A 72,089-nucleotide genomic window follows, 5' to 3' on the forward strand; every position below is an offset into this window, starting at 1 on the left:
TCAATTATAAGTATGCTTAAAATTATACTCTAAGGTAAAAGCTACACATTCTCCCCCTTCCCAAATATAACAGGTCAATTTTTCTTTTCTTTTTTTTCTGATTGATACAAGAGTCAATTTTAGTATTCAAAATCACTTTTAATTATCATAAAAGTTAATCGACTGAATTTGTATGGAAACGAATATAAATTCATATTTTTAGAAACATCCAATAATATAAAAATATATATTAATTTATTTATAAAAAAAATAATTTGAATCATTGATTGTGATAATGAATAAGAGAGAAAATATTGTTTTTATTTTCTTAATTAATAAAAAAATTGTTAACGTGTTATGTTTGTGTCTATTCAAGAATTTTCCTCAACTATGTTATATGTTTGGATTTTCGATTCTCTTATAGATGAAACTCAAAAATATATTTGTTATTTTATTTTTAAGTAACAATCAAATGTGCACAAACTCTAAAATTAATTTGTACTGTCATTAGAAGTAGAACCGAATGTGAAATACATTCTTTCATCAAATATACTTTGCATGAAATTGTTGAATGTAAAAAGACGGGGAGAGTTAGTTAGCTCATGTAACTAACTCCAATTATTTATGTTTTGACAATTGAAAACAATTGGAATGCATCTCTAACTAGTTACTTGTTATATAAGCAATTGTCTATTCTTGTAATAGTTATTTTTATGAGTAATGAATAAAGCATTTTTCATCTTCTTCTTCCTTCTTTCATTACCATGCATCATGTTTAGGTTTCTTCTACTGCTCCCTTACTCACAATCCTCCATTTTTATCCTTTAGTATCACCTTAATCTTCTTCAGTTTTTTCATCATTCTCATCGTTTCTTTCTCTCTTTTCTTTAACATGTCTGTTGCAAGCTCTACAAGCAGCGCCAATGGCGGATCCTCGTCTAATAATCACAAGAAGGGTTATCAAAACGATATCCTTAACCCTTACTTCGTGCATCTGAATAAATATCATGTGTTAATTCTTGTATCTCCCTTACTTTCTAGCAACAATTATCACTATTGGTCACGTTCCATGACCACGACTCTTCGATCCAAGGCCAAGATTCACTTCATCAATGGCTCCTTACCACGACCACCTGATGAAGATCACAACTCCATTGCATGGGATTGTTGCAACACCATGATCATATCATGGATCAACAATTCAGTAGAAATCGAGATTTCTCAAAGCATTAGGTGGATGGATAGCGCAACTGAGATGTGGCGTGAACTGAAATATCGTTTTTACTAAGGTGATGTTTTCAGAATTTCTGATATTCAGGAAGAGATTTGTACCTCCAAACAAGGTGATTCTTCTATTTCTTCTTAATATACTAAACTCAAGAAACTTTGGTAAGAATTGGACAATTTTTGTCTAATCCCTACTTGTGATTTTGATATCACATGTCAAGCTTTAACCAAGATTTGTGCCTATCAAGATGGAGACCAAGTTATCAAGTTTCTAAAGGGATTGAATGATCAATTTTCAGTCGTGAGATCGCAGATCATGTTGATGGATCCTCTTCCAAACATTTACAAAGTGTTCTTGTTCAGCAAGAAAGACAAGCCACCACACCACTTGATGAATCCAAAAACATTTACAAAGTGTACTTGTTCAGCAAGAAAGACAAGCCACCACACCACTTGATGAATCCAAAGCTCTTGTTTTTCCCAATCAGAATCAGACTGCTCAACCACAAAATAGAGGCCAATATTCACGTGGTAGAGGAACTAGAAGCAACATATTCCATGGTGATTGAGATAGAGGATCATGAGTTTGCACTCATTATGATATGACAAATCACACTATTGATACATAGTTTAACAGGAACCTCGAAGGAGATTAATAACAATGGACTATAATACTCATAATAGTTTTAAAATTATTATGATTGAATTCGATCACAAGATATTGAGTTGAGTTAAGTTGAAATATATTATAAGTATCTCACCGAAGTGCACCTGAATAGATTGGAGTTACTCTTGAAATATATGGACTGAAAATCTTGCTTTTTATCAAAATTATATTTTGAAGAATTTGATCCAAATAGAAAGCTATTTTTTCCTATATGTACACTAAATAATAAAAAAATTAAAAGAAAAAAAATACAACCACAATCAAATTTTATCCCATAAAATATGGTTGATTGCATGAATTAAATTTTGCTAAAATACTTTAATTAATTCGTTAATATAAATATTTTTTAAATATTTTTTCAAAGTCTTCATCTACCTCTAACTGTTTGATTCCTCTCTATTAAATCAACTCTTCTTTCAACAAAATTTATAGATATTTTTTCTACATGCTCAAACCACTTAAACAACTTAAGTATATTTTCCACCATATTTTTTACTATGTGTTCTACCCTAATACATTCTTTATTAATGTCATTTCTAATCTTATCATTTCTAGTCTTACCACACATCCAATATAATATTTTCATATATGCTACACTTTATTCTCGTATTGATTCTTAACCATCTGACATTCTGTCTCGTACAACATCGTAGGTTTTACCGTTGTTCCATAAAAAAATTCCTTTAGCTTAAGTGGTGTTTTTGTTATATAAAATCCTTAAGGCCCTTTTTTTATTTCAAACACCTAACTTGAATTCTATGGTTTACATTCTCATTTATTTCTCTACCGTTTTAAATTACAGACTCAAGATATTTAAATTGTGACTTATGGAATTATATGGTCTTCGACTCTCACATCTAGGTTAGAAACACTCCTCCTTTTGGTGAACTTACATTTCATATACTTCGTCTTACTTATGCTTAAGCGAAATACATGTGTTTCTAAGGTTCGTCTTCAAGTCTCAAACCTCTCATTTAAATCCTCTTTCGACTCTCCGAGTAGGACTATATCATCCACCAAAAGAATACATCTCGGTGCTAACTCTTTAATGTGCGAGTTCATCCAAAATTAAAGTAAAAAAGTAGTGTCTCGGGATTGAACTTTGATGAAATCCTATTGTAATGGGGAAATCGTATGTCTCTTGATTGTGTATCCCTGCACTAGCTCCCTTTCTTCTCTAGAGTTTCCACAAAAATCTCTCTATGTACTCTATCATATATCTTCTTCAAGTCAATAAAAATTAAGTACAAATCTTGTTGGTCCATCTGATATTGATCCATCTCACGTCGTAGTAGATAGATAACTTTCATGGTCGACCTTCCAAGCATACAATCGAATTGATTCTCGGTAATTTAAGCGTCTTTTCTTAATTTCCATCCAATCACTATTTCCCCTAACTTAATGGTATGACTTATAAGTTTAATCTCATGTAATTTGCACAATTTTGTATATCCATTTTATTTTTTAAAATGGAACTAAAGTCTTTCTTCTCAAATCATCCAACATTTACTTTGTCCTTATAACCTTGTTAAATACATTAGAGAGTCACTTAATGCCTCTTTCTCAATGAAATTTCGACATTTCAATAGGTATGTTGTATCTTTCAATCGCCTTATTGACACTCATCTTTGTCAATGCTTCTTTTACTTCTTGTTTTTAAATTTGGCAATAGTAATTATAGTTTCGATCCTATTCTCTAATGTCGAGTCTCTTAGAATCCAGTGAGATATCATATCCTTCGTGAAATAGATTATAAAAATACATCTTTCACCTATCCTTTATATTCTTTTTCTACACCAAGATTTTACCATATTCATATTTAACACACTTCATTTAATCCATATCTTTTGTCTTTCTTTGTCTTCCCTTAGCAAGTCTCTATATAGATTTTTTTCTCCTTCGTTGATTCTCAAAGGTTGAGATAAACCGTCAAAAACTTGAATTCTTACTTCACTCACTATCTTCTTGGTATCTTTCTTAACTTTCTTATACTTCTTTCATGTTTTGATATTTTTATATCTAGACCATTTTATAAAATATTTATTTTTTACTCTAACTTTATTCTGAAAATTTTCATTTCACCACCACAATTATTTACCCTTATATCCATAATCTCTTTAGCTACTTTAATAATCTCCTGAACCATCTTATTTCACATATCATTTGCACTTCCTTATGATTTTCGGAGTCCTCCCTCTAAGATGTTGTGTAGGAAACTCCCTTGTTTTCACTCTTCAAATGCCACCATTTGATCCGTGGAACTCAATTTAAATTCTTCTCATCATTCTCCTCTTGACTCTTACATCCATAATTAATACTCTACATTGGATAGTCAAGCTATCTTCCGATATAACTTTACAATCCAAGCAAATTGTCATATATGACTTTCTAGTAAGAAAAAAACTCTATCAGAGAACATGTCACATCACTCTTATATGTGATAAGATTCTCACCTCTTTTCTTGAAGCATGTATTAGCTATAATAAGATCAAAAATTGACGAGAACTCCATGATGAATTTATCCACCGCGATTAGCTCTCTGAGACCATACACTCCTATGCACTTCCTAAAACCTCTTGCCACACTCCTCACATTTCTATTTAAATCCCCTCATAAAAAAATCTTTCTCCTTGAAAAATATCCTGAAATAAGTCTTCTAAATCCTCTCAAAATTTTACTTTAAGGTATTATACTAACTCAAACTGAAGTGCCCGGGCACTAATAATATTATAGGTGTCTTGTCCCACTACAAATTCCAGGACTATGATCTGATCTACTATTTTCACATTCACAATATTACTATTTTCACATTCACAATATCTTTCTTCCATTTATTGTCTACAAGAATCTTCATCCCATTTTTGGATCTAACTTTGTCGGTGTACCAAATCTTAAAACTCGAGCCATTTAATTCTCCAGCCTTTTCATTCGTCCAATTGATTCCTTATAGGCGCATGCAATTGATCTTCCTCCTAATCAAAGTGTCCAGTATTTTAATAGATTTTTCAGGAAGTATTCATATGTTCCATACTTCCCCTTCCCAAATATATTCCATGTTTCTGGTTTGATTATAAATTCAACAATTTTGAATTCTAAAATTTAGATTCTTCAAAAATGCACTTCAAATTTTAGAATTTAAAAAAAAATTGTCAAAAATGAAGAGTTTTTTTATATTTTTTAAAGGTGACAATATAATCAAACATTCAAATATTGTCTGATAAACCAATTTGTGGGCTGGAATTGTTCTAAACGGAGGAGACACTCAGTAGGCCATGTGAGTTGATGAAAAGAAGTAGGTAATTTGATTTTTCAAAAAAAAAGAAGTAGGTGATGTGAGTGAGTGAAACATCAATAATGGATGTAGGAAAAAGACAGTTCAATTGCTACTAATCTTGTTTTAGAATATTTTTTATGCAAACTCATTGCAACTAGAGCACCACCTGTGCTAACTGTCTAGTTCATTGCTTAAACATAGGCAATCTTGCTTCTTCTTTTTTAAGTATTGGAGTTTGATTGATTACATGACATGGTTGGTTGCTTAAAATAAAGCAATGTTCTTTAATTAAGTAACATGTAGAGAAAGTTTTTTAGTATTAAAAAATAGTTTTGCATGTTCAATCTTGAACAAAAGAAGTAAACACATTTGAGTTGCTTTAGGATCAATTATGGGTCCAACTAAAACAAAACTAAGCAACATGGCAAATTTAACAACCAGCTCAGCTCAAAAAGGATAGAAATGCTTCATAATCATATTTAGCTTTTATGGAAGAATCGATAAGACAGAAAGAAAAGCTATATCAGAGCCTGCACATTATATTATTGAATCATTATTATATGTTGAATACAAATAAGTATAACGAATGAACTACCAACTCCCTAAGAACAAAAATTCATCATCCCATGTATGAGAGCAATATAATGATGGCTTGTTATACCTCTAAGAACTTCCATAACCATTAGGGCGAGATTTCTGCCATTTCCATGCGACCTGTATACTCTTTTCAAGGTCAGTGTGTTGCGCCGTCCAATTCAGTTCGAGCCGGATCTTAGTTGGGTCGCTGTACACCTCAGCGTAATCGCCGGGCCGTCGCGGGAGGAAATCTACTTTGATGTCTACACCTGTTGCCTTTTTACAAGCACTCACAAACTCCTTAACTGACCTGCCTTTTCCGGTGCCAACATTGTAGATCCCAACTTTACTGGGTGTTGCCTTTTGAAGAGCTTTGACATGAGCGTCAACAAGATCGGTTACATCAATATAATCTCGAATGCATGTTCCGTCGGGTGTTTTGTAATCTGTTCCTGTAACCTGCAAGGTGGCAACCGATACAATAAGTGCAGGTTCGTTTTATATCATGGCGGTAAAAGTCTATCGAGAATATGAAAACTAAAGTAAAAAGGACAATACTAACATACCTTCAAGCCAGGTGTGATGCCGCGAGCTGCATCAAAGCATGCACCTGAAATTCTACCATGTTCCCGAAGTTCGGGTCTTGGGGCCTCACCTAATCTCCCTTCAGGGTCTGATCCAATCACATTGAAGTATCTGCGTGTGTCCCATAGAAAGTTGTCAATAATTACGACCATAACAATTCTAAATAATAACGTTCCATTTAACATTTTGTTTATGTTTAGATCTATTTTCCCAAACCACAAAGAAAAGAAAAACAAAAACCATAATATGTTTTACTTGAACTATGGCACGCCTCTTGCGAGGTTCCTTTAAATGTAAGTAATGTTCAGAATCATTAAACAAAGGGCGCATCGAAAAAGGATTGAAAAAACTATATAAAATCCAGAAGAGTTAATTTAAAATACAAACCTTAGAATCATTACTGCCATCTTGGAATTTTTAGAAAAATCAAGGATGATATCTTCTGCCATCTTCTTGGCTTTTCCATATGGATTGATCGGTTTCTGAAATTCAAGTATATAATGATTTAACGCTACACCTCGATGTTAATTAAAGACATTGCAAAATGCAACGAAAAAACAAAGAGTTCTCTACAAAACCCAATAACTCAAACCACACTTGGATTCTCGCACCTGTTCTGTTACTTCTGTAATGGGCATCTTGTCAGGTTCTCCATATGTTGCACATGTACTTGAATATATGAACGTCTTCACATTATATTTAGCCATAGCCTCCAACACCAACAAGGTATTTGATGTAATATTGTGATAATACCTGACAATTCAAGAAATCGATTAAATTTATGAACGTCTTCACATTATAGAACATAAATCAAGTAGAATGGAAATCGATTAAATTTAATTTTGTAAGCACACAATTACACTTTTTCAATTCGAGAAAATCCGAGTTCGGATTTTTTTGCAAAGAACAATCCTTGACCACTTTTCGGTGGAACTCTGGATTACCATGGGGCCATTCCCTTGGAAACCGGAGGGTCAAGACTAGAAAATACAACTTAATCAAATCGAATTAATATTCCGAAACGAAAACTACAAGTACTCACTTAAGAGGGTAAAGTGTGCTTTCTCCCACATATGCAACAGCTGCAAAGTGCATCACAGCATCAAACTTATTCTCTGAAAATATTTGATCAACCTAATAACCAGTCAAGTAGACAATTCTTCTGGGGAATTCACTATTTCACTAATAAATACATTTCAATCGAAGTAAAATTTCAACACTAAATTATTTTATGTAACAAGGATACAGATTTTGCATCTCCCAAGTCAGCGTGTATAAACTGAAGCCTTCCAGGTTCTGGAAATAAGCTTTGAAGAACCCTGACGGCACCCAAGTTTCCACGTGACAAATTATCCTGAAAGAGAGAAAAAAAATTAGCAAAGACTGGTCATTGCACTTACATTTGACTTTTCCCGAAAAGTTTTCAACATTATTAGAAGACATACCACAATGGTGACTCGATAAGAATCCGTAAGGAGTCGTAAGGTAGCATGTGAGCCGATATAGCCTGCACCGCCCGTCACTAAAACATGGGTGACCCCAGGTTCATGGACAGAAAACTGTGCCAAAAGGAGGAGGAGAATTTCAATCAATAAATTGAATAACTTGATAAAATAACCGGAGAATTACATATAAAGATGATAACATGGAGAATTCATGGTTGAAAATGCATGGTATTCATTTATGTCTATTTGATGGATTACCGGACTGGGAGAAGTGAAGGACGGGGATTTCTTGATCACCAAAATGCACAATGTGGTTAATGCCGCAACAAGACAAACCTTCCCGATAAAATTCCCCTTCCGTTTTGGATCCACATAATCCATACCTAAAATACAGAAACATAAATAACAACAATTATATCTTAAACTGTTCATTATGCAATATGCTAGCATACAAATTTTCGGGTGTGTTAGAAAACACGGCATTTCAATTCTCATTATGAAATCAATTCATGTTTTAAGCACCTCGAGACGCATACGAATACTGGTTGGCAGAATAACTTTACCTCCTAATGACATGGATCTGGCTGCCCTTGGCTGACTTCTGGCCCTAGAAAAATTTAGCATTTGCGAAATCAACACGGTCTTTTACCCCAATATTATCAATGATCACATCAAGGTCCACTCCCACTCTGAGGAGGATCTTGAGTGATAGATATGCTGCAGAAAATAACAAACCATGTAAGTTTTCTTTCTTTCTTTTCTCCGGAATTAAAACAAAACCCCTAAAGAAATTTAAAATGAAAAAATAAAAAACCAGAAGAACAATGAAGGGTAAAAAGTAAAGTTTTTCTTTCCAAAAGTTATATTGGTGAAGTGTGAGAGAAAAGTCATAGAGTAAACAATGAAAAGTGAAAAACAAATTCCAAAAGTTCAGATACTAATGACCATAAAGCCTCTACAAACCACAAAGCTGGTGAGAGAGAAAACGTGTACATGAATGGAAGATCCAAACAACCTCATAAGAAAAAAATCATGAGAGATGGAAAGCAAATAAAAAAGCTAAGATTACCCTCTGCACATTTCACACAACAACACTGTAAATAACAACAAATAACATGCACATAACGTGCTTGTCAGAATGCCTCGAACAGAAAAACAGAGAAAAAGACAAACCACAGTAGACCAACCTCACAATCTCTTTTCAAATTTTCAAAAACAAAAATTCAGGGAAAGTAATCCATTTCCTATGAGAAAACACCTTGAAAATTTCAAATCAAACCAATATCAGGATCCAATCAGCACAAAACTTCAACTATTGACCAATTCAATTCCATCAAAACAGAAGAGAAAAAAAACTCTTTTTGCAGCATCATTTTTTAGACTAATTCAACTTCATCAAAAACAGACAAAAACAAACACAAAAAAAACCCTTCATTGATATCCTCAAATTTTGCTTTGCATCATCATCAACTAACAATCAATCAAAAACCAAACCTAAAACCAAAACCTCAGAAAATCAAGTAACAAGATCAAAGACCAACTCATAACACAAAACCCAGAAATTCAACAAGACCAAAAAAATAAAAGTTGAATGAATCATTAAACACCTTTTTACAACTGTCCAAAACACAACATCAAAAAAATAACAAAGGCATCAATGATTTTTTTCTAAAATGAATAGTAAATAAAAAACACTTTTTTTCAAAACAAAATCACGTTACAAAATTGCCCATAAGATCAAACGAGAAAAAAGAGTAGAACTTTAACCGTTTGAAGGCAAAAAGAAATATTTTTTTACTTAAAAAAAGTGAAAGAGAAAAGAAATTACCAGAAATTGTGTGTGAGATAGAGAGAGAGGGGAGGTGAAGTAGTAGTAGAATTGGAATAGAGAGAGAATGGAGGAGGAAAGTGATGAGAGAGAGGGAGAAGAAGGGGTTCTAATAGGTTGAGATTTCTGTTTGCGTCCATTTTGTCAAAGCGTTACAGGGTGCAAAAGGGAACACTTTCGTAGACCTGACTTTTTCTTTTTTTTTTCTTTTTATTCTTCTCCTTTTTTCTTTTTTTTCTCCTTTTTCTTTTTTTTTTCTTTTTTCAATTTTTCTACAATTTTATTTTATTTTCGTCTAGCATATGCTTATAATTTTTTTATATTAACTAAAAATAAATAAATAATTTGATCTATTTTTTTTTAAATTATTAAATTATAAATATTAAAAATTTGTTTGTTTTAATACATAAATATAAATAAATATCACCATCAAAAATTAAATTTTAAATTAAAATTTCATATTCATTTAATTAGCTCATATTAATTGAGTTATGTCATTCACTTTTTTTAAAAATATTATTTAAAACACTATGTGTATATTGACACGTTTAGAGTGAATTTATTTTGAATATTTCAAAAATAATTTGTTTATTTTCTTTAGATATTTTTGAAACATATGAAACTAACTTTAGTTTATTAAATATTGTAAAAGTTTGAAGATCTTAAAATTAAGTTATTTGCTTTAAAACTAATAGATTTTGAAAAGGATACTAGGCTACTGGCTTTTCAATTTTAAGTTAAATAATTTTTTTAGTAAAAATAATTTCTATAATCTTAAACAAACATTATTTAAAACATAAATAATTTTTGTTGTTTTAAAATATACTATTTCTTTAAAAAAAATATCTATAACAAACACACCCTTACTCTAGCATCTCATTTTCTAAAATAAATTAATAATATTAAAAAATCATTAAAAATATAATAAATGCATAACTTTTTTTACATAAGATTTTAAAAGTATAACTAATACTTATGATGATGATTTTCCTTTTTTGAAAAATAGGGACATTACTCAAAAATAAAACAGGGTGGTTAGCGCGTAAAAGTGGGAGAGGGAATCTTTTGTTTCATTAGGTGTACCATTTTCTTTTATTACTTAGGTAACATGAACCACTTTTTAATGGCTAAAAACATTCTTCATTTATGGTCATCTAAGAATGGTACAAAATTTTAGAGTTTCGATCCTCTACTCTTGTTTCAATTATGCCTTCTCTCCTCTTTTTTTTTCCATTCAATGGTAAATTATCACACTAACAAATAAATAAAAGTTAAGAGAGAAAATAATAGATCTAATAGAGCATGATAAAAATATGAGAAAAATGGCATCAGATGATCTAAATTCAAAATTTTATCACGAGATAAATTATACACATCATATTATATGATATTATAATAAGTCTTAAATATATAATTCTTTGTGTTAAATATATTTGTAAGATACAAGATTCAACAGTATCGAAATCGAACATAGTATATAGTAATAGTCGAATATAATTTATAATAGTTGAATTTGTATGTATTTGATAGAAGGTCGAATACAATTTATAGTAGACGAAGGTACATGTACTCGATAGATAGTCGAATACGATTAGTTGTAGTCGAAGCAGCATGTATTCAATAGAGTTGAATAACGGCATGTTGAAGTTAGTTAATCATTTTAAGATTCTGTGATGTGTCAGCAATCTTTTTATAAATATAAAGGTACCTTGCATTTGTAATCAACACGGTAGAGAAAGAGAGGAACTTAATATTGATAGAAAAATCAATAAAGCTTTCCTCATTTCACTTAAATAACTCATATTCTCTCAATTTTATCTTCTCCCTCATTACTTCCAAATTATCTTTCTTCTAAAATAAATATACGACGAAATCGTCTTGCAACCAAGGTGCGGTTGAATCACTCGAATGAATAGTGAAGAACAAGAATCTTGAATCAATCAAGACAATGATTAACTCTTGTTCTATCAAGATCGATTCCAACATCTAGTATCTAGAGCACTAACTATAATTATTGGGAAAGATATAACAATGACTTTTTATCCAAACGAACATTTTCCAGTAAATCTTCTCATCTTGAATGCCAAGAATTATGATAATTGATGTAAGTAGATGAAAGTTGTCTTCTGATATCAAGATGTTTGAGATCTTGTGAAGAAAGGAGTAACATCAATTAGCGACAATGTCACGAATGAACAAAAGATTGCACATAAAGATTTGAAAGATTATAAAGTTATCTTTATAATCCATCAATACGTTGATACAAACAACTTTGAGAAAGTTGGTGATTTAGACTCATCGAAGGAATCATGGGACATCCTAGAAAAATATTTTGGAGGTGCTGAGAAAGTGAAAGAAGTGAGGTTACAAACTCTTAAAAGAACGTATGAGATGCTTCATGTGGAAGAAAGTGAAAGTGTGTTTGATTTCTTCACTAGGGTAATAAGAATGGTGAATCAGATTAAAATGTATGGAGAAGTGTTGACATCAACATCGATAGTTGCAAAGATTTTGAGATGATTACTTCCAAAATTTGATCATGTGGTTGTAGCCATTAAAGAATCAAATGACATATCAAGCACGAAAAAAGAAGAGCTTCAGAGGACAATTAAATCTCATGAGCAGAGAATTACTTAAAAATTTGCAAGCAAGACGAAAGGTGATGTAGCTCTGCAGGCATAATCAGCAAAAGAAAAGAAAGCCAGTGGAAGATGGAACAAAAATAAAGGTAGGGGAGGTTACAACAATTCCAATGGTAGGAGTCACCAACAAGAAGGAAATTCATCAAATCAGAGACAACCCATAACCCAAAGCAATCACATAGGTGGCGTTGAAGGTAGAGAGAGAAATGGTGGAAGGAAAATTGATAAGAGTCATATCCAGTGCTTCAATTGTCAGAAACATGGTCATTGTGCTAGTGATTGTCTTGAGAAAAAAAAGAAATAATCGAGAAAGTGATGCAAGACTTGCAAAACACGAAGAAGAAGAAGAAGTGTTGTTGATGGTCACACACAAAAAAAAAAGATTCAAGGATCAATGGCACTTAGACTCGGGCTGCTCATGACACATGACTGAACGAAGAGATTGGGTTGTCAATATGAGTCCCTCAATGAACAACAAGGTGAAATTTGCAAACGTAAATACCCTATGCGCTAAAGGTATTTGTGATGTTCGGGTCATGAGGAAAGATGGCAAAAAGCCAGTAATTTATAATATTTTGTATATACCATGTATGAAAAGCAAATTGCTAAGTATAAGGAAATTGATTGAGAAGAATTACAAAGTGTTGATAGAAGATAAGACGGTGAGAGTACTCGACTCAAGTGGCAATTTAATCTTGAAGGCAGATATGTCTTAAAATCGAACTTCAAGATTGAACTCGGTGTGATGGAACACAAATGTCTAACAACTGCATCTAGCAGGGATGAATGGCTATGGCATTATAGACTTGTCTATCTCAACTTCAAAGACATCAACAATCTGAAGAGAAGAAATATGACTTCAGGTCTACCAGAATTCCAAATTCCAAATGAAGTGTGTGAAGAATGTGTTCAGGCAAAGAGACATAAAAATAACTTTAGCAAAGATGCAAGAAGTAATTTGACAGCCACTATTGAGATCATATACTCATATGTGTGTTGTCTTCTTCGAGTATATTCAATTTGAGGTAATAAGTACTTTGTTACATTGAAAGATGATTTCAGTCAAAAATTATGGACATACCTAATCAAGAAGAAAAGTTATGTGTTTGGGGTGTTCACATAGTTTAAATTTATGGTGGAAAGATATAATGACCAAAAGATCAATACCTTGAGGATATATGGTGGTGGATAAAATGTTTCAAATGACTTTGGTGGACTATGTGAAAGAGAAGGGATTGTTCATGAGGTGTTGCCACAATACACTCTTCAACAAAATGGTACTGCTAAAAGAAAGAATATGACCATCATGAACATGGTAAGGAGTATGTTAATGGGAAAGCATCTTCCAAATTAATTATGGGGTAAAGTTGTGTTGGCTAAAACATACATCTTGAACAGATGTCCAACCAATAACGCCCTAAAAGTTTGTGTGTAATTATCAAAGAATTTAATTAACAAAATACAATCACTTAAGATGTCACTCACAATAATCATAGCATGCTCCATAACACAAATTACAACAAACCATTTTACTGCATATATTTGCACTTAGGATGTTTACACGACATCCAACTCATATGAATATTTTCACAGCAGAATCATAATAAAAAAACATATCAATTTAAAATCTCATAATAGTTTCATAACAAAATTAAAAGCACCGACTCGTGAGTCTTCTCCAAGTGATATATCACCAAAATATAAAACAAATACGAAACACGTGCATTGTCTCTCAGAAAATATCAATATAAAATAAATAATTTGCTCTTCAATGTTACATATTAGAACATAAGCAAACCTAACACGAATAAACTAAAAGAAATAGCTACAGGAGCTAACCTCCACTCACATCAGCGTCTCTACTCTTGAGTATCTGCATAATCTCCATGTAAAGGCAATATTCAAACTGAAGGGGTGAGAATTCATTTCAATAATAATAACATAGAATGTAAAATAGAGTACAACATATACACAATCATGCACAACAAAATACATATTCTCACGACCAAATTATCATAAGCATCATATACAACAACACGATCATCACACATAGTCATATTTCACGAATATATTTTATCCATGCTATGCGACTCATGACAATGACAACGACTCATATGCATGTGGTACCAATTCAACATTTGGTTCTTCTTACGAACTTGATTCCCCCTTCGGAATCCCGAACTCCCCATTTTGAGTTCCGGATAAGTCTTTCGTCCCCCTTCAGACCTATGACTTATTTCCTTCAACATATCAACAGTCAATGTATGGCATAGTAATAATGCAATTAACCCAATAATTATAATAATATTTAGTGATCCACAATCGATCACGCAATTGCAACCATGCATAACGTAATCCACCCTTCTGGACTACCGTCAATATATAATAATGCAATTAACATAATAATTATAATAATATTCAGTGATCCACAATCGATGACACAATTGGAACCATGCATAACGTAGTATTTTTGGAATTAAATCAATAACAATTAATCACATATACATGTTCTACATATTATATCATATACTTTAATACGGAATAGAATAGGTAATACCAACATGTATATAATTACAGCATCTACGACATGTTAGTATATGAGAGAAGAGATTACATGAATACCTGCATCTATTGAGAAAATATTCATGGGCGGTAATCCTGAAAGCTAGAAGACAAACAACGAATACATGTGGCTTATATGATTCTTCCTCAACTAGTACTCCTAATGCCTTGAATACTCTTCAGATGGGGAGAAGAGATAAATTGCTTGTGTACGGTAATATTGGGGATCATAGCCTATATATAAAATAATGACCAATTAGGATTCCCATTATTCCAAAATGAGTCATCCTCACATCCACTCATATTTGAGCTCATATCCAATTAATTAATTAATTAATTAATTTCTAAATAAAAATCTAAATAGCATTTTAAATTCATTTGACCACTTAATCAATTAAGACTCTTAATTTGATAAATAACTAATATAATTAAAATATATATACCAACATAATGATTATTAGAATATAATAATTAAATTATAAAATATTTCAACAATCTCCCAATTGGGCAATATATTTTTAATGATTATATCACAATTCTTTAGGCGTGCATCTGAATGCTATTTATCTTTAGATTTCAACTTTACAATCTGGTCCACCTCATACATCAATAATTGGACCACCGCGGTTGTTGTCACTGACGTATAATGTGACAGAGTCCCAACGACCACCACATCAATGTACTTGATGACATAAATCGATATGGATGAGTGGCATAGAAATTTCATGTAATGTGATCTTTGAATCATGTTTATTTCCAACTGGTTCAACTGAATTCTTTATTGAGATCAAACTGAAGTTTGCAAATTCAATATTTGCACAAACGATACATAAATGGTTATAACAATAATAATTTCATAAACTTTATTTCTACAGATAATCTTAACATAAAATTTGTATCGATATTAAAACAATATTACAAAATATAAAAAAGGGGTGACTCCCACTAATCTAGGACATCCTTAGTGACAACAATCATATGAAAGATCTTATATGTCAAATCTTTGATTAGTGAGTCTTTAGCTTAAATTCCATATGTATATATTCTAGTTTCAACAATATTAACTTATAAGTCAACACACCTTTTAAAATCTATTGCTAAAACATTGTATACCTGTTTTACAACACAAAATAACTTAAGTGGTATTTCAAATCCACGTATTGAATTGTAACTGAATGACATAAATACACACCTTCATTTATTTTAATTTAGAATATTTATTTGACATCTAAAATAACAGAGTCTAACATATTGATGATCTCCCCATTGTCCAATCTCCGATTTGTGAGCACAAGCTATTCTATTCTCTATGAAAATCCTCATGGTTACCCTTTTTTTCTTTCAACAATTCTATATTTATTTGTTCAAGTGTACAGATTTTTCATATACATATAAGAAAAATCATATATAAAATACTTACAACCAAAACGTAAGAAAATACTCAAATTTCTATGTTTATTTTAAGGTAGTTATAATTGAGACTCAATAGTCTAAATTAGTAATTGAAATATCACAAACATTATTGTATTTCATGTTGAATTTTCTTTCAACCTTATTGATGAAACTCTTTTGTGATATACGAACGGTATCTTGAGAGTAATCTATAATTACCAAAATAGCTTAATACAAAAAATGTTTTTCCAAGATCTTTCATTGCTAAATTTTCATTAGAGATTTCTTAGTTTCACATAATACAATAAAATTGACATGTTATATAAGAAACATAAACTTACTCCCACCGACTTTATAATACTCATAAGTTTTTCTCTTATTCATCTCAAAATCGAATGAGAAAACTAACTTTAGAATAATCATCTTAAAATCAAATAAGACAATTATTATCATAATATCCAACTCAAAACCAAATGAGACAATTACCTTATGAAATATTATGGTATCACTAATGAGACAATTTTATTAACTCATAAATAATTTTTACCTGGTCAGAAATCATAAACTTTGCATCTATTAACACAAAATTTTCTCTCGTTGCACCATATTATATTTCTCAATGTCTCCATTAAGAAACACTAACTTGATATACATCTTATGAAGCTCCAAAATTATAACAAGTAACAAGTGTCACAACTATCATAATAGAGTCTTTTAATCATACCAAATAGAATTTTTATTTTCAGTCAATTATTTATGATACTTGATGCTTTAGTTGTTGAGGATGTTCAGTTTGATCTTCAAGAATTAATTTCTTAATTTAATTGAGAGAAAGAACAATAATATATGTATGAGGGTCCAAATTTGCTATATAAATAGCAACTGCATGAATTGAATTAGAATCAATTCTTTCCCACTTAATTTTATTCTTTGACCATATCTCTCCCCCAAACTCAATATTCTCAAGACATATTGCAATATTTGTCTCAAAATATTCTTTAATTTGGGGCTAAAGTTTATATTTCTCAAACATTTTAACAATTCTAGATTGTCACAAGTCATGACTAAATTAACTATAATAACATTTAAATACAAATTTAGGTTTATAATAACAATCTAAAATAGTTAAAGCTAAATAAAAAATATCAATCTTCACCAAATTTGTACCCTTTAAATTAATATATCTTTCAACATCATTGAACATTTTTCAGTTCAGATCATATTTTCTTATTATTCTTTATTTGTCTTTATCCTTTGAGGTATTTATCGAATGAGCACTATTTTATTTTCTCTTACTTCAATCTTTTCTTTATTGCACACTTTATGAAATTATTTTATTAAAGAATAATTTATAACTTCAATATTATAAACTTAATTGTGCAAAGAGAATACCATATGTTAAATTTTCGACAAAGTCACCAAATTGACGAAACTATAGCGCATTAGCAAGATTAAATAGTTTCATAATCCACTTTTGATATTTTCTTTGCTTAATAATCTTAATGAAAAGTCATTACTCTAATGAGAGTTTGTCTCATTATTTCCTTAAAAATATCTTAGATTAAACAAAGAAAATGTGAAAAAAAATTGTGTCATCTTAAATGATACCAAAAATTAGGAAATGTCATACTTTATGATCATAAGTTAGATTTACCTTAAAAGAGAACAACAAAATGGAGGAAAATTTACTCACCAAAATACCAAATTCACCATTGATATTAAGTCTTTAGGCAATAAAATCAATTGCTAATACATCATATCAATCATTCACAACACATCAAATAATTGTCAATACATACCTCGTCATATTCGTCACATCATACACTTCTTTTCCACCTACTACCAACATCTGATAAAATCATTAAAAATATGTTATCTCTGAAACAAAATTATATCTCTCTGTTTCATCTACCTAAAACTTCAAAACTCATCCCAAAATGATTTACGAGTTAAAAGTTATGATCAAAATCGTGCACAAAGGCGTTACAAAAAAATTATTGTTTTTTGAAATTTTCAGTATGATTTTCATCTTCTCCAACCCCCAAAACGGTCATGAAATCATTACCAATAATATTTTACCCCTGAAACAAAGTTATTTTCCTCTGTTTCACATACCCAACACCTTAAACCTTGTCCCAAAATGATTTACGAGTTAAGTTATGATCAAAACCGTGCACAAAGGCGTTACCAAAAAGTTGTTGTTTTGATGAAATTTCCAGTACAATTTTCATTTTCTCCAACCCTAAAAACGTCCATGAAATCATCACCAAAAACATTTTATGGTTTTAAATTCAATTATAAACATACCTATATCAATCACTACTTATATTCATATAATGATGGATCTATATAATATATTAATCCTTAAAACCTTCAAACATCATCAATTGTGAACATACATAGACACTTTAAAATAAAAATTTCATTCAACAAATGTCAGCATTCATCATCAATCCAAAAAGAATTAAATATTTCTCTACCCTTCCATTCACATCCCTATTAGTGAACCAAAATTCCACCATTACCTTGTAATTTCAGAAAAATCCAAGCTTTTGGTTATGACTTCTCTTTCCTATAGCTCTCTTAGGGTTTCCTTGATTTTCTCTTCTCTTCCCCTTTTTCTCTAATTCCAAAAGTTTCACCTCACTTCTCTCCTCATAAATCAAAAGCATAATTTATATCTTTCTAATATTCCACTAAGGCTAACTTATTATTACTAACTTATATTATTTATTTTAACTCTCCACAATTCGCACTTTCCACCCCAAACTCATTATTCCCTTTTATTTTATTATTTCATTTAAATAATAACACTACAACGTTAATTAATCAATTAAATAATTCTAAATAAATCTATCAACCTCTAATTACTCATCACACTCTCTACCTAATGGTCACTCACCCTTATTGCCATAACACATCTCAATTATCACACAAATAATAATTAGGTACACGCATAAAATTATAATTAATTAATATAAATAATTTTTAGAAAAACAGGGTGTTACAATTCTCTCCCACTTAAAGAATTTTTGCTCTAAAAAATTACCTCAAGTGAATAGATTCGGATACGAATATCTCATCTTGCTCTCAAGCTCGCAAGGCACGTTTCCATCAGTTGGTCCTCCTCAAGCTACCTACACCAAGATAATCTCTTTACCATGCAACCACTTCACTTCTCGATCCTCTATCCGCATGGGTGATGCCTCAACAACCAGGTTATCTCTCACCTGCACACCATCCACTTGGATCATATAAGACGGATCTGGAATGTACCTCCTCAATTGACACACATGAAACACATCATGAAGATTAGCAAGCAACAGTGACAAAGCAATTCGATAGGACACTTCTCCTATTCATTGCAAAATCTAATAAGGACCGATGAAACGCAAAGTGAACTTTCAAGACTTCAAAGCTCAACCAACACCAATTACCGAAGTGACCCTTATAAACACATGATCTCCCTCTTGGACTTAAGTGCTTTCCTTCATCTATCATGATAACTTTTTTGGCGACTATGAGAAGTTATCAACTTTTCCTAAATCACTTTGATCTTCTCTGTGGTATGTTAGACAATCTCAGATCCAATCATAACATCCTATCCGGACTCATACCAACACAAAGGCGTCCTACACCTTCTACCATACAATGCCTCAAATAGTGTCATTCCAATACTCTAGTAGAAATTGTTGTTGTATGTAAACTCAATCAACGGTAAAAATATATCCCAAGCATCTCCTTTTTCAAGTACACAAGCCCTCAAGAAGTCCTTTAGCGACTGAATAGTCCTATCAGTATGACCATTTGTTTGCGGATGATAAGCATAACTCATATGCAACTTTGTACCCAAAGCCATCTGCAAACTCTCTGATAACCTCAGCATAAACCTCAGATCTCTATCAGATACAATACATGATGTAATACCGTGCAAACTGACAATCCTCTCGATATCCATCTTCGCCAACCTCTCCAATGGATAATCCAGTCTCATCGGAATAAAATGAGTAGACTTTGCCAACCTATCCACAATTACCCAGATAGTATCACAATTCTTCACAGTCCTCAGAAATACAACCACAAAACTCGTCAAAATGTTATCCCATTTCCACTCAGGAATAGACAACGGTTGCATCAGACCCAACAACTTTTGATATTCAATCTTTAACTTCTGGAAAGTCATATGCACATACCCAAACTTTTCAATCTCGCTCTTCATTCCAGACCACCAAAACATATTTCTCAAATCATGATACATCTTTGTAGCACCCGGATGAATACTCAGACCACTTCGGTGTCCTTCTTTAAGAATACTCTTCTTGAGTTCATGCACATTACGAACACAAATTTTTTCATAGAATTTTATAACATTGTTATCATCAATCTTGAAATCACCACCTCAACCTTGATTGATTAAAGTATAACAATTTACCAATTCCAAATCAGTCCTATGATTTTCTCTAATCTCTTCCAAAACAACACTAGTAGTCTTTAACATACCTAGATTCACACTCTGCGGCGCGACTTCACAAACCAAACTCAAATCTCTAAATTATTTGATTAGCTCTAACTCTGTAGCCATCAATGTCAACATATGCAACGTCTTCTGACTCAGTGCGGCAGCCACTACATTGGCTTTACCAGGATGGTAATTCAAACCAAAATCATAATCCTTTAACAATTCAAGCCACCTTTTCTGTCTCATATTTAACTAATTATGATCGAGTAGGTACTTCAAGCTCTTATGGTTACTAAATATTTCAAATCTAGAGCCAAATAGATAGTGTCTCCAAATTTTAAGTGCAAACACAATGACAACCAACTTTAAGTCATGCATAGGATAATTATTCTCATGAGCTATAAGTTGTCTCGATGCATAAGCCACAACTTGTCCAGTATGCATCAGCACACCACCAAGACCCATCTTTGAAGCATCACAATACACGACAAAAGGTTCGGTTGTACTCGGCAGAATAAAAAATGGAGCAGTCGTCAACTTTTTCTTGAGTTCTACAAAAATTTCTTCACAAGCAACATCCTATACATACGTTTGACCCTTTCAGGTCAACTGAGTCAAAGGCATTGCAAACTTAGAAAAACCTTCTATGGATTTGCAATAATAACCAACTAACTCATGGAAACTTCTAATCTCCGTAACAGACTTCAAAGTCTCCCACTGCAACACATCATCAACCTTCGAAGGATCAACCGCAATACCACCACTAAAATACGTGGCCAAGAAAACTCACTTATCTTAACCAAAAATCACACTTAGATAGATTAGTATATATTTTCTTCCATTTCAACAACTCCAGTGTAATTCTCATATGATCAACATGCTCTTCATCAGGCTTTAAATAAATTACAATGTCGTAAATGAATACCACCACAAACTTATCCAAATACTGATGAAAAATCTTATTCATATATTCCATAAACACACTTGGCGTATTGGTCACACCAAACGGCATCACAGGATACTCATAGTGACCATATCTCATTTTAAATGCAGTCTTCAGAATATCTTATAGTTTCACTCAAATCTAATGGTAATCCAATAGAAAATCAATTTTACTGAAAATACGAGCATCGACTAATTAGTTCATTAAATCATTGATTCTCGGGAGAGGATATTTATTCTTAAGTGTCACCTTGTTCAATTGTCGATAGTCAACACACAACCCCATGCTACCATTCTTCTTCTTTACTAACAATACCAGTGCACTCCAAGGAGAAACACTTGGTCGAACAAACCTCTTCTCAAGTAACTTTTCCAACTGTTTCTTCAACTCCCTCAACTCAGAAGCAAACATTTTGTACAGAGGTATAGAAATAGGACTAGTACCGGGTACCAAGTCAATAGTAAACTCAATATCTCGATGTGGTGGTAAATCACTGATGTCTTCAGGAAACCCTCTCGGAAATTCACACACTACAGGAAGATCACGAACTACTCCACTACCTTTGGCTTTCAAAGAAGCTAACATCATAAAAACTTGTGACATATCCTTCATGGTCTCTCTCACTTGCTTAGTAGATACAAACATCAATTATTCACCTCTATCAAACTCATATTAATGCTCTAGAGACAAGTCACAAATATCTTCAAGAAAATATTAGGAATCACACACCACTTGCATATCACTAACCGTCACATTTATCCTCATTCTTCGAGAATAAAATCTCAACAGTACGTGAACGTTCTCCCTCAAAGACATCCCAACTGGACCAGCATATAGGAATCTTAAATCCACACCTGTTTGGATTCAAGAAACTACATTGACTTATCAAAAAAATTGGTAAACACTTAGTTTAAGTCCAACCAATTCATTCAAAGAATAACATCAACATGTTCCAACAAAATAGAAATTATATACATACTTAGGAAACACGTCAAGATACTTAACACACCACTGGCTCATCTCTAAGCAAAACATTGCCTTCCCCCTCACAAGGAAGCGAACAACGAGAATACCTAGCCATCTTCTCTCAAGGATCACACTATTTTGCTAACCGACACCATCCTTGAATCTGACCTCTCTTCGAGTTTAGGAAAAACACAATATTCTCAAAACATTTGAACTAACCAACACCGCACTCTCGTATATAGAAACATGATGTCCAAGCTCTCTACAGTTGGAGCATCCAAGAGAAGCAGACGCTTATCCCACACTTGTTTCATTCCCAACCTGCAAATGGAAAACAAAACAATCATCAATAATGTTTTTACACACCAGACTCTGATACAAAACTAGCATGCAGTGTAGGCATGGCGAGTAGGTTCATTTAAAAGCCAAATGTGTCTCATCTCGAAGCCACTAAGAGGATACTAAGGTATCTAAAAGGAACACTATATTATGGCATTTTATTTCCTGCAACAGATAAAGGAGAGGAATGCAAACTAATGGGATACAGTGACTCAAGGTTGTGTGGTGATGTTGAGGATAGAAAATTCACAGTTGGTTATGTGTTTATGCTAGGTGGTGCACCAGTTTCTTGGAGCTAATGAAAAGAACCAATTGTAGCTCTATCGTCATGTGAGGTTAAGTACATAGTTGCATCTCTTTATGCATGTAAAGTAACATGAATGGTGAATCTGATATAAGAGATTGTAGGTGAAAATCATGGAGCAATGATCATGAAGATTGATAACATGTATGCTATCAATTTGGCCAAGAATTTGATAACACATGGAAGAAACAACACATTGAGGTGAAATTTCATTATCTTATAGAGCAAGTAGCAAATAGAAAACTGACTTTTGAACACTACAGACCTGAGAATTAGATTGCAGACATTATGACAAAGGTTATGCATGTGAAATTGTTCAAGAGATTGAGAACTAAGATGAATGTAGATAGCTTAGACATAATGAATTAGGTGATGTGTTAAATATGTAATTTTTTTGTGTTAAGCATGTTTGTAAGATGTGAGATTCGATAGAGTCGAAGTCGAACATAATCATTAGAGTAGTAGTCGAATATAGTTTATAATTGTTAAATCTGCATGTATTCGACAGAAGGTCGGGTACAACTTATAATAGACAAAGGTACATGCATTAGACAGAAAGTCAAATACAACTAGTCATAGTCGAAGCAGGATGTATTTGACAAAGTTGAATAACAACTTGTTGAAGTTAGTTAGTCAGTTTGAGATTGTGTGATGTGAAAGCAATCACATTATAAATATATCATGTATTTGTAATTAGCACAACATAGATAGGGAGAGAATCTATATTGATAGAAAGATCAATACAACTTTCCTCATTTCATAACTCATACTCTTTCTCAATTTTATCTTTTCCCTCATTACTTCAAAATTATCTTACTTCATGAATCATTCTGTGACAAAATCTTCTTGCAACCAAGGAGTAATTGAATCACTCGAGTGAAGAGTGAAGAACAAGAATCTTGAATCAATCAAGAAAATGATTGAATATTGTTCTATCAAGAACGATTCCAACCATAAATGCGTGGCAAAACGAGTTCACGCCTAACTTCAAAAAGAAAAAAATAGATTCACACTCTATATTCTCGCCTTGTCCGTTTTTCTACGAGCGCACGACGAGAACAATTTACAATATTTAAATTTAAAGGTGTAAGATGGATTGAACGTCTTGGTTTCCTTTTTTTTTTAAACGAGACTAAATTTTATAGAAAATGATTTAATCATATATATATATATATATATATATATATATATATATATATATATATATATATATATATATATATATATATATATATATATATATATATAATATATATATATATATATATATATATATATATATATATATATATATATATATATATATATATATATATATATATATATATATATATATATATATATATATATATATATATATATATATATATATATATCACATTTGTATTTTAAAATTATTTAAATAGTATATCAAACTATTAATTTTTTATTGAATAAGAAGATAAAACTACTTTGCACTCTTGGTACTCGTCCATTAAACTTTGTAACCATCCAAAAATTTCGTCGGTAAGAAGAAATATCTACAACTTTTGTCTTTGATGTAGAGAAAATATCTACTTTAGGCTTAGGTAAAAGGAACATGACCGATCCCACAAAAGAAACGGTGGGTCCCACTATCGAGCTAATTGAGTGACATGTGTGGCAGGGACAGACATGGAAATTCCATTCGTCGACTAAAGTACAACAAATGGAAGCATATAATTGGATATTCATGAATGTTGTATTCGAAACGATATTCTGCCATTAATCACGCACCTCAATTCAATTCATTGCCCCGACAGAAACAGAGTCACAGTTTCTTTGAAATTATTATAATTACTCAGTACTACTAAGATGGAGTACTAGTAAGTGTGGTGCTTAAATTAAGAAAATAATAAGTGGAAATATAAGTAAAACAATTTAACAAAAAATAGTCATCGTTGCTAAGGAAATTTGGAATTGTGAAACTAACACATATAGGCTTGTAACATTAAGTATATATAGTTATTTAACTGTTAGAACATGAATATTAATTAGAAATATTTTTATATTTTAAAAATAATTAATTTTTTATTTTATATGTCAATAAAAATATTAATTAATTTAAATAATTAAAAAACAGAGATAAGAACAGATTGTTTTGCATAGAATATATATAATTTTTTAATATTTAAGGTATGTAATTGCTTGAAATATATTAAAGAAAACTCAACTCACGCAAGAAAAATAGAAGAAATTTTATATTTGTTGAATATGTGAACTAGTGAATTCTCCCTCAATCTTCATCGTTGGGGTATTTATGGACATAACTCATGGATCAGATCAGGGAAGAAAATCATCTTCCTCTAAAAAATACGTGGGAATAAGAGACGTGTTCCTCCTTTGGAATAAAGGAGCATTTTCTTCCTTTGAAGTTTTTGCTCAATTGGACCTTTCATGGACAACTCACATGCCACGTTTAAGAGCGGTTGGTTATAATGGATTTGAGTCTGGCTGTCTGAACTCTAGGCGGACGACCTGGTCTCGCGCGTGCCCGTTTGCTCCTACAGTCTTTTCATGTTTTCCTTGTGTTGATCGAATTATATGCAACTTTCCTCTAAAGCCCAATGAAAATTATCCCATTCCACAATCCCTCAAGCACGAGTTCTAGAAAGAGAGAAGTGATTAACTTGAGCAAACGACAATTCTTCAAATAAAATTTAGGGAAATGAATCTTAAACAAGACCCGAAAGGTGAGTCCCTCAGGTGTGGGTTGAAGAGAGAGCCCCTTAGGCGTGAGTTGAAGAGCGATCCCCTTAAGCATGGGTTAAAGGACGGGTCCCTCAAGCGAGGCTTGGAGGGCATGCCTCTCCAGCCTCAACTCGTTGGGAGCACGTGAAGCATTAAATGCCTTGTCATGATGAGTTTGCCTCGAGATGTCGCATATGTTGTGAGTGTTTGATCAAATTTCATGTGTTGATCTTATGCCATACATATCATGCCTATTGCCAATATGCTTGAATCTATTTTCGGGAAATAATGGCCTAAATAGCATATACACTTGGCTTTATAAATAGTTGAATCGCTTCTCCTTCCATTCTTCAGGTAACCCTTATTGAATCTTTATTTTCTCAATTCAGCCTAACTACCCTCGACCCACCATCATTATCAACCATCATAGGTATCACTTTTATCCTATTCTCTTGACTTCTTTTTTGTGGAATGGAGATTATTAGGGATTTATATGAGAATGATAATGTGATAGAGCCTTCTACTCATGAGGAGTATATAGAAATGTAGAACCATTGTATTAGGAACATGATACGAACATGTGAGATGATTGATTACAACCTTAAAAATTAAGGATATCTAGCAATAACGACACTAACTCTGATTCTAGTAGTGATAGTGACCAATTCCCCCCTCTTTTTTCGAAACAAAAATGGGACCATTGACGACGTCGAGTTCTTCAAATTTGTTGGGAGTTGAAGATTATAAGACCATGTACACAAAGTAATAGAAAGTGGATTCCTTTCTCCAGAGCATAAATTTATATGGCTCAGGGGACAAAGTAAACATCCTTATGAAACCCTACTCTAAAGAGGAACGATTAACATGATGTCCCATGTTGACGCCGAGAATTAGATTTTTTACATGCATCTTCCTGTCATCCATGACTTAGGGTTGTTGATTTCCTAAATGGTGTTCGAGTATGAGGTTATTATAACCATTAATGCTTCCCTTTTTCAGATATCTCCCGACGGATGGGCCTTCATAAGGGCATTTGGTATCATGTGTGGGCACTTAGAAGTCACACCTATTGTAGGTCTTTTCATCTCCTTCAATGGCACCAAGATATTGAACGAGGGAGAATGAATGGGTGACCATTCGCTCTGTCATTGAGGGTCTTCTTCACCCCTAACTCAAATAATTATAAGAACAAGAAAGACAAATTTGTGAGAGGCAAGGGCAAGATAATTATTCTATGGTAATGTTTGGGGAGACTGGCGAGTAATAATTTCCTTTTTAACAAAAGGAAGACCATGTGACAATAAATGGGTTCAATTATAATTTCTTGAGTGAGACAGAGAGGAAGGTCATAGATTTTTTTGACGAGTTTCTCATTATTAGCTCCAAGGAGATGATGCAGTTTGACAAAAGAAGTAACAATGATAAAGCAACTGGCAATTATCTTCGTAACTTTAATGTCTATTCAGACGCTCATTTAAAGTGTTTATTTTGATTAACATTATTTTTATTTGTTTACAGGGAGGATGACACCCATGACTATTGAGCAGAAGAAAACACTTCACACCAAAAAAAGGCTGACATGGGTGAGAACTGGTCTGAAGATCCACACATCCACCCTGGAAGCTTATTAGGAAAAAGGATGAGGAAGACAAGTGACGAGGGAACCGTCATTTTTACTCGACCTTTGAAGATCCTAAAGACCATTATAATTGGTAAATAGTGTTATTATTATCCAGACCATAAGCGCAAGGATGCCCAACCTGGTAGTCCCATTGACTTAGATTCCCCAGAGAGCAATGTATCGTCTCTCTAGGAGGTTTGCCTTTACTTTACAACAGACTTCTAAAATGACTACAATATGGTAACTCATACAGGGTATAGGTAGATATCCGACCTAATAAAGACCCATTTTCTATGCGGACTCATGCTATAGCGTGTGATGTTCGACGCTTGTAGTCAATTGGACATGTCGATTGTTGATTTTAAGACTAAATTCAATAACCACTGAGAGACAATCATTGATACTCATAATTTACTGAAGTTCATCTCCGGGGAGTGTGATAGGTTGAAAGAGTGTTATGAAACCATGGACGAGGCTGCCAAGAATCTCGATGAAGAGCTTGTCTGAGTGAAAGAAAAACTAGCTAAGTTGAAAGTGTTAGCTAATGCATAGACTTTTTTCAAAAAGAAGCTGGAAAAAGGTCTAGTTGATGCTCAAAATGGCATAATTGATGCTAAGGATAAGGCTTTGAAAATAAGCATCATGGTGCATTTGGTAAGTCATTTATGTCACTGTTTCAGTTTTGCAGTGCCATACAAATTCTATAAATAAGCATACTCTTATTCACGAAGGCAATATGGTACATCCGTCACAATATGGGGTACCTTGTTATTAAAAAATGTTATAGAAAATAAGTGAGACATGCATTATGGTTGCCACCAATGATCATTTTTTCAACGGGAACTTACATTGACTTAGACGTATATACATGATGTTCCTTGTGAGTCATATCCTTACCTTTGTCCCTCTTGGAAAAACTAGTATCAGTGGACTTTGATCCATCCCCGAACTTTTTACCCCTTAGAACATGAGATTTCTCACTACAACCCTCTGAAGTCAGATGGACCTGGTTTAGCCTGTCTTCCCACCCAACTTGTGTCAACAGTATTTGGTCAAGGTTTAAGGCATCTCCTATTTCCAGTTTCTCCTTCGGCGCTTCTCCAGTGGTGTCCTAAGTATTATTTGTTAGAGGAGGAGGAATAGCAGTCTTCACTACCAACATCTTCTTCCTCTTTATCACATCATGGATAAGTCCCATGTTATATACAAAATAAAATAAAATCAACGATTAGGTAAGAGGTTAATATACTTCCTTTTTTCTCTCCTGCTCGTCAGTCACCTCTACCACCGACTATGTGTTAATATATTGCCTTTTCTATTAAGTCGGTGGCACGTCAAATGGAAATTCCCATCTTCGAAGCCCATAATTTAAAATATAGTAAAAAGATCAACCTCAAACTCATCTTCTTCCAAAGGGAATGCATACTTGCTCGTAACCCTCAAGAAGTGGTTTTGACTTAAGTACTTCTGAAATCTGTCTTTACATCTGGTCGACTCCAAGCCAAAGGGAATGAAGGATTATCCCCCATCAAAACACATAACCGTGAGTGGGCTTCATGACTCTAGGGGATAACTAGGAACTAATAGTCTTTGAAGTTCTTCTAGTTATCCGCATTAACATCAAAACCTTATTTAATTGACGAAGTGAGAGCAACCTATATCCATTTTCCACTCTAGTAGAAGTATGTGTTACATTGAATAGTAAGTTCAAGGTTGGAACTCCACCTTAATACTCACACCAAATCTAAATCACTTTCGCATAAGCCTAGTTCACATGGCGCAGTTCATAAGAATGGACACTTAAGTGATTCAAGATCCCCACCTCAAAGTTGTTGAAGGGGAGCCTAAACCCCAATATAGAAAACATACACTCATGGAAAGGAATTGAGCATCAACTAAAGGGACTACATAATCTCTTGTTGGATTTAATGTGAGAAATTGACCAGTCGGAAGATGGTCTCACATCCTAGTGACTACTATATTTTGCGGGCCTCATTAAACATGGAAGTAGTCCCCACCATCTCTGCATCCACCAAATAATACTAAGTGGCATATGCAGGAAACTCGAAACCTTATTGGCCCTTTCGAACCATCGACTCGTCTCAGTCAACAAAAAGAAAATGTTTGTCATGAGTTCTTGAACACCCTCGAAAGTCAAAATGTTGCCTAACTTCCCTATTGTTGGGTTCCCTGCCATTCAAGGATCTAAAGGCTTTAATATACGAACGATCACCCAAATCATAAAACCCGAAATGTACCTTGGGCAATTTAGGAGAAAAGAAACTATGGCCAATTCACCCTGTGTCGGGATGAACCAGATTCACATCTTCACCTTCTGCTACATGCTCCTCATGCATTATCACCGCATGAAGACCCATGGACTCACTCCCAGTTTCGATGGAACTCCATAGACTCATAACTATCATTAAGCATTATGATATTTGTAGGTGGTGAATAACTTCCAAGGGAACAACATTCGACATGTGTGGGTCAACTACCCTTGTACAAGACAAAGTGTTGCTTATTTCATCACTATTAGGTATATCTATGAAGTTCGTAGGTCAATCTCTTAAGTTAGCCATTTCTAAGTGAAAATATCAAAAGCATCAATAATAAACAAGGAGGGATATTAGTGGTACCTTGAATATTGGAGAGAAGAAGTTAATGAAACAATGAAGAATCCACCCATAAACGTGAGAAACTAAAGTGGGTTGTGAAATCGGGAAGGAAAGACAAATGTACAAAATAAGGTATCGTTGGAGCTCAGGAAAAGAGAGTCATAAGTGGCGAAATTGAGAGATCATTTGATCAAAGAATCAGAAATGTGACCTAAAAGGAGAAAAAACCTTTTATATAATGGAACAAGGTGAGCAAATTTATGACCTTAAATGAAAATGAAGGTAAACTGATAAGATCAACAGATGAATTTATCTCGAAATTACAATGGCACTTAAGTGCTCTTAAGCACCTTAAATGACACAACCATGCCATGCCCTAACAATCTATGGCCACGTGTAAATGCAACACTGTGAGTTGTTTCAAGACTAGTATTTAATGTGCATGTTTCAAAGGTTATATTGCTTCCACTCATTAGTTTTTTCCACTTTCAAAACTAATAGCCCATCAAGAAGACTATGATGGATAGAAGTATGGTAGACTCATGTCTTCATATTGCTCAACAATGGCAATATCTTAGGAGCAATTATTTTGGGCAGACCATAGACCCAAAAGACAGGGAGGCCTAATCATAGTAGAGAGCAATCCTATACACATTCATTAGGTTGCTGAAGATAAGACACACCCTTGATTAATAAGCAAACAGTGAATCTTTATTCTCCAATGATAGAAGAAGCAAACATTGAATCTTTATTGTCCAATGATAGAAGAAGCTCGGTCATAATAAAGTCCAATCCAAAACACATTGAATGGCTTGTTGAATATCACATTATTGATTAAAAACAAACATTCAATCTTTATCGTCTGATGATCGTCCACAGTTATATTTAATCAAACAGTCTCCTATATCTCACGTCGGGAAACATGAGATACTTCTAACCGCCTCTATATATAATTATTGACACACGTTGATTATAAGTGTGTTCTCATCTTAACTCGCATCATCATTTTTCTCGCATATGACTTACTTAAGTGTTAAAATGCTAATCTTACAGAGCACCCCCTTTCCGTCGTACTAGAAAGTATCGTCGCCACTTTAATCATTTTCACACCTTCATATCCATCATATTTGATTCTTATATGAAATCATTTATAAATCAAATGTATTAGTATATACGAGATAAAATGATAATTTAATTATTATAAAACTAAATTTTGGAAATCAAAAACCTATATTGTTACATACTTAAAAATTAAAGACACTTTATCATCTACAAATTATAATTGTTTATGTGTATCTTCACATATTGAATTTTTTATAATTTTTTTCAAGACTATAAGAAAATACAGTTATCTGTATATTTGGCTAAATAATAATTTAATACAGCTATCCCTAAAGTACATTTAAATTTTTATAAATAAAATTACTCAATAATTTTTAGCAGGACATAAGTTAAAAATTCCAACATTTAATGCTTTGTCTAACGTGTCTTATTTCCTGCTAAAAGACCTAATAAACTTTTATGGCTTGTCTAGCATATTTTCTACTATTGACATTATTTTCTTACCTAACCTTTTTAAAAATAAAATCTATCTGAAAGTCTATTTAAAATTTCATATTAAAATTTTTATGTATTTTTTTATAATAGACGTGATTTTATATATATATATATATATATATATATATATATATATATATATATATATATATATATATATATATATATATATATATATATATATAACAATTTTGAAATCAAAATTGAGGATATCACTATAATTTTATATTTAATATTTATTTATTTATTTATTATTATTTATTTCACTAACTTATTGATCGCGATTTTATGAGTCGAATTTGGGATACAAACTGCAAGTGCACAGTTCTATCGCGTAGTTTTAAAAGATATCGATCCCACAGGGACTTATGAATCGATATACCGTTTTCTAAGGTTACTTCGTAAAGCTAAGACAAGTAATACTTTGATTGTTTGGGGGAAAAGCTAAAACTAAACTAAAAATCTAGATTAAATATCAACTAAACGGATATCGGTATGTAGTTCGTTGTAATTAGGGAATCAATTCTTCGTTGGTTTCTTGGTTTTAAAATAAATCTTTTCAGTTGACACTATTGATTAAAAGTCTTATCTCAAACTTTCGCTCTGTTGAATAAACTATGATTTTATATTAAAAGTCAAAAACCACTTTTTGAAAACAATATAATCCGTAGAAACTCTTTTTAAGAAAACACTAATCGTTTAAACACCCTTATCTCAAACTCTCGCTCTGTTGACTTAGGTTATATAATTAAATTCAAATGCTTAACTCTCGTCCTCACATTCAACCTTTAAAAATACTTTTTGAAAAAGATTAGAATTTAATTAACTCTAAAAGTTGCTCTCGCCCTGATCTAGAATTAATGTCCAATTTACACTGTCCAGTCGAAAACTCAAACTCTCGTTCTATTACTTTTAACTTCTTTATGTCTTTTACTTTCGTACAAAAACCTTGTTATTTAACCTGTAAATTGAGACCGTAAAAAGAGTGATTTTAATTTTAAACTTAATTAAACCAATTTGATTTTGATTCATTCATTCCGCTTACTCTACATACCGATACCTAAATAAATTAGCCAGACATGCTAAACAGATCTAAATAATTATCATGCATAAACAAATTCATCTCAGGCAAATAATATAAATCAACAATAAAGCAGGGCATATATAAACTCAAACAATAATTAAAGAACCTGAGAAATTAAATAGCAGTCTTGAACACTCCACCACAGGCCGGTTGGATTTGTTCTTGAATTCTTCAATCAAACAGAAAAATAAAAGCGAAGGAATAAAAAACTAGATTCTAACGTAATATTAGATCCGGTGAAAGGTACACAATAGTTTCCGGTGTAGAAACTACTGTGCGAAAAATTAATTAATTGCTGGAAAAGAAAATAGAAATTGCAAAGGAAACAATATAAAAATCGTAAAAGTAATGCTGTAAAAATGTGCTTGTACTGCTGGAAGAGAAAAATTGCGAAAAAGAGAAAACGGCGAAGAAGCGTGGAATCTCTAGGGTTTTCCGTAAGGTTACTATTTATATTGGTCACTTGTTGTAACTGTTTCCAAAGGTATTCCGCGTCAAAGGTCTTCACGTGGCAAATGGTCAGGCGTGCAAATAGGACTCAACGTCTCTGAAGCCAAAAATATAGGAGAATGGTGTGACGTCCGTCACACCAAGTGTGACGCTCGTCACACAAGTGTGTAAAGCGTGACGCTCGTCACAGCCTTTGTGACGCTCGTCACAGGCACAACGCCTGTGCTTTTTGGGCTGGGCTTTGGCTTTTGATATTTGCTTCTTTTCATTCCTTTTTGCACCTCCTTTTCTTCCTTTTTTACTTGTGCTTCAAATAAACCACCTGAGATAAATAGAAAGAAAATACCGCGTAATATCTAATAAAATGAAATAAATTGAAGTAAATAATAATATAATTTAATTAAATTGAGTCATAGAATGTGATACTATTTCATGTTATCACTTATCTTTTATTTTTAATTAATAAAATTTTATAGAAGAATAAAAAGTTAAATAATATAGATTGATAAAATAAAATAATTCAACAATGTAATATTGTAATTTCATATTTTTATATTTATTTATTAATTATTTATCATTTACCTTTTACTTTTTTAATTAATAAAATTTTAGAAAAATATATAAAAATTGTTAAGTCTTTTAATAATTTTTTGGTGTCAAAATTTAAGATAGATTTATAATTTTATTCATTTCTTATTTATTATTATTCTTTTTTTTTAATTATTTAATTTTATATAATTATTTATAATTTCTCTTCCAATTATTTATAAAAAAATGTGAACACAAAAAAATGTGCAAAAGTAAAACGTGTATAAGGGTTTTAAAATGGAAGTTATTTTTGTGGTTAAAGTTATTTCTATAACTTCTTCCAACAAAACTTTCCATTCAAGAATTCACCGCCAAAATTAAAGATATTATTGTAATTTTATATATTTATATTTATTTATTTAATTATTTATTATTATTCATTATATTAACTTATCTTTATTTTTTTAATTAATAAAATTTTATAGAAGAATAAAAGTTAAATAATATAATAAATTGCTAAAATAAAGAAAAAAAATTGAATTACATGCGGTCCATCTAGATGAATATGTTTATTTTTTTCTTTCTTCTCTTTTTTTTAATTAGATTGTTCATCTTTTCTCACTTTCCACATTCAAATTTATTAAGAGAGAAAAATAAAATAAATATATTAAATAATTAAGGATATTATCAATAAAAAGATAATTATTGTTTGAAAAGTAACAATATTGATTAACAATTTTTCATATGTGTAAAAAAAATGCCACTTAAAAGAAAATAGAGAAAATAATAAATTGTAGTTGTCTGATAAAGGTGAAATTTTTTCCGTAATTTTTAATTATTTTCAACATCATTTCTCAATTCTAAACTTTATTTTTTTTTCTTACTAAGTACAAAATATAGTGTATTTTATTTTTGTAGATATATATTGATGTCCAATATCTTCCGCTTTCTGACTAGTTCATGGCTCTTTCCTCAAAATTTCATTGCATGGAAATGCCAATATCTTAATATCTAATTACAATTAACAAACAAACATAATTAATATTATTCTCAAGAACGCGTAACTTGGTTAATGATTTATGGGATTACTTGTCAACTTTCTCACAACAAGGACCTCTTCCCATATCTAACTATTGATGCCTAACTCTTGCAGACAAACTTGATTATTTATGCCACCGGAGGGAGAATGATGTTAAGTTGTAAGGAGGAGGAGAAGTTTGGGGGATAAAAGATTCAATTGTTGGGACAATGTGAGTTCGAGGAAGAACAAGAACAATGACACCACCAACCCCATTTTCTTCTTCATAATCTTCCCAGAAGGATACAAAGCTGAGAAGATGTTTGATGAGTTTAAGAGTTATGGATATGTTGATGAAGTAACCATTCCTGCCCAAAGAGATGTTAAAGGAAGAGAATACGTGTTTGTGAGATTCTTTGGCATAAACGATGCTAGGCTTCTGACTACCTAGTTGGACAACATCTTCAATGGTAACCACTAATTAGAAGCTTTTTGTCAATCTGCCTAGTTTTCTTAGAAATATTGAAGCAACTGAAGGCTGGTTTCGGGGCGGAGGTGATCATGTTAAGGAGAAAGGAAGAGAAGCCAATAAGGCCAAAGAGTTTCACAATGGAGCGCATAACAAGGAATGTGATTATTTAAGTCATTTTAAGGAGTCGAAAACTTATGCAAATGTCTTAAAAAGGACAAGTTTTCATAGGGCAAAAACTCTAGCTTGACTCCTCTACCCCAGCCAGAGAATGTATGGAAGGATAATCGTTTTCATTCTTATTCATCTTCTGCTCAATTTAGCATTGAAGATGAAGATCAATGGAAGAGGTTTAGTAAAATGTATATTGGCGTCGAGGAAAACCCTGAAACAACATATAATATTCAAGAAACCTTTAACATGAAGGGTTATTTTGCAGTCAAAGTTACTCCTTAGGGTGTTAAACTTTGCTTACTCGAAGATAGAACTACTACGAAAAATACCTTTAACCTCAGATGAATATGAGGTGTTACCTCGTTTTCATATGTGAGATGACGATTAAAAGTGGGTCACTTTACCTCTCGGTTGAAATTCCACCGACGAGAAAGATGTAATGGTCATGGGTTCGATCTCAGTGATAACTTTTTGGAGTTTATAAATGATGAAAAATATATTTTCCCTCAGTTTTGTCTTTTAAGATAAAGGCAATATACAATTGAGTTTATTATATCTAATGTAGATTTCTTATTTCACCAAACCCTAACTGAACATATAACCTTTCAAAATAATTTATAAAATAATTATACGAAATATTATGTTATATTTGAAAAACAACTTACACTAGTCAATAATTTTCAAGAATCATATAACTCATTATTCATCTCTCGTTCTTTAATAGTTAGAATTTCGTTCAATGTTTCAAGGTCTTCATTCTCTACTAATTTATTTTTCAAATCATAAAATTTGATGCTTTGCAAAATGAACAAGTATAGAAGAAAGTTGAACGAAAAATAGAAACATGGAGAAAATATTTAACCATTAAAGAACGTGTGACTCGATAGTGAATTACATATTGCTCGAAAAACATTTATTAGTATAATATATTTTTCAAATAAAATATATTTTACTCGTATTATTATCTTCATAATCAATTTAATAGTTTATATGTTCAAAGAGGTTAATGAAATAAATAATTGACATTAGATATAATAAATTCAATTATATTTTTTGTCACTCTAATATCCTTTTGACATGTTCGAAGAAATAAGATGAAACTTGCACAAAGAATCACAAAAATAATATCTCAATCTCAATAACAAAAACTAAACAACAACATATAACTTTTAAAACTTTTCTAAGTAGAACAACTAAACAACAACAAAAACATTAAACAACAACTAAAAAACAACAATCTCCATCTCAACAAAAGTACAACAACATCAACAATAACTATTAAGTAATTATGTCAACAAAACAACAACATATAACATTCAATCTCAGTATAAACAACAATAAACACATTAAACCTTTAGGGTTTAAGGTCTCAAAAATAACAACAACAGCAACAACAATAACAAAAACATCAAACAACAATATTAATGTAACATGAGTAGTGATGTTTCACGTACCAGATATGTGAATAAGAAGTCAAAGAAATAATTTTGGTATTTTCTTGTTGCAAGTATTGAACGAGAGCCTTAAATACATATCATCTTTGTATTTTCTTGCTTTTTTACTGGTTGGAGAATATATGGATATGGAGTTACGATATGATGGCGAACGAGTTAAGGATGATATATATTTAGGGTTATCATTGTTAAGGAGATGATATACTTCATTAGGGTTCTAGATGTGTTGTTTTAAACAAGTGAAACTGAAGAGAACTACAAACTAAGCTATATATATATATATATATATATATATATATATATATATATATATATATATATATATATATATATATATATATATATATATATATATATATATATATATATATATATATATATATATATATATATGAATCGAGGTTAAGGAACTTGCGCAAGATTTAGAAGACGGAGTTGCCGAGTAAAGTTAAAGCCCTATTTTACGAAACTTATGCATAACTAGAATCCAACGAAGTTTCAATTGGAAAAACGGGGCATTATTCAAGAATTATTTAATCTGACTTGCCCTCTCTGCATTAATGAGGATGAAGACGAAATTCATATGTTGTTAACTTGCAAAAGCAACTTGAAGATTTGGGATAAAGTGTTTTTTGTCTAGGTATTCATTTAGTTTCCGAAGTGAGCTTTATCTCTCTCTTCTATTGCCCTTTTGTGAGATGGTTAAAGTAATTTAGTGAAAAATTTGTATTCTTTCTTATGGTATGTTGTCGGTTGGGCTTTGTAGTTATGCATGAATTCCATTTTGTTTAAGGGTGGGCTATTACTTAATATGGACATTGTAACGTGTATTAAGCGATATAATGATCCTTAATAATTGTGGAACATATATTATTATAAATATTTTAATAATTGTGACCTTTAACCTTGAATCCTAAGAAATGTGAGACTATATTGGTCAATCTGAAACAATATATTTATTATAAAATTTATATTGCACTAATAATTTAACATTGTACCATTCTAAAATTCTAAAATATATATCAACAACATTCCAAATTCTTATACGCATAACATTCTAAAATTCGGAAGAAAAAAAATCAAAATAGAAGTAGTTATAACCTCTATGAATAAGTGAATAAAGAAGATAAATGAAGTTTTGAAGGGAATACAGACGAAATTTGGGTGTTGCAAAAAATTTGGAGAAGAAATTAATTTTAAAGGGGAAAAGAAAGGAGAAGAATGGAGTTTGTAAAACAAAAACGAAATTTATAGATGTAAATCGTGTTGTTAAGAATAATAAGTCAACTGTGAGTTAGAGTCCCACATTGGTTATAAATGTGGAGACTTGAACATTTATCTCCTCAATGAAAATTGTTAGAGGTTACCTCTCACAATTTTTTTTCTACTTAACACTTAATATTGTTAGGGGTCATTTATAATAATTTTTATCAATATTGTGTACATTGCACGATGCATATATCACGCTCAAAACATCAAAGAGTTGCCCTGAAAACTTTTGTCTACATCATGCACACTATATGATATGCACCATACATTAGTACGAGTGGCAAAACGGGAACGGTCTATCGGACATTCCTGTTTTGCCCTCACTTTTTCATGGGGCGAGATAAGGTTTTTAGACCCAGACTCTCTAATGTGTCAGTCTCGTTCGTTCAGTTTTTCTACAGGCTTTTGGGGGTGCGGGTATTAACATAAATTTTTTTTATTTTTAGGCTTTAGAGATGCAACGGTCGCAGACTCTCCCCTCGTCGCACTCATTTTTTTGCAAAGCGGACCAAAATTTTAAACTCGCACTTTCGAATATGTCTGTCCCACTTTATTTTTTTACGAATTTTTATGAAACAAATTTAAATAGAGTGGAAATGTTCGTCGCCACCATGGTCGTCTCGACTTTTTAGAGGCCCGTGAAAAATAATAAAAAATAACCCTTAATAAAAAAATATAATTTAAAAAAACATTCTTGTATTCGTCAAATAAAAAGATTTTACCGCGCTCACCTCTCTGTCAAATCTTTGTATTCTTCAGCATCGACATTAGATATAACTACTTCCTCGTCTGACCTGAATACTGCGAGAACCTTTTCATAAGTCTAAATAAATAATAAAAACATTATTAGAATCAACCTTGATATAGTTAGTCACAAGTGAAAGATACCATACTTTGTAACATTTCTTAATAACATATGAAATACTAACACCAACATAATAAAGTTTAAAAACATTCAAAATACTATGAAAAATATAACAAATGACTAACTATCAAGGAATTATATACTGTATTAGTGACAATCTATAAGACATGAATAAAATTGAAAAACAACATAATATGGTTATATTATACTGCTAAGTATTCATAACATTGACTAAAAATGTTTAAAAGCAAGTAATTGCTAAAAATGTGTATGAAATGATGAAATTAACAAAGAAATAATGATCTTATGCTAAATATTCTTGAAAAATAATATAAAAATCCTTTATACGTTCACATAAATACTTCATTCCATGTTTACAAAAACGAGCAAGAACAATTTATAAATAATTTTTATATTTTAGTGTCTCCAAAAGATCATTAAACAATTTATAAATAAAATTACAAGTAAAAAATAAAAAATGAAAAACTAACTATTACAAAATAAAAAGAATCAATATTAAAAAAAACTATTACAAAATATTAATTCTTCAATTACATTTAATTTTTATATTTTCTATTCATCTTTAAATAGTTTAAATCATTAACATTTATAGTAATAATAAAAAAAATCAATAATAATTAGAAAAAATTAAAAATAAAATATAATCAGGAGGATCAAACCTGCAACACTAATTAAAAAAAATGAATGCAACCGTAAATTAAATACATTAATTCAAAAGAATCGAATTTACAATTTTTATTATCATATTTGTTTCTAATTTGTTTTGCTTCTACTAAGTCATTGACAAATTCATATTTATTTTTTATTTTATATAATATTAATTATATATTTTAAAATAAAATAAAAGTTTTTTATTTGAAGACCCTGAACTAAAAATCATTTTACTCTTACTTCTGAAATCACCATCCAAATGATACTAAGGAAAAGTTAAAGTGCGAGGGTTATCCTTTCAATATGATCCTTAATTAAAACAATTTATTTGTCCAAGGTAGCCTCTAATAATGCCACTTTTTATGATAGAATTTTGGTCCTTACAAAAATTTCTACAAATACGCACATCTTTTGTAGTGAATTTAAGAACATTTTATTGAAGTCTAGATTTTAATGATAATAAATATCTCTTATTGTTTATTGAATCGATATCCATTTAAAAGCAGTTAATAGGTTGATATATAGTTTCCCACATCCTTCTTTCCAAGTTCCAACAGTTAACCGACTGATTTATTTTAAGTGGGAAAAGTAAGATATTATTACTAATAATTAATTAAAGAGCACTAATAATCATCTTAGTAATATACTCTTCCATACTATATTATATAAGCAAATTTTAAATATGAATACTCTTCCGTACTACTCCTTGCAAATTTTAAATAATCATCTTAGTAGTATATATTACAAGCAAAATTTAAATATGAATAATAAAAATAAAGTCCAAACTCTTACCATAAAGTGACATTTCATGGAGTAACATCATTTATATATAAATAAATAAAAAAGAATTCAAACAAGTATATACAATTATTTGGTCTCTAAATAATTCTCAATAATCATTGAGAAGCACGTGAATTTTCTTTTCTTTATATCTAAAACTGTTTTTAATTCTCTCTAGATATACTTTTATATTCATAAACATCAATTATTTGATTCAAAATGTTGCATGTCATCGAACACAGTCAATACACCTACGAAATAAAATAATCGTAATATATAACTAATTTAAAAGACTTATGCCAACTATATGACTTCCCTTTATCCACCATAGAAGGAAACACTTATCTATATACTATCTGAACAGATCGTCGTGGAAAAATGGATAGAAGTTATGCACATGACCCATTTGATACAATTTTAATTTGTTTTCTATCATGTTTTTGGAACTAAGTAAGGAAGGTTGACAATTATATTAGCCTAGAGATACAGCAAAGTCAAGAAACTTTCCATTTTATACGTCATGAAGATGCGACTAATTGACATAAATGATATCAAGTAGTAAAAATTCTTAAGAACTCTCGTTAGATATAATCCATCTTTACAAAATCAAAACTCTTCTTAGTTATAATCCATCTTTACAAAATCAAAAGTGATTATTATCCTTGTTGTTGTATGTTTAAATTATATATTATTAGACTCTTTATGTTTATGATTAACGGTGGATGATCAAATCTTAAATAAGATTTTTAATATCATATTAAAAAAATGATTGAGTTTAACTAAATCCTATAAAATCGATTTATAGATTAAGAATTGTCGCAAACTTATAAACATAGATTCAGATCATATATTGTCTGATTTGAAGCGGTTAACAAAAATTAAATATTTATACATAATTTAAAAAATATATTATTTATAAGTAATACATAAATATATAAATAAATATTTCGATTATATCTAAATCATCAATTTATAATTGATTCGTGATCCTCAAGTCAAATAAAATTATATGATTAAATAAAAATTATTTAAGTGTTTTCATATTAACTTTTTCATTTTAAAGAATGTATCAAAGTTTTAAGGGTAATCTAGTTATATGAGTTAAAATTGTTGGAGGAGTTTTTTATATAGAAGTATTGAATATTGCGAGACTTCTTCTTTTTGGAGCAACACCTTTGTGAGAGACACTCAACATATTCATCCAAAATCTTAAGGTGATAGGTGAGTGGGGTCTCTTACTTATAAATGTTCAAGTCTACACACTTCAAACCAATATGAGACAATTACTCACACTACTCACACTTGATACATTCTCAACACCCCCCTCAAGTGAAAGCCCTTCTTACTTTCACAAACTCTTGTACCGCACAAAATGTTTCTTATTCACCACACTGGCGTCGTTGACACTCTTCAATGAAACATTTCTTATTCATCACACTGGCGTTGTTGACTTTGATACAAGTAAGTCGGTCTCTTTCTCGAACCAGGCTCTGATAGTATTTGTTGGAGGAGTTTTTTACTAGGGAGCATTGAACATTGTGAGACTTCTTCTTTTCGAAGCAACACCTTTGTGAGAGACACACCACATATTCACCAAAAACCTTACCAGATGTTGAAAATCCATAATAATCTATGGAGAATTTCTATCAATCTCAATGGACAAGATTGTTATCATCCACACAATGACAATGAAAAAAAGAAGAACAATTGAGAAAGAAAAGAAAGAACGATGGAGAAGAAGAATATTTTTTGCAGAGTTTTCTCTCTGTCCACAACCTGTGGAAAACTTATTTATTCACTTTCCAACTGCAAAATTCTGTGAATACAATGTTATGACTTTTTTATTACAAGAATAAGGGTCACTCCCTCTATTTATAGATTTAGGTTAACTTACTCTGTAAGCAAAATCCCAAAACTATAAAAGTCCAAAATAGTTGACACTACTAAAATATGCCTAAGTCAAAATCATGTGTGAAGCAACATGCTTCGACACTTCTACATACTAGCACAACTCAACACACTAGGTGATTCAACGTTTCCTTGCTTCTGTCGAGAAACCTGCTTTAACACAAGGAATTACAATTCAATGCACCACTTAATTCATTGTGTTTAAGCTATTTACATTCATCATAACTTTTAGTCTTCTAAGCACTTCGACCTGCACTCCCTTCATCACGATGTCTGCAATCTGATTCTCAGTTCTGCAGTATTCCACATTCATCTTCCCATATGCTACCTGCTCTTGAAGATAATGAAACCTCATTTCGATGTGCTTGCTTCGACCACGTGTTATCGGATTCTTCGCCAGATTGATAGTTGACATGCTGTCGATCTTCATGGTAATTTCTCCATGACTTTTCGCTTTTATCTCTTCGACCAGATTCACCATCCATGTTACTTGACACGCACAAAGAGAAGAAGCTATGTATTCTACTTCACACGACGATAATGCCACTACTGGCTCCTTTTCTCGAACTCCAAGCAACTGGTACACCACCTAGCATAACCATATAACCAGTTGTGGATTTTCGATCCTCATCATTACTACACCAACTTGAGTCGGTGTACCCCACTAGTTTGCATTATTTTCCTTCATCAGCTACAGGAAACAAAATTCCATAGTCAAGAGTTCCTTTCAAATACCTTAGTATCCTCTTCGCCGTTGTTAGATGTGATACATTTGGCTTTTGCATGAATCTACTCACTATACCTACATTGCATGCTAAGTCGGGCCTTGTGTGACAAAGGTATCGAAGTGACCCAATAAATGTTCTATATTGGGTTAGGTCGACATCATATTCATTTGAATCTTTTGACAGTTGTAATCTGGGCTCAACTGGAGTCGAAGTTGGGTTACAATCTTGCATCTCAAATCTCTTGAGTATTTCACTTGCATACCTTCTTTGATGCATCATCAAACCTCTACCACTATTCTAGAATTCGATGCCAATGAAATATTAAATGTCACCCAGATCTGACATTTCGAATTCCTTGTTGAGATCACCTTTGAAGTCTTCGATCTCCTTCTTGCAGCTACATGTTATCAACAAGTCATCGATATAGAGACATAGTATAAGCAATTCACTTTTTCTTCTTCTTACATATACTCCATGCTCAGTTGTGCACTTCACAAATGCCTTTTCTCTTAGAAATCCATCTATATTCTTGTTCCAAGCTTTTGGAACTTATTTAAGTCTGTACATGGCTTTATGCAACTTATACACCTTTCTTTCTTCGCCTTGTTTAACAAACCCAACTAGTTGTGCAACATAAACTTCTTCTTCTAAGGGATCATTCATGAATTCACATTTCACATCCATTTGACACATCTTCCAGTTGTTCATGTTTGATAGACCAACAACTAACCTGATTGTTTCGATCCTAGCAACAAGTGCAAAAACTTCGTCGAAGACGATTCCTTCTTTCTGAAGAAATCTTTTCACCACAGGTATCACTCTGTGTCGAGTCACTTCTCCTTTGGGATTCAACTTTACCTTGTATACCCGCTTCACATCGATTTCTTTCTTGTCTTGGGGCAATTCTATAAGTGACCAAGTCTTGTTGACTTCGATTGACTTCAGTTTTTCATTCGTTGCTTTCACTCACTTCAAATCTTTCAATGCCTCAGCTGCATTGTCTGGTTCGTCATCTGTGTAGAAAGCATAGTGTACTAGTTCACCTTCTTCATTGACCACATCATCTGATGTAATTACACATTCTTGCAACCTTGCAAGCATGTGTCTTGTTCTTTGAGGTCTGCTTGGGCCTGCTTCACCTCTTATTTCTTGTCGAACTTCTCTTTCAACTTCACTAGCTGGTTCATCACATAAGATTCTCACTGAATCCTTCTTAACATTCTGTCCAATCTCATTCCTTAAGCTAATATATCATCACATCCGTACTAATCACTATTTGCTTGTTCACTGGGTCGAATAACTTGTATCCTCCAATCGAATGATATCCTATCAGAATCATGTGACTCGACTTGTCATCAAGTTTTCTTCTCAACTGATCTGGCATATTTCTATGTGTGATAGATTGAAACACCTTAAGATGACTTAAGCTAGGATTGACACGAGACCAACATTCTTCTAGCGTGATTCCTTCTAGCTTCTTCATCGGACATTTGTTCATGATATATGTTGCAGTCGACATAGCTTCTCCCCATAATTATTTGGGTAAATGTTTTCCTTTCAACATACTTCTCACCATATTCATGATGGTTCTATTCTTCCTTTTTGCGATTTCATTCTGCTGTGGAGTGTAGGGTGGAACCACCACATGCACAATCCCTTCTTTCACACATAATGCGTCGAAGTCTTTCGACATATATTCTCCATCACCATGAGTCCTAAGAATCTTGATCTTTCGACCACTTTATCTTTCGACTATAAATTTAAACTTGGCAAATACCTCGATCACTTCACTTTTCTTCTTGATCAGGTAAACCTACAATTTTCGATTGAAATCATCTATAAAAGTGACAAAGTATTGGTTACCTCCAATCGAATCCACCTGGATAGGACCACATACATCAGAGTATATGACTTCAAGAGTTGCCTTCGACCTGCTTCCTGCATCCTTACTAAAGTTGTTCATATGATGTTTCGCCTGCACATATTTCGTTTAAGATGTCGATTTCTGGTAATCTTCAAACCACATTTCTTCTCTTCAAATCTTTGGTGTCTTTGAAATTGAGATGGCCAAGCCTATAATTCCATATCCATTCATCACTGTTGGCTGCTGTTGCAAGACACTTATGCTCTACCACATTAAGCTCAATCTTTAAGGTTCTATTATGAGACATTGGAGCCTTCAAGATCAACCTTCAATTTGAGTCGAGAACTCTTATCATCTTGTCTTCGATCGACACCTTGTAGTTCTTTTTGACTAACTGCCCTATGTTGAGCAAATTGCTCTTCATGCCTAGTATGTACGACACATTTGGAATTACTGACCTCTTGCCATATTTCCTCATAATCAGAAAATCACCAACACCTTCAGCTGCTAGAGTATTGTCATTTGTAAATTTCACCGTGTTTTTCATTGAGAGCTTGATGTTGACAAACCAATCTTTCCTTTCAGACATGTGTGATGAGCATCCTGAGTCCAAGTACTACTGGTCCTTGAATCTCTCTTCATCTCTCGTTGTAAGCATCATCAACATCTTTTCTTCTTCATGTTTCGTCGGCTTTGCATAAGTTTCTTGATACTTATGCTTTTCTAGACAATCACTATAATAGTGACCATGCTTATGACAATTGTAACACTGAATGTGACTCTTGTGTGGCTTTTGACCATCACTCCTTCCTCTACCTGCATCATCACCTATTTGGTTGTCTTGGTTCCCGGGTTTTCTCTAATTCGATCAGTTTCCTTCTTGCTGATTTTGACCAGTCGAATTGTTGTAGCCTCCTCTGCCTTTGTTGCCATTCCATCTTCCTTTGCCTTTCCTTTCTTTTGTTGATTACGTCTACAAAGCCATATCATTCTTTGACTTTCCTACAACTCTTTCAGCCATTCTTTGTTCATGAGATTCAAACGTCCCTTGAAACTCTTCCTTTGTCAGTTTTGACAAATCTTTTCGACTCTTCTATGGCTACTACCACGCAGTCGAACTTTGGAGTCAACGACCTCAAGATATTTCCAACAACAGATCTTGATGTCAACACTTCTCCACATAACTTGATTTGATTCACCCATTTCGTAACCTTAGTGTATCGTTATACTTTTATTGTCTTCCATCTGAAGCAATTCATACGTCCTTTTGTGAGTTTGTAACTTCACATCTTTTACCTTCTCCCTGCCTCCAAACGACTTCTCCAGAATTTCCCATGCTTCTTTCGCTAACTCTTCATCACTAACCTTTTCAAAATTATCTGAATCAACACATTGATGTATTATAAAGAGAGCTTTATAATCTTTCTTTTTCAATTCTTTATGTGCAACCCTTTCTTGATCTGTCACGTTTTCTGCAAGCGTTGTTACTCATTCATTCACAAGATCCCAAAGATCATGATAAGAGAACACAACTTTTATCTGCTTGCACCAATTTTCATAATTATTGTTCTTGAGAATCAGAAGATTCGCTGAAAAATACTTGTTTGGATGATTCATTGACATCGTGATTTTTTTGCCCAGTTGGATGCTTCTTTTTGGAGCAACATATTTGTGAGAGACAAACCACCTATTCACCCAAAATCTTAAGGTGATATGTGAGTGGATTCTCTCACTTATAAATGCTCAAGTCTTCATATTTCCAACAAATATGAAACTATTACCCACATTACTCAAACTTGATACATTCTCAACAAAAAATCTGAAAATATAAATTTTAAGGATAATCTCTGATAATTTTTCTCTCCTCCAAAAAAAAATTAATCACTAACATTTGTTTATAAAAACAGATACCCGAAACTATATAAACACGAAATAGATTTAAATATATATTTAGTAATATATCACTTTTTATTTTAATTTGTGTTAACAAATATTTAGTTTTAACTATTCTTTTTTGTTTTGTTTTTGGTCTTTTTTTAATCACTGCAAAACTAATTTATATTAAAATTAGTCATTATAATATACATAATATTTGATTTCAGTCTTTCAATATTGGTTACATAAAAATTGAAATCAAGTATTATTGAATCAATTTCAATATCAACCAACTTTACAACAACTAAAAAAGTTAATTAAAATTAAAAACATAATAAGGGTCAAAGTTAAACAAAAGAACTATGTAGATAATATTTATAAAACCTCATTAAAATAATTTTGGGTATATATTATATAGTAGGTGTTTTGATTAGGAAATTAGGTAGAGTTTGAATTTTCAAATGCCTAACTTAGTGATCACTTCTTACAGGTAGCCGGCTACTGACCGGTAGGAAGGGACCAATTATCTAGGTTGTTGGACTTTTTCCATTTCCTTCTTTCATCGTTTTCTATTTGGAAATAGACATAATAAAATACCCAAATAAAAATAAAAATAATTGAAAAAGACAACTCACCTTTCCCATAATAATAAAATATTTATTCCATTCAAAAGCTACTACTTCAATATCAATCTTAGCAAAGTCTTTGTCAAAATTTGGTTCCTTCTTCTTTCATTATATTAATTAAGTGAAATGGAAGAAAAGAGAAGATACGGACATAAATGTTAATCTTCTATGTTGGGTCAATTAAAAAGTTCATAGATGTCTATTTCATGAAAGTTACTCTTTGCTGTCAAAATATACCAACACATACATCTCTAACAAACCTATTCGATCAATTAAAATAGGTAGAAGAAATATTACCGTAAGAAATTAAGCAAGTATATACTATTAAAATATAGCCTTAAGAAGTTCAATAGCCTTAAAAAGTGAATAGAGTAAATTGATTATGAGGGTGTATTATCAGAAGGAGTGTTGTAAATAGCAATAGCATCTTAGACATGGGTTCCCACAAACAAGGCCCAAAAAAGCATTTTACTACCTCCAATTTTTTTGATATTTAGGCCAAAATAAAAGCCCAAATGTTATTAAAATTGTAGGTAGTTTTATTTTCTCGATCTTCAAAAATTTTCTTTTCTTTTAAGAATTAAAATGTTGTTCAAATTTTAGAATCAGAATATTAAAAAATTAGATTTTATATTGTAAGATTTTAGCTCATGACCCTCTCCCCTTCTACCTCATCTCTCCTAAAATAATCATTTTTTAGTTATATTGTTCAAACAAACTCCTTTCAATGTGTGTGTTCTAATAGTGGATAATGTCTACAATATTAGAGGAGACTGTGAATGATAACTAAATTATTCCAATTAAAGCTTATAAAAATCATATATAATATGCATTTATATTTTCTTATGTTTAATAGTTATATTAATTCTAAAAAATGCATGAATTAATTACTAATAATATTAAGCATCGAAAACTTTTTTTAACGAACATCGATGATAAATTGTATAATTTATCAGAGTTAAAATTAATTTTATTCATTTCCATCAATTTTAAGAATTTGTTTGATTGGAAAGAAAGAGTGAGAAGAGAGAATTTTGAGAAAAAGTTCAAAATAAGATAAATATATGGAAAATATAATACATTTGATGTAATGTTTGATATATAAAAGATTTAAATGCATTTTTGGTTCTCTAGTTTGGACGTTTTAAATTATTGATTTCCCTATTACAAAATCAACGATTATGATCTTTGAATTTTTGTGGTCTCCTCCACTTTTGCATACGTGACATTGATAATTGGAAGAAAAAAATTTAGTGATATGTCGTTGATGACTATGATAGTTTATTAATTAATATTTTTATAGATAAATTAATAATTCATTATTTTAATTAATATTTTTAGAAATTAATTATTTAAAAAAAAATTGAAAAAAATTACCCGGTCTAATACTAATTCATAATTGCATCAATTTCAAGTTTGTGCTCAAGAAGATATTATATTAGATAATGCATTGTTAATTTTTATAAACACTAAAATTGTTTATAAAAAAAAAGATGTGAGACTCTAATACAATTACAAGCTTTTACCAATTTACCGTAAATCTGATCAGACTTATTCTGGAAGTGTAATACTATACATTGCTTAGTATTAGGAGAGCTGGTATACTAAATAAGTTGCAGTATTCTAACTAAAATCATAAGTTCTCCGTTCACTTTGGGTCTGGATGGAGAATAACTCTGTCAATCATCACACCAAGGTTTTATCTTCTTGTAGTTTTGATTGCCCACACGCGACCAAAATAAATAAGAGCATGGTTGTTTTCTCTGGTGATCGGCACAATAAATGATTTTTTATTTGATTTGTTCTACAGGAAATTGTACGTATTATGTTGACTATATTCTCGCTCATAAGTCTTCTGGTTGATTATCTCCTTGTTATTGGAGTTTGTTTGACCCTCATCATTACAAATATTGTTGGTTTTACCAAATGCTAAAAAAGGTGTACATATGTATTGATATGTATCGATGTTCTTGATGTTTGTCTTTCGTTATATTGTAAAATTGATTTAGGTTGGAGGAGTTGTTTGAATAACAAAATATTGATTTGTTCAATGCAAAACTTTTAATCATTATAACGCACAACATAATGTTTATATAATTTGTTCGTGGAAAATTGTTGACATATGGGGATACTTGACATATAAATGCATGAATCAAATAGGAAATTTATGATTGTACTTACAAATTACACCTTAGTTCGATTAATTTGGTTTACTGATATATGTAATTTTTAGTAAGGGGACTGAATTGTGTTTGTAGGACTGGAAGATGAAGCTAAGGAAAAGGGTGAAATAGTATAAGTTTGTAATTGCATTGAAATCCCACATCATTTTTTTCATAAATAATTTTAGTCTTTATAAAAGTCAACAATGCATCACCTAATGTCTTCTTTGGCACAAGTTTGAAATGGATGCAATTATGAATTGGGTTTAGACTCAGTAATTCTTTTCAAAATTTTAAAAAATTAATTTTTAAAAATATTAATTCGATAATTAACATGTTTTCTTATCATTTGTCTTTGACATTTTTTATTTCCTAACACTAGAAATAGTTTATCTTTTTATAAAGAGTCTATGATTATATCTCTTAGGTTTATGATTATATTTTTTAAAAGGATTGATTTTTTTATCAAAAAAGGAGTAATGATGCAGCTTGTTGCTCGTTTGTCTTCTATTTTTATTTAAACTTTATTATATTGAAATATATTCATTATTAGGCTTGATAATCAACTCATTGACATTAAGAGTTTTCAAATTTCATGCATGGCGATCCTCAACAATAAACTCAACATTTAATAAGGAATTTACAACATTATCAATTGTTGTTCAAGGGAACTATAGATTTTAAGAATGAAGGAAATAACACACTTCTTACAATCTCGTCATATATGGCCTTGTAATCTACGGTTGATGCAAATTCTATGTAAACTTTCACAATAGTTCATACGAATGGCCTTTGATCTAAACCTTACAAATGTGAGGTTTATTCAAATCAATTTTAATGCACACAAAATATTCCTTGCTTGATTTATAGGGTGTTATGATTGAACTTAATGAGAATATCAATAACAGTTGCTAAAGTCAATATTACAATTTCATAATAAATACAATATTCATACTAGAGAAACAAATTCAAACCATTATACAAAAAATTGTTGCAGTATGAAAAATAACTCAGCAAACCATTGTAGGATAATATAATAATGATCAAATGTCATTCAAATAACCCTATTTCATGAGTTTTATCTTATCTTCCTCTAAATAAAATTTATCTATAAAAAATCGTTATTTCGGTTCTGGAGCAACAACAAATTGTTCACACACCATTAAAAGGGGTAATTTAATTTGAGCATGTTGTTTACATTTTCATTCACTTGATTAGGGACAAATTCTTTAATTAGGGCATTGTAATAATTCTTTTTAGCATTGTAGCACAAAGAAGAGAAATGGTTAACAAAGTGAGTTCTCATTCCATTGGATCAACAATGAGATTATACTTCTTTCTAATTGAAGAAATCATTTTAGTTTCATTTTTTATCTTTGGCAATTCAATGGAAATATCCTGTGTTTTTGTCACTCCGATATACAATTATACTTGTGTTTTATTATGTGAAAATATTTCTTCCATATTTAAGGCCATGTCTATGTCCACATGAAGATGCTTCTATAAGTTTATTAAAGATAAATATGTCCTAAATTAATTGTTTGATTTTGAATATCATCTGGATTATCAACAACCTATTTTACTTTAACATAGATACTATTAAAGACTAACTTGTTTCCATGTTTTCAAATTCTCTTTTAGACGGTTAAACTTTTAGATCAAAATGAACATAGAATAACCAATTACGTTTGTATTTTAATTGGTTTTAATGACATTAATATCATCATTGAGTGAAGATCAAATTTACATAAATTTAAATTCATAGGAAAAATTAGTTTCCTGTGTTGAAATTGAAGAAGTAAGGGATACTGGTTAAATATGGTTAAATATTGTTTGGTGATAGTTGAACACGATATGATAGTGCAAGAGTTGAGCCAGATATAAAAGTCCTTCATTGGGATTCTAGAAGGAAAACGAATTCCTTTATGCTCATGAGTTCCTATAATTTTGTTAGAAGCTTGTCAAGATGTAATTAGTTTAGACATAAAATGACAATTTGATCATCAAATAGAACACCCTTGGGTTGCATAAACAGTGAGAATAAGTACCAATGATTAGGAATTAATTTATATGTTATATTCACACAAAAAATCCTGAGATTAAGTATACTCAACCATGTCTTAGGAAATTCATGAATATTCAACCATGTCTTTTCAAAAACCAATTTTGAAGGGATTCACTCCCCTAATATTAAAAAAGATACACTTCATTGACTAAGGTTGGATTTTCGAACCAATTTGATTTCATAAGAGCTTTAGTTTACGCTTTCAACTCTTTTGTTGTAATGCATTATTTTGAGATTTGGAGACCACTAGTTGGAATTTCTATCGGCCTTCTTCCAAATGTTTAGCCTAAATAAAAACAATAACAATAAAAATAATTAAGTTTTATCCTACTAAGTGGATTAACTACATAGATCAAATTACACCATACTGTTCTATCAAAAAACTTACTTCTATCAAACTCATTAATCTCAATATATTTTATAATAGTTTCTCTTATAATTTATCTATATCTTCGTCTACCTATAGAATTTTGACTACCTTAAATCTAATCTGCTATCCTTACTACAATATTTAGAGGTCTTCTTTTTACATGCTCAAAACACATACACCAAATTTCCACCATATTTTCTACTATAAAGTTTACACTAACACTCTTTATAATATTTTAATTTATAATCTTATATTATCTAATTTTACCATACATCCAACACAACATCCTCTTCTCGACTATATTTAGTTTATTTTTGTGATGGCTCCTTACAATCTAACATTTTTACTTTTACAACTATCTGATAAAATTCCCTTTATTATAAGTGGCATTTTCCTCCATTTCAACCTCTTGACTTGGATTCTATGGTTTATGTATCCTTCCATTTCCCCATAGTTTTATGTTATATACCTATAATATTTAAATCTTATATAATGTTATATGATATGATTTTTAACTTTCACGTTTAAGATATAAACCACATACTTTTGCTAAACTTACATTTCATATATTGTGTCTTATTTATGCTCAAATGGAAACCAAATATGCTTCTAAGGTTTGTCTTTAAGTATCCAACTTATAATTTAATTCCTCCGTGAAATTCTTTATGTTTCTCCATGTTGGCTCAAGATTCCTTTAAGATATCCATGTTCTTTTTGGTGATCTTAGGGATATTGCCATTGAACTTGGGGTTTTTATTCACCTTATTTGGAGAAAACCTCCGTCTTCATGTTCCACTTAAGTTGCATCTAAAAATTTAAAGCCTTGGTAAATTAGACCATCATTGTCAATATTATCATTACTCTGACTTTCCTCATAATTCCTATTCTTATATATCTCAATTCTTGAGTTATCATAAGGTATGATATGTTTATCTTCATAGATGAGAGATGATTGTTGTCAGCTATCTTTGTTGATGTTCCTTTTTTTCCATTTGACTATACCCTATCAAATTTATTTATTGTAATATTTGTTTAGACATATTGCTACAAACTTCTTGGTTGGCAATATCTTTGTTAACTATGTTTGACATGTCACTTCACATGTAAGGAGGTATGTGAATTGTGTGTTTCAGAAAAACTTGATTTTGAAAACTTTTTAGAATTAATATAAGAGTTTTAAAATATTTTAGAAAAGTTTTGAAAGTGAGCAGGAAAAAATAACATTCAGGAAGTAAATTACGAAAATTAAAAGTTAAAGAAAGAAAGAGGACACCACAAATTATACAGGTTCAGTAAAAAAAGACTTAGTCATGTCTCCAAGTTTTGATCTTGAGAGTATTCAATAAAACTTAAGAGCTTTTAGTAGGATGAACTCTCAAGCCCCCTTATACAAGGAAAATAAAGTTTATGGAAACTTTCAACCAAACAACATAGAAGAAGAGAAGTGGTGAGTCTTCCTTCCAAATGATGGATAAAAGAAATTAGTCTTCTCTCTAAGAGAAACTTGGGGCGAATAGTTTTCAAGTTTCAAACTAAGATTTCATATGGGTTGATCTTGAACCTAAAGCTAGCCGGAAATATACCCGAACATGTCGTACGATCGAACATACAAAAGAGCCGCCACCGAACTTTATATTATCCCAAAAAGAGGGAAGAGAAAATATCGATAAAACCCAAGGGGAAAGAGAAATGGGTAAGGAAGTCAGTTATGCAAGGGGAATGTATTAACACCTCTCACATCCATGGTACTACATGATAATCGTTTTGATTGCTCTTTCTTGGATGAGTGTTGCTATCTTCATGTACCTGCAAAATAGAAAATGGGTTAGAGAGAATTCTCGAGGAGGATTGAGGCCCTCATGCCTACGTATTCTCATAGTGCAATGAGAAAGTCAGAGCCTCGTAGTTCGTGGAACTAGAGAGGAATAGGGGAAAAAGCAACAAAAGTGTTCACCAAGGATTCACATCCTTGTGCCTACGTATCCTTATATTGCAATAAGAAAGTCAGAGCTTCGTAGTTCGGAGGACTAAGAGTGAAACAAAGATAGATCGGTGGTGGTGTTTAAACCATAAAAGGCTAGAAAATGACTGAAGTGGTTTTTAAACCAAGGCAAAAAAAGAAGTAGAGAAATGGTGTCAAAACCAAGAAAAAGGTGTTAACCATGAAGGTGATTAACCCAAATTATGGTGTCATAACCAAGGAAGGAAATATAAAAAGGTGGTGTCAAAACCAAGAAAGGGGTGTGAACCGTGAAAGGTGATTAACCCAAAAGGAGAGAACATGGTCTTTTAACCGAGAATCAGTTATTAACCAAGGAAAGGGTATGTTAACCATAAAAGGTGATTAACCCAAATTGTGGTGTCATAACCAAGAATAGAAATATAAAAGTGATGTCAAAACCAAGAAAAAAGTTGTATAACCATGAAGGTGTCAACCCAAAATGTGGTGTCAAAACCAAGAACATAAATGTAAAAAGTGGTGTCAAAACAAAGAAAAGGGGTGTATAACCATGAATGTGTCAACCCAAAATTATGGTGTCATAACCAAGAACAAAAAGATAAAAGTGGTGTCAAAATCAACGGAAGTGGTGTTAACCATGAAGGTGATTAACCCCAAATTATGGACTTAAAACCGAGAAAATAGGTGTATAACCATGAAGGTGTCAACCCAAAATGTGGTGTTAAAACCAAGAAAACAAAGGTAAAAAGTGGTGCCAAAACCAAGGAAAAGGGTGTTAATCATGCAGGTGATTAACCCTAAATTGTGGTGTCATAACCAAGAACAAAAAGATAAAAATGGTGTCAAAACCAAGAAAATGGGTGTTCAACCATGAAGGTGATTAACCTAAAATGGAGGAAAGCAAAAGATGGTGTTTAAACCAATAGGAACTTGAGATGGTGAGCAACATGACTAGCTGCAGACTTGACAGTGAACTGACTTGAAATGCACTAAAGTCTATGAATATAGATGAATACTCTAGACAACTGGGTCATTCGTCACGTACCAAAAATATTTAGAATGAGGATAATAATGCTCTCTCACACCCTTCTCTATTGCTTAAGGCTCACGACACACAACCATTGTCAATGTCTGACAAGTTGTTGAAATAGGTCCTCAAATATGCTATGTGGGGATAAGGCAGATGACCAATGCCTTGACTTGAGCTTGAGGTCTTGTACTTGTTGGGAAGCTTGAGCTCCAGGGTAACAAATATAAGTCTCATCAAATGACCAAGAGACTTATCGTCACTTTACAAAGATAAAGGGAATGTGTGCAAAGTCAAATGATCTAGTTGATTAAATGGAATTTGATCAAGTTAAATCAAAGAGAAAGAGATGGATAAAACATAATGCATGGTCATAAAAATACTAACCTAGGGTCTCATTATTAGGTAGCCCAATAGTAAGCCATATGAGTGCAAAAGTGTAACAAGCTTAAGTCTCATTGTTAGGTAGCCCAAGAGTAAGCCATGTGGGTGCAAATGTGTGCTAACCCAAATGAATGAATGTGATAAGCAGAGGCGTAAGACAATGAATAATAAACAAGATGAATAAGACAAGATGAATAAGACAAGACGAATAATGTATGAAGTGAGATGATGAATAATGAGACATAAAGGTAAATTGCAAGAATATAAATTGCAAGAATGTAAAGTGTTAGAGGTTTGGAGTTAAAAGTTAGAAGGAAAATTCAAGTCATCATATTTGAATCATCTATCAACAAGTCAAAGGACTCAAACATATACTACACCAAGGGATAAACTATCACTAACTCAAAGTGTCAAAAATATGATCAAATGATCATCTATCAACATATTGAATTAGAGAAGATTGAATCAACCAATGGACCGTCTATTAATGATTTGAAATGTTTAAGATCTCATCAACCAAACAATCACTCAAGCAAAATCAAAATAATGACAAAATTTCAATTAAAAATGAAATAAAAAGGATTAAAAGTGATTTAAAATGGGAAATTAAAGAGAAAATTCTAAACCATAAGCAAAATAATGAATAAATGGATAAGAAAAATACACAAAGTCCAGAATATTACTCATAAATGGATTTCAAAAGTTGGATGCAAAAATGTTTGAAAATAATTAAAAATCAAATTGCAAAAAAAAAATAATATTAAAAATGAAATAAAAATAACCAAAATTGCAAAAATGATTTAAAAAAATGTTAGAAAAATATATATGATGCAAAATATTTTTAGAGACCTTGTGTAAAAAAATTGGATCAAATTGAGTGAGAAATTAATTGAAAAAAAATGAAATAAAAGAAAAAGAAAATAAATGAATTAAGGCGCCAACGATCAAGAAATTAAAAAAAAACACGCTAGCACAATGTGATTGGTTAAGTATGAATCTTGGCACCAAGACGCGCATAGTTCAACTTCGTCTTCAACCTTGAGCTCGATTTCTGCAAATCATTAACTCATGTTTGTAGCAACACCCAAGCATAGAGTTAGCTTTGCAGCACATCATCATCCATGTCTCCCTACATCAGAACCATTGATTGACTCTGAGCAGGAGGAATTTTGCTCAAGAACACGAAGAATCCTAAGTGTTCAAAGTAAAATTAAATGACTAATACAAAATATAAATGAATGGTAGTAGAGGGATTTTGATCAGTGGAACAGTACGAAGAGACTAGTAACTTGTTTGTTCAAGGATTTAACTCGTAACTACCTTTCTAGTTGAAGCTTCAAAGGTCAACAATGGCCGAAATGGGAAGTACGATGCAAGAGGTTCCAAGGTTAAGTGGTGATGCAATTAGCTTCAAATGATGCAGATTAAGCTTTTTGGGCAAACATTTGAGGTTAAAGAGCTTGTATCGAAGAAACCACAAATTGGTTTTTGAGTGATATTGGGTTTGAGTGAGGCAGGGGTTTTCTAGTTGTTCAAGCTTGAAAATGAAGGCAAAATAATCCTCTATTTATAGGAAATGGAATGAGGTCATGGTATGTGTGAATTGGATCTGAAATCATGTGGATTAGGGTTGAATTTTCTCAATTCTGCACTCGTGTGAAGTGAGGCATGAAAAGTGTTAGTTGGTCCTGAAACCTTGTCGTTTGAGGCTTATTTGCACGCGTTTTGGCATCACACAAAGTCTGTACATGTGCAGATGGTCCCGGATTGAAGCATGAATGATTTGATGACCCGAAAAGTACGTGCAAAATAGAGTTTAAAGTGTCACGTTTGAAGCTAGGCCGCATGGAATCCACTCATGCGTTTTGTGATTTTCTTTGTGTCTTTTGTTTACTTCAATTCCATGAATCCAATGTAAAAAAAACTAACTCAAAAGAAGACCTGAGGTGAAAATGGCAAGTGTTAACAGTTGAGGTCATGACATGCCTTCTAGGTCAGGCATTTGGTCAGACAATCTTGGCATGTTTTGGGCATCTTGAGGTTCCATATTCATGACACCATAACTTTTGAGTCAAACTTGGGTCAAATGATATTTGTTATGAGCTTGAGAAAATGCATAAAGAAGTTTGTCAATTGGTTACTGTCGTATTACGCGAGAAACCGGCGGGAAAAAGAAACAACAGAGCCGCCACCGTGCGTTATTTATCCCAAAGGAGGGAAAGGAAACGCTCGAAGTAAACCTGGAAAAGACATGGTCTCGCGACCAGAGATGGATGGGTACGGGAGTCGGTTATGCGAAGGGAAGGCATTAGCACCCCTACGCATCCGTCGTACTCGACGGGATCCACGCTCGGAAAGAATAGAAGAAAGGTTGCTAAAGACTGCTCAAACACTGCACGCATGCTGGAAACAAACACAGAAAGACGGAAGAAACGGGACTCGGCAGGATATCGCATCCTGGGCCTACGTAGCCTGTCATACACAGACATCAGAGTCGACGTAGTTCGGGGGGAAAGAGGAACGTGCTCGCTAGGATGTCGCATCCTATGCATACGTATCTTCTCTAACCCGAGAAGAATCAGAGCACTCGTAGCTCGGCTAACGCACGCCAAACAAAATCAACACAGGAAACCGACTGCCAATCGTTGGACTTACGTCAGCCTCCGCACAAACAGGCAAACATGGAAACCGAATGCCAATCGCTGGACTTACATCAGACTCCGAACCAACAAACACACACAGGAAACCAACTGCCAATCGCTGGACTTATATCAGACTCCAACAAGGAAGCAAACACAGGAAACCAACTGCCAATCGCTGGACTTACGTTAGACTTCAAACGCACACAAAGGGGTGAAAAAGAAAAAGGGCGCCCGGAGAGATCAACTCATCTCCTGCCTACGTACCTCATCTGGTATGAGGATCAGGGCGACGTAGTTCCCCTTAACAGGGAAAGAACTTCTAACCTAACCAGAGACAAAGGGAGACACAAACTCCTAGGGAGACTACGACTCGAGCATAAAAGTTGTCATGCATACGATCCCTATGTTGAGGTTTCTATCCTAACTTGCACAGGAAGCAAGCTATCCTAAACAGCACAGTCAAACACAAGCAAGCACACACACTATATGCAAACAAGTGGCTCACACAAGGCTAGGCTTTAGTCAAGGGGTCATGTCAACCTCGACAAACAAGCCAACTGGAACGGGGTGTGGTTAGCTCTTAACCTTAACATTGAGAGTTAGGGTGAAGCAGATGAAATAGGAAGTGAGGGTAAGACCTCACAGCTCTTATCCCTGGCCTGGGAGAGCTTCAGACAAATGAAAGTGTGGGAGTCAAGAATGTGGGACTCTTCTCCACATGACTGACACAACATGGATCTTGGGTTTTGATTCAAAATGCATCAACACAGTGGTGTGAGCAAGATGAATGACTCAACTGAATAGCAGGGGATGGATTGCACATCCCTTCTATCTGCCAATTGCCTCTTAAGAGGTCTTTACCTGCTTGGCACAAAATAAACAAACACAAGCATTGCCTCTTAAGGAGGGCTTCAGACAGGTGCGTGCCCACATAACATGACAGGTCTTCCAGACTACATGAAGTTTGAGAGTTATACCTAGGTGGTAAGCAAACCACAAGCCAGAAAAGCAAGTTCAAAATGAACTCAAAGCAACTTAGGTACCTGTGAAAAATCTAAACCAATCAGTTCAACTGTACAGACAAACAATCAACAGGCAATAACAAACAGACAGACAATGTTCACAATGTGCAAGCCACAAGGCAAACTCAAATGAGTTAGCATCAACCTACAAAACACACAAGTGTTAGTAATTAAGAGCAAACATCAATGCTCAAATGAGGAAGCATCATCAACTATGGACTTGGATGTTTAAACCTGAAATCAAAGCCCACATGTAAGCCACAAACCACTAGGTCAAAGCCTAGGGTCAAAGATGGAGAAAAAAGTCAAAACAGAACCTCAAATTTAACATGAATCATCCTTATTCAATCAAGAACAAATCTCAACAAGTCCCACATCAAAATCATTAATCATATTCATTTCATGAGCAAAACATGGCAAGGTATGCAAATGGTGATCACATTGAGACATCAGAAGAAACAAATGCACATCAAATCAAAAATGACTCAAATAATCTTGGCAAAATTCATGAGTAAACAGGACATATAACATGATCATCACACAAAAAATCAGAGGCATTGGACATCATTAGGCATGGCAATCACATAGCATAATCCAAACAATCACATGTGTGACACAAATTGTCACACCAAGTTAGCATGAGCATAAAACAGAATGGGAGCATGGGAAAAATCTCAAACCAAAGCCAAAATATTACTCAACATGTCTAGAATCCACACACAAAATTTAAGAAGCATTGGATAAGAAACAAGCATTTTATGATCAAATGAATAAGGCAATATCATGAATGGATACATGTTCAAACACCCTAGGACAAATCATTTTTTCAATCAGGCACAACTTGCAATTCAATAATCATAAAAAAATAGACAAGATAAGGAATACAATACAAAAACTTGGAGATCAATTGGATTAGTTTTCATTTTTAAATGATTTTTTGAAGTTTGGAGAAATTTTGAAAATGAAAATGGAGCCAAGGTATGAAATGTGGAGGGAAAAGGAATAATGCATGGCAATTTGAAAAAGTCCTCTCGCTCAGATTCGAACCGATGCCAAATTTGAACCACAAGCGCGCGCCAAAGCCAAAACGGTGACGTTTTGGTACTGAACCCTAAACACACGCGCTGCATGGCATTTCGTAGCTAAATGAGATTTTCGTAGCTAAAACGTAGCCACTTCGTAGCAGAATCTGGGAACAGCATAAGTTCATGCATGGAAGATGAAGATCATGAAGATCTTTATCTAGAATTTCCAGATTTCAAAAATATGTCCAGAAATTGGTAAAACCTACGCCATTCAACTCATCCTTCCATGTACATCAAGGATCAAACAATGATTCATGCAAAAACAACAACACAAGCACGAATCGAAGAGAGAAAAGATTTGACATCAGAATTCCAATTGAACATAACTAACTCAAAATAGCACCAAATCACACGATTCAAAGCTCAAATTCATCAGCATGCTTAGATCTACAATAATATGGCCATGGATTTCAAAATTAAAGAGCTCGAAAACTCACCTTCTTGATGAGCAGAACTTGAAACTCGTGCTACAAGGCTTGGCAATGCTTCAATTCTTCTCCATACTGCTTAAGGAAGTAATTGATGATGAATTGGAAGCTTGAATGCACACGAATCCAGTTCAATTTGCAATTACCATGAAACCTTCAAGCTTTGAATTCAGCTCAATATGCCACAATTTTTCTTGATTCCACGTCCAAATTTGCTCAAAAATGCCTCATGAACATGAATTAATCACTAGAAAGTGTTCTTGTGTGAAGAAATTTGGAAAAAGTTTGAGAGAATTTTTTTGAGATTTTTGTGATTCTAGATCTGAAATGATGATAATGATCAAAAACAGTTATGATTATCCATTTATACTTCCTACTAATCATGTTTAAATCCAGCTTAAGCCAAATGCAAATGTGATTAACCACTTTGAAGGTGTATGTGCAAAAATGATATTTCACCTCACATGCATGCCATGCACGTGAACAGTACTCTTTCAAGGCCCAAATCCACTTAAAATGAGTTCATGCAAGGTTTTGAATTGGTTTTGTATGCCCATGATCAACCAAAATGACTTTATGCAATTTTCTCCCAAAAACTTCATGAATAAGCACACGCCTATGCAAATGAAATTCATGTCAAGTAATGGTATGCTTGGAAAGTACATGTTATAAGGATCAAAATGCAAAAAGAACCACTCATTTTGGGGCTTTGGTTAAAAAGTTATGCCCATTTGAACTTTTGAACACACTTTGCCATGATTAGACCATATCTCCTCAACCACACATGAGAAAATCATGATCTTGGACTTTTTGGAAATGGGAGAGAAATATCTTCAAGTTTCATGTTGGATAAAATTTCATTTGAAGCTTTCTTGATGATGTAATCTTGAGTTGAAGTTGGTCCAAAATCTTTCCATTTTTGGAAAGTTCAAATTACAGGTCACCTGCTATTTTTGGAAAGTCTTAATCTGACTTCAAATTCTTCAATGTTGATGTTTGAAATGTCAAATGAGACTTGTTTGAACATGAATGAAGCATCTCTAACCACTTCCCACCTCCAAATTCACAGTTGACTTTGCAGTTGACTTCTGTTGACTTTTGTGGGCCTCAGCTGATTTGCACATGGACTGATGAGTTCTGAGCCTTCAACACTTGGCCAAACCACTTCAAAATGATCCTTGGGTCATGTGAACTCATGGGAATCACCCTAGGGCTTTGATCTCATGGAAAAGGCTCTTATGGCCTTGCACAGTTGAATCTCCTGACCAGTCTTGCCTGATGAGATGTAATGAACTATGCAATGTGAATGCAATGTTATTGACCTAGAAATGAAATGTATATACAAATGGGAGGTGTAAATTTGAGGTGCTACAACTTCCCCTATTCAATCAACTGGGAACCTGAACGGATGAGAGCAACGGCTGTCAGACCTTCAAGGTAAACAGGGATTGAATACCAAAGAACCGTAGAAATTTGCACTCTGCGGGGATCCGAGAAAGGAAAATTCACCAACGGGAGCTTCCACTGGGATCTGATATTTGTCACTGAACCAGTCAAGATGTTCACCAACGACTCCACTGGGGATTTTGATTTTTATCAGTAAAAAGATACAACTAGACGTCAACGGACGAATAGGAAAAACTCATCGTTTATCGACACCAACGGAGAGGTGATCAGACATCAACGGATGACCTGGGAGGACTCGACCAGACGTCAACGGACGAACGGGAGAAACTCGACGTTTATCGACACCAACGGAGAGGTGACCAGACATCAACGGATGAACTGGGGAAAAAGATACAACCATACGTCAACGGACGAATGGGAAAAACTCAACGTTTATCAAAACCAACGGAGAGGTGACCAGACATCAACGGATGAACTGGGGAAAAGAATACAACTAGACGTCAACGGACGAATAGGAAAAACTCAACGTTTATCGAAACCAACGGGGAGGTGACCAGACATCAACGGATGAATGGGAAGACTCGACCAGACGTCAACGGATGAACTGGGAGAAAGATACCCGATGTTTACCGACATCGAAAGATGATGCGTACAAAAGTGAAGCAGGACCAGACATTTACCGATGACTGGAAGAAAAACTCGACGTTTACCGACATCGAAAGATGATATTTACCGACACCAAAAAGGACGACCAGACATTTACCGATGACTGGGGTGAGACTCGATGTTTACCGACACCGAAACAATGGTGTTTACCGACACCAAAAAAGGATGACCAGACATTTACCGATGACTGGAGTGAGACTCGATGTTTACCGACACCGAAACAATGGTGTTTACCGACACCAAAAAAGGAACACACACCGGTGCTGACAGGACACTTGTATCACAAGGATGACATCTTCAATATGTCAAGGCAAGGCTAAACACTTGCTGAGGATCTCACTGGGGAGAATAAAGCTTTCCTTTCACGGACGGGTGGGAAATAAACCTCTTTGGGGAGTTATCAATCCTGAATGCTGTCAGGAGCAACTGTAGCAGATGTGCCGTACAGATGTTGAACAACGATCCGCCTCTGCCGGGGATATGGTATGATTAGGTTTCAACACATGAATGCATATGTTTGAATTTTTCTATGGCGTAATGCTCCATATCGAATGGAAATGCTACGCGATTTGAGGATGCAATGATTACTACATGCAAAATGCAGAATGATGAAAACTCCTGCTGGGGAGCAAACGGACTACTCTGTTGAGCACACAAATATGAATAGATTCTCCAACTCTGTGGGGAGACTCTGTCTGAGGAATGCTCTACGGGGGAAAAGCACCAACTTCTCACTCATGCTGGGGAATAGCACTGCTGCTGGAGAAAGAACAGATCCCACCGGGGACAACCTTCACCAAATCCAATCCACTCGGGGACTCTGCTAGGGAAACAACCAATGCTCACCTCTGCTGAGGATAGCTGCCAATCCACAGGTAAAATAAACCCTACTAGGGATAAATTCCACCGAATCTGATCCACTTGGGGAACCTGCTGGGGAAAACCATCAACACAAACCCTCTGCTAGGGGAAAACATTCACGACCCTAATGGGGAGAGGCATACTCTGTTGGGGAAATAATAGACCAGACCATGCTGGAGAAAGAACATCCACAACCCTGTCGGGGAAAAGCATTCACAACCATTCCGAGGATAGCAGTATTTCAAACCAGACTGCTGAGGAATAAACTACTCCACTGACACCTCCGCGATACAACAACCTTCCAACTTGATGGGGATTAACAATCTTCAAGCTAGCTGGGGATAAACCCACTTCCAGGCCTGCTGGGGAATTAAAAATCCTTAGGCCTGCTGGGGATAAAATAGCCTTTGATCCTGCTACTGAGGGACACACTATCCACAGACGCCTCTGCAGGGGAAAATAACCTTGATAGCTTTCAGACTTACTTGGGGAAACGACCTCACTCCTGTTGAGGAATTCCTGATCTTGAATATGCTGGGGAGACAAGCCCTGCACTTGCTTCAACTGCTAGGGAAACCCCTCTCACCCTACTGGACGGAGTTGACACCATCTCTGAACGAACCGTGGCTTATCCGCTTCAGCCAGGAACCAAAGATAATAACCTGCAAAACAGCAAGACAAACATGCCCCAGGGGATTGCATGGACAAGATACGCTCAAGTGTCCTCAACATTCAAAATGATTTTCAAATGTTTTATCTTTCTGCACGTTATTATCTAGCCTTCATGTTTTTATATGCAATGTTTATCAAAAATTCGGACGTTTTTTGCAAACAAACAGTAAAAATAGAAACAAGAGAGCAATTTATCTGAATAACGACTTTTTATTGATTGAAAATGGGCCTGAAAAGGCGAATACATCGGGAAGCAATTCCTAGAAAGAGGTAATTGCGCACAAAAGGAAAAATCTATCCTAATGGCAATGTGAACACGACATCCACTATTTCCCAATTCTGTTATGACTCACAGATCCTCAATTTTCTCCCCAAATTCCTTGCTTTTTGAGAAGAATGACTGGACCGATCACATCTTTGGAGATGGTAAACAATGAAGCGCGATGAAGTACAGATAACTCAGACTGTAGTCTTCGCTTTAATCCCTCTTTTGCCTGGATCGCCCTTTCGGGTCTTCAATCCACCGGGATACCCATTTTTGCCTAAGCCGCCCTTGCGGGTTTTCGACTTACAGGGTGTACAAACTCTTTTCATTTTTATCCCTAACTTTTTCCCGAACCTTTTCTTCTTCTTTTTTTGGTTCGCCGGGATACCCTTTTTTGCCTGGACTCTTTTATTCTTTTTGTCCAGCGGGTCAATTTATGCGAAGTATTTTTTGACTACATCTGAGTTAATAGGGGATGGGAAATCTTCACCATCCATAGTTGTAAGCATCAAGGCTCCACCGGAGAAAACCTTTTTAACAACGTATGGACCTTCGTAATTAGGAGTCCATTTGCCCCTATTATCTGTACCGGGAGGAAGGATCCTCTTCAAAACTAAATCACCTGGCTGATAGCTTCGAGGACACACTTTCTGATCAAAGGCTCTCTTCATCCTTCTGTGATACAATTGCCCATGGCACACAGCTGCTAACCGTCTCTCTTCGATAAGGCTCAACTCGTTAAACCTTGTTCGAATCCACTCAGCTTTGTCAAGCTTGACATCCAACAAGACTCTCAGAGAAGGAATCTCCACTTCAACAGGTAGGACCGCTTCCATACCATACACAAGGGAGTACGGGGTTGCCCCGCTCGACGTACGTACTGAGGTACGGTACCCATGCAAAGCGAAAGGCAGCATCTCATGCCAATCCTTGTACGTCACGACCATCTTCTGCACAATCTTCTTAATATTCTTGTTTGCCGCCTCTACAGCACCATTCATCTTTGGTCTGTAAGGAGAAGAATTATGATGTTCAATCTTGAAATCTCTGCAAAGCTCTTTCATCATCTTGTTATTGAGATTCGAACCATTATCAGTGATGATTCTTTCAGGAACTCCATAACGACAGATGATTTCCTTCTTGATAAACCGGGCAACCACTTGCTTGGTAACATTGGCATAGGAAGCTGCTTCCACCCACTTGGTGAAGTAATCAATCGCAACCAGGATGAAGCGATGTCCATTAGAAGCAATAGGCTCAATCTTCCCAATCATATCAATGCCCCACATCGCGAACGGCCAAGGCGAATTCATGACATTCAGAGGGCTTGGTGGTACATGCACCTTATCAGCATAGATCTGACATTTATGGCACTTCCGAGCGTACTTGAAACAGTCGGATTCCATAGTCATCCAGTAATAACCGGCTCTCAACAATTTCTTGGACATTGCATGACCACCTGCATGGGTACCAAAAGATCCTTCATGCACTTCCTGCATCAACATGTCTGCTTCGTGTCTATCCACGCATCTGAGCAGAACCATGTCGAAGTTCCTCTTATATAACACATCATCCTTATTCAAATAAAAGCTTCCAGCTAACCTTCTCAAGGGTTTTCTTGTCATTCTTTGACGCTCCTTCAGGATACTCCTGGCTCTTGAGGAATTCTTGATATCATAGTACCACGACTTTTCATCAATCACAGACTCGGCTGCAAACACATACGCAGGCCTCTCGAGTCGATTCACAGCAACATGTGGCACATGATTCCACCAATGAACTTTGATCATGGAAGACAAAGTAGCCAGGGCATCAGCCATCTGATTCTCATCCCGGGGCACATGATACAACTTCACCTTTTTGAAGAACGTCAGTATCCTTCTGGTGTAATCTCTGTAAGGAATCAAATGCGGATGATTGGTATTCCAATCTCCATTGACCTGGTTAATCACTAGAGCGGAATCTCTATATATGTCGAGTGTTTTGATCCTCAGATCAATGGCTTCTTCTATCCCCATGATACAAGCCTCATACTCAGCCTCGTTGTTGGTTACGTCAAAAGTCAGCTTGCCAGCAAAAGGTATATGAGCACCTTTTAGATTGATAAGCACTGCCCCAACACCGTTGCCATTCATATTCACAGCCCCATCAAACATCAATGTCCACTTGTCATCAGGATCCGGTCCTTCCTCGACAAGAGGCTCTTCACAATCTTTCATCTTCAGATACATGATGTCTTCATCAGGGAATTCAAACATCATCGGCTGATAATCATCAATAGGTTGCTCGGCAATGTAGTTTGACAAAATACTACCTTTGATGGCCTTCTGCGACGTGTACTGGATATCATACTCTGTTAAAATCATCTGCCAACGGGCAACACGTCCGGTGAGAGCCGGCGTCTCAAAGATGTACTTCACTGGATCCATCTTAGAAATCAACAAGGTAGTATGGTTCAACATATACTGTCTCAGTCGGCAAGCAGCCCAGGCCAAAGCACAACAAGTTTTCTCAAGCTGTGAATATTTGATTTCACAGTCGATAAACTTTTTGCTAAGGTAGTATATGGCATGCTCTTTTCGACCAGACTCGTCATGCTGTCCCAATACACACCCCATCGAGTTCTCTGTCACTGATAGGTACATTATCAGAGGTCTCCCAGGAACTGGAGGTATCAGGATTGAAGGTTTCTGTAAATACTCTTTTATCTTATCAAAAGCTTTTTGACAGTCATCATTCCACCTGATTGCTTGATTCTTTCTTAGCAATTTGAATATCGGTTCACACGTGGCAGTTAGGTGAGATACAAACCTTGCAATATAGTTCAATCTCCCTAAAAACCCACGAACCTGCTTTTCAGTTTTCGGTTCAGGCATCTCTTGTATAGCTTTTACCTTTGCTGGATCAACCTCAATCCCCTTCTCACTGACAATGAAACCCAACAGCTTACCGGATCTCACACCAAACGTACACTTGTTTTGATTCAGCCTCAGTTTGAATTTTCTCAGCCTTTCAAACAGCTTCTGCAGGTTTACCAGGTGCTCCTCTTCTGTCTGCGACTTCGCAATCATATCATCCACGTACACTTCAATCTCTTTGTGCATCATGTCATGAAAGAGAGTCGTCATAGCCCTCTGATAGGTAGCACCGACATTCTTCAGCCCAAATGGCATCACCTTATAGCAGAACGTGCCCCAAGGTGTAATGAATGTCGTCTTTTCCATGTCCTCTGGCGCCATCTTGATCTGATTATAACCAGAGAAACCGTCCATGAAAGAGAAAACCGAGGATTGAGTCGTATTATCAACCAATACATCAATGTGAGGTAATGGGAAATCATCTCATCTTTCGGACTCGCTCTGTTCAAATCCCGGTAATCGACACACATCCTGACTTTGCCGTCCTTCTTCGGCACGGGAACGATGTTGGCCACCCACGGGGGATAAGTAGTAACTGATAAGAAACCCACGTCCAACTGCTTCTGAACCTCTTCCTTGATCTTAACAGCCATATCGGGACTAGTTCTCCGAAGCTTCTGCTTGACTGAAGGACAATCTTCTCTGAGAGGTAGTCTATGTACCACAATATCGGTATCCAACTCAGGCATATCTTGATACGACCAGGCGAATATCTCCACATATTCTCTCAGCATCTCAATCAACCTTCTCTTGACATCTTCCTTCAAAGCAGCCCCGATCTTGATCTCTCTTCTGGCATCCTCAGTACCAAGATTAATAATCTCCAACTCCTCCTGATGAGGTTGGATGACCCTTTCCTCTTGCTTCAATAATCTGACCAATTCTTTAGGGAGTTCACAATCTTCCTCACTCTCCTCTTCAGCGTGGTAGATGGGATTATTGAAATCATACTGAGCCATAACAGAATTGTTCATAGTGGAGTCCGTAAGATCACTTCTGCATGTTTAATGCTTTATTTTAGAAAAAAGAGTTCAAGAAAGTCACAAAAAACAAAAACATTGCCATTTTTATTTTTATTTTTAAAAATGAAAAACCAAAACAGAAAGACAGGGATCACAAAATTGTTTGCAAAACGTCCTTTATTAATGATATCATTGAAAAAACATGATGAGGCCCTACAATGAACCACTACGCCTTGGGCATAACGTAGGGTTTTGTGCAAAATGAAAAACAAAAGAAAATTACTCAATTTGAAGAGTAACTTGGACCACTTCTTCTGCTGTCCAGTTGTTGATCATCTCCCCTGGTGCACACGGGCGAACCCAGTTGTCCAGATCACAATCACTGTCACAGTCTTCACCACTGGTTGCAAAGACATCACCGTGATTCATCAGCCCAGCGCTGGTAAAGGTACTCGGACCTGTCTACTCAATCTGCTCTGCCTGCAGAGGTTAATAACCAATACCGAACTTATCTTCTTTGACAGGCAAGTCCACCATCTTGCCCCAGCCTTCTGACTTACCAGAGTTGACAACCTCCATAGCTTATTTGTAGGATGCAATTGAGGCACCTGGCTTCTTCTGCTCAGCGAAAGCCACCCTCTCAAGAGCAACGGTCTCGAATGCCTGGCATAAAGTCTCATGGATCTCACCATCCACCTCCACATACTTGAAAGAGGATAGGTGACTCACCAGAATGTCCTCCTCGCCGCACACAGTCACAATCTGACCGTTCCAGACATACTTCAGCTTTTGATGGAGAGTTGACGAAACTGCCCCAGCCCCATGAATCCAGGGACGCCCCAATAAGCAACTATATGCTGGCTGAATGTCCATCACATAGAAGACAATACTGAACACCTCCGGGCCAATCTTCACAGGCAATGTGACTTCACCAAAAACAGACCGTTTGGATCCGTCGAAAGCACGAACAATAAGATCACTCGGAGTGAGGATAACCCCTTCAACATCTATCTTGCTCAATGTCTTCTTAGGCAGCACATTCAAAGACGAGCCAGTGTCCACCAACACATGTGACAACACTGCGCCTTTGCACTCCATAGTAATATGCAGGGCCTTGTTATGGTTGCGACCTTCCGGCGTTAGATCCAAATCTGTAAACCCCAAACCGTGCCTGGTGCTCACATTACCAATGACCCCCTCCAATTGGTTGACAGAGATCTCCTGAGGCACGTAAGTCAGATTCAACATCTTCAGCAAGGCATTACGGTGTGCCTCAGAATATAGCAGCAATGAGAGTATAGAAATCTTGGACGGAGTTTGATTCAGCTGATCTACAATCTTGTAGTCACTCTTCTTAATAATCTTCATAAACTCCTCCACGTCCTTCTCAAATGACCCTGCAGGCGCCTCCTTCTGTGCAGATTTTTCTTCCACCACGGCTTGTTTACCTTTAGCTTTGGCGAGTGCCTCAGCATTATTACCTCTCAACGGTTGTGGTGCAAACAAGCGACCACTTCTTGTAAAACCTCCTGGTCCTCCAACATTGTCCACCACTGGACCAACAACCACAGGAGTTCTACTAGGCAACCCAATAGTCACAGGAGACTGATTCACTGGCCTTGCTTGACTTTCAGCCCTTCTGTTGCTGCGATAAGCATTGTCATACTTCCACGACACAACCCTACTGTTTTCAACAACCCTTCTACCCGAAGCAACAACAGTAGTGGGAGCACTGACAGTTACTGGAGCAGAAATGGTAACAGGAGTACCAATAGATGTAGGAGCACTAACAATTCTCTGGCCACGTCCCTCGGACGGTTTGAAATAAATGGTGACAGTCGACACCACCCCATTATCTTTAACAGCCCGATTAAACTGCAGACAGCCCTCGTCAATCAGATTCTGGATACCAGCCCTCAACTGCACACAACCATTCTCTGAACCTTCACAATCTACACAGTCCTGATCACAGCCCGAGAACACTCCCCTATTCAGCAGACGATCCTTCACAACAACCAACGGAGTCTGAATCTCTTCAACCTCAACTATCAAATCAACAGCTTCTCCATCCTCCACATTGTTTACCCTATGCGCACCGTGCTAAGGCATAGGATTGTTTACAACATTAGGCACAGGAGCAAAATTGATAGTTTTGGCGTCAATTAAGTCCTGGACCTTATGATGAAAAGCCCTACAGTTTTCGATATGGTGCCCCGGTGCACCAGAGTGGAAGTCACAACGAACGTTGACATCATACCCAGGTGGTATTTTTGTCAACGGAGCCATAGTACGCAGTTCGACGAACCCCAATCTGAGCAATTCGGGCAGCAATTCAGCGTAGGTCATCGGCAGCGGGTCGAAACGACGATCCGACATTCTCTGTCTTGGCTGATACGGACGTTGCTGTTGTTGTTGTTGTTGTGATGGTGGTGGTTGTTGAACTCTCTGTTGTTGTTGTTGTCGTGGTTGAGGTGTTGGGATAGTTACAGCAGCAACCTGACGATATTACCCTCTGTTCACAATCCCACGATGTTGCACAGCATTAGTTTCACCCTCTCTCCTGCGAGGTGCCCCAACAAACGGCTTCTTCGAAGATGAGGAACCAGCATCCTGAATCTTCTCGGCTTTAATAAGGCTCTCTGTCCTCTCCCCACAGATCACCATGTTGGAAAAACTACCGAACGGGCAGCTCCCCATCCGGTCCATAAACACTCCCTGCAAAGTTCCGATGAACATATCAGTCAACTCCCTTTCCAGCATAGGAGGTTGCACCCGTGCAGCTAATTCCCGCCATCTTTGGGCGTACTTCTTGAAACTCTCTCCAGATTTCTGACATAGACTCTGCAACTGAGTCTGGCTTGGCGCCATTTCCATATTGTGCTTGTACTGCCTCAGAAAGGCTTCACCCAGATCTATGCAACTTCAAATGGATTCTCTTTTCAGCTCCATGTACCAATCCAAGGAAGCTCCAGACAAGTTGTCCCGGAAGAAGTACATCCACATCTTTTCGTCATCTGTGTAGGCAGAGATCTTCCTGTAGTAGGCTTGCACATGGGTGCGAGGACAAGAAGTACTGTTGTATTTATCAAATGAGGGCGCTTTGAACTTGTAGGGAATTCTCAACCCCTCCACCAGACCCATATTCGTTACATCAAACCCAAGAGAGTTCTGACATTCCATGGCTCTGATCTTCTCAGCAAGGGCATCAACTTTCCGATCCCTCTCTTCCACTCTTCCAACATCATCATCTTCACTGAGCAGGGTGAACATGTCTTCCTGCCTGTCAACTAGCAGAGCAGGATGGCGCACGGGAGCACGGGTTGCTCTGGCATTAATAGTCTCTGCAGTAAGAGGCTGTCCATTGATTCGAATACCCCTCAATTCATCCCCCACGGCATAATCATTGACGGGAGCAACAACAACAACATTATCATTCACAGGTACACCCACTGGTGAAGCACGACTGGGAGGTGGGAGCACAGCTTCCTGTCTCTGGGCTAAGGCATGCAGCTCCTCTTACCCTTGAACGACCCCTTGCATCATGGTCATGAATTGGGCCATGTTAGCCCTCATCTCAGCCAACTCTGCTTGCACTTGGTCCATGTTCCTCCGTTGATTCAATCTGGTTGCGTAACAGTGCGGACGTTGATCAGCAATCTTGCCTGACACAGGAACCAGAGTGAGAAGTCTCGGTCAAGAACACCTGTAATGCAAAATGATATGTGTATGATGCTAA

General features: G+C 34.2%; 1 protein-coding gene across 1 annotated transcript; it reads right to left on the reverse strand.

The window, feature by feature from the left end:
- Window positions 1–5,655: 5,655 nt before the first annotated feature.
- LOC127074687 (UDP-arabinose 4-epimerase 1) lies at window positions 5,656–9,750 on the reverse strand. Its single transcript, XM_051016029.1, has 10 exons — window positions 9,582–9,750; window positions 8,317–8,470; window positions 8,012–8,136; window positions 7,754–7,867; window positions 7,555–7,662; window positions 7,351–7,442; window positions 6,920–7,061; window positions 6,696–6,790; window positions 6,290–6,419; window positions 5,656–6,182 (listed from the first exon to the last, which is right to left on the reverse strand). Exons 2-10 carry the CDS (start codon window positions 8,375–8,377, stop codon window positions 5,811–5,813), a joined length of 1,239 nt encoding a protein of 412 aa, XP_050871986.1. The 5' UTR covers window positions 8,378–8,470; window positions 9,582–9,750; the 3' UTR covers window positions 5,656–5,810.
- Window positions 9,751–72,089: the final 62,339 nt, after the last annotated feature.

Source organism: Lathyrus oleraceus, chromosome 1 (genome assembly GCF_024323335.1).
Source record: "Lathyrus oleraceus cultivar Zhongwan6 chromosome 1, CAAS_Psat_ZW6_1.0, whole genome shotgun sequence".
Classification (NCBI taxonomy): Eukaryota; Viridiplantae; Streptophyta; class Magnoliopsida; order Fabales; family Fabaceae; genus Lathyrus; species Lathyrus oleraceus.

Excerpts from the sequence above, each read along its gene's own strand:
- LOC127074687 (XM_051016029.1), bottom strand. The coding sequence starts at position 8,377 with ATGCTAAATTTTTCTAGGGCCAGAAGTCAGCCAAGGGCAGCCAGATCC. Across the intron at positions 6,791-6,919 it reads TTACAGAAGTAACAGAACAG|AAACCGATCAATCCATATGG; the intron begins GTGCGAGAATCC and ends CTTGAATTTCAG. Across the intron at positions 6,420-6,695 it reads ATGGCAGTAATGATTCTAAG|ATACTTCAATGTGATTGGAT; the intron begins GTTTGTATTTTA and ends GGACACACGCAG.